This window comes from Orbicella franksi, chromosome 10, assembly GCF_964199315.1.
Source record: "Orbicella franksi chromosome 10, jaOrbFran1.1, whole genome shotgun sequence".
NCBI classification, from domain to species: domain Eukaryota; kingdom Metazoa; phylum Cnidaria; class Anthozoa; order Scleractinia; family Merulinidae; genus Orbicella; species Orbicella franksi.
The window spans coordinates 1,488,935-1,554,280 of NC_138154.1; the positions used below are offsets into that span (position 1 = coordinate 1,488,935).

Consider the following 65,346-nt stretch of genomic DNA (forward strand, 5'->3'; position numbering starts at 1 on the left):
ATTATTGTACATTTAAGCTGAAAGAAACTAATGTATGTTGACCCCGGCAAAACAGTTCTCGGCTTGCACTGTCGTGCAATCCTGATGCAATAAAAAATTATTTGAAACCCATTTAGTGGATAAAGTAAAGAAATTGTGATGTTATAGGAGATAAATAAAGATGACACTTATGTAAGTTTTAAGTCTGTGCGTTTTCCCAAACCTCAGATATTCGTCGAATTATTTTGCACAAATTTACTGAGGCCAGTATGGAGCCGCTATGTTGGTGTCCGTCCATGGTAAACCAACTACAGTTGAAATTAAATGTACAGTTTTTTTTGTGATTAATGCAATAACTTACATTACATTACATACAAAAATTACCTAGTACTTACAATGTTAACATAACTTACAATAACAAAACTTACAATACTAACATTATTTACCATAATTATTTACAATAATTTCAGTATTTCTTTATCGCGGCAATTCGTCCTGACACATTGGACAAGTGGCATGCTACAAAGAAAAGAAAGTATCTTTAATCTTAAATACAACTCTCCCCCTTATAGATATTGAATTTGCAGCAATCAGAAATTTTACCCTGTCTAGTACTTCAACTTTTTTTCCACTACATTGCGCAAAAAAAGGCCTCTATCAGGAATTTTAAGAAAACATGCTCCCGCTAGATCAGCGAGACAACATATACTGTATTGACAACAAAAGTCCAAAGAGTTTAATCAACTTTTGGTTGCCACAAAATTCAGCCTCCCCCCTTCAGTGTGCCTTATCAAAACTACTTTCTTCGCATGAATCCTCGCTCAGTGCCAAGGAAACTCAAACTACGTTCTAATAGTCTGTTGATTATCTGCCAAAGGGTTGTATTTCGCCTCATTTGTTTACACGAGAATGCACAAAATAGACTGTATTTTCCTATCAAGAAAAAAGTTTAAGGCTACAAATAAAACTAACTTAATGGCTCACGGTCAGTCAGTCAGGAAATGTTACAATTAAAAACTTTACTGTAACAACTCTTTGGATTAATAATTATCTTTATAATTTAATTCTTTGCTATTGAAGACATACCGTGTTGAAATAAATTGCCTGTCTGTTTGTCAATCTGCCTGTCTGTCTGTTAATTACGCAAATATTATTGCATTCACCATTTTCAACCATGTGCTGATGCACTCGTTGTGAAATGGATGACCACAAGGTAGTTCATTGACCTCTTCACCTTCCCCAAATTCAACGAGACAAATGGTACAGGATACCATAAGAGCTGTAGGTAATTTAACCAAAAAATATCAGTGAAATAGTCAAATAAAAACATCCTTCTACAACTTTACTTTTAAAGTATGCAAATTTACCATCAAACGACACAGAAAAAAATTGCTAATTTCACTAATCCATACAAGTGACCACAGAAATATTGTAAACGCAAACATACAGATCAATCAAGATTGATAGTACACTTATTTAATAAACACAAAATGACAGGACTGTATCCAGAACTCTTAAATTTTGAAGCAAATTATTAATTGAAAGAGGTGAAAAGAGAGAAAAGAATTGCTTCATCATCTCAGTAGACAAAGCCAAGACTCACCCACTTTTTCGCGAGTAATCTTAATTATTTTCAGCGAGGCAATAACCTCGGGTAAAGCAGGATGTAAACCGTCATTGGCATCCTGGGGATAAACGGTAAAAAAATTAAAATACAAGTACATTAGTACAAAAATTAGTCTTTAAGATCTTTCTTGTTTACTCGCCTCATGTTCGGCCAAACCCATCAAACTCATTGCAATTGGTGGAACCCGGGAATTCAGTTGCTAAAAACAAGATAAAGAGCTAAGGAAAGGATTGGATGAGTTGTTCTGTTCAAGAGTTCGTTAAGGCAGACTGAAACATATCTCACCGTTCCACCCCCCCACCCCAACTCTTACCCCTCCTCCCTGCCAAGTCTACTCCCTATCCAGCCCTGAGATTGTCACAATTTTAAAGTTATTTATAATTTTTGTAACGGAAATGGAGACCATACGTTTTATATTCCCCATTACATTTCTTTCCCTGGGATCTTAAAACCCACAATTTACACCCAAACAAATTGGTCAGTCTCCATAAACATTTACACTCCTGACAAGGTTATCAACTGTCCCTAACACAACGACTACAATTTCATACAGCGCCTTTTTAATCGCTAACACATCCCCATAGGCTGACCTAGGTGCAATCACGGACAAAGTGTAGATAAAATGTAAAGATTCAAAAATAACTACTACCAATACTCCCCCTCCCTCGCTTCCAAAATAAGTAAAGCCCGAAGTTGGAGGAAAATTTCACTATTTGTTTAAGACAATATGTTGCCTAAAGATCTTAAAGAAACCGCTCTTTCCAAGCTCCTTTTTCTAACAGCTCACAACATATCCTCGTAGCACATAATGGGGACAACTGCCTCTTGTAGGGAAATGTGGTGCAACTCAATTTTTACTAACTTCTTGCGTATCCGTTGTCTCCCATTCCATCCTGAAAAGAAATCTTTGTTTTAGTTCTTCAGTGCAGTTACTAAATTATTTAGCTACTCATCCCCTAATTGTAGATAACTAGCATGTACTGTTCTTGCCCTTTGCTGGTTGTAATATAGTGCTACACTTAGTACTTCTACAAAACATTAATCCCTTGCTTTTACTAGAGTGTTTTTCATTTCATTGAAACAGTATTAAGAAAACGTTTCTCAATAAATTGAAATGAATACAAGCACTTTTCATTTTCTGTTCTATGTTTCTGTTCTATTTCACCCTGGCACGTTCATCATTGTTAACAAGAATTACCACTTACTCCTCCACCTGGTCTTCTTGCAAACTCAAACTCTCCATTCTGAAAAGGAATGTTTGCTTTAGTTCCCCATTGCACTTAGTTATTAGTTATAATTTAGTTACTCATTGCCTAGTATGCCTTTCCCTTTATTCTGCTAACTGGAGTCCTTTTTGTAAACGCCTACTCAAAGGGTGTCTTGAAAACCCAAATAGCAAAGCGAATAGTAGCGAATAGCGAATAGTTCCGAATAGTACCAATAGTCTCAAATAGTGCGAATAGTGGTGAACAGTCGCCAAAAGTAGCAAATACTGGCGAATAGTCCTCAACAGTTACCGCTTTAGATCTAATATCCACCGTTAATTAATTATCCAAATAAGCAACAGAATCTCAGTGAGTTTATTACCTTTTCTTCTCCGGACTCAGGCTAGTAGGCTGTCCATTGCAGACATTAACAAAACAGAAAACACAAAGATAACCTAATAAAAACGTATTTACACTTTTGCAGTGGTGAAAACAGAAGAAATTAAGTTTAGAAACACCTGTCCTTATAAGCATCTGTGCTTTTTAGCTGAAAAAAACCCATCCTAAGTCGCTACAAGGTTAGCAGTGAGATACTGGGTACCCTATTTGTTACTATATGCCAATATTTGCCACTATTTGCCACAATACACTACTATTAGAGACTGCTCACAATCATTCGCACTATTCGCACTATTCGCTATTCGCTATTCGAGACTATTCGCTGTTTGGTATTTGAAACTATTCGCTATTAGCTATTTGCCTTTTCCAGACACCCGCTACTAGGAGTTAACTGTAACAGCACTCTATCGCGTTTAGTATTTCTGTGCAACACTTTTAGCATAGTTAGCAATATCCCACAGACCAAACATTTTTATCTGAAGATCATTTTTCTTTCTCTGCTGAAAAAACCAAAACTTCTCATAAACGAAATTCTTTCTTTGTACAATCAGCGCAGACAGCGCAAAGATTGGAAGTATCGAGGGGTTGTTCAGATAGCTATGTACGAAAACTAAACTCAATTGACAATTGTTTAAACATGAGCTTTTAAGTTAACAAAACATTGACAAATAGAGTTACCAGTCACCAACTTACTTCTAAGTTATCAATTACCATTAACGAGATTACCGGAAAAAAATTAGTGGCAGCTATAGTCCGCATTTCCTTGAACCTAGACCAGCTCAAACAAGTGCATAATCTTCTACTTAAAATTGTGAATTGTAAATACAGTTCCATACAGTTCCATACAGTTTTATTACCACAGCTTATTTCCACTTTTTCCTAATATCCTAATATCCACAACAACAGGAGAACGGTACAACAGCGGACCACTGTGGGAACAGCTACTCGCCGGAACAATGGAACAATAGGAGGATCGAAATGCACCAATCACAGCCGACCTTTGTGATATAAATGATACCGTGCAATCAGTCAACCTTATCGCCTGAAGAAGACTAGCAGTAAGCAGTTGAAACATCACGATCTACATCTCAAGTGACCACATCGTGAGACAAACGATAATACACTTTATTATTGCATCCACCACGATGAATAACAACAACCTTTTCCTCAACATTATCCTTCTGCTATACCATATCAGTGAAGTTTGCAAAAAATGAATTGATGCCTCAACCGTAACCTTAACAGGAAGCGCTCATTCAGCTTACAAGGAAAAATTTTTATCGACCTCCGCAAAGCACAGAAGTGTATATCAAAGGGAAGTGGCAATTCGTTAAAGTAACAAGACATGCAGATCAATGAATGAATCCGTGAACACTGTTGGAGACTTTTTGTTTGATCATAAATGAAGTAATAGGCAAACTTCTCATTATTCCATAATATCACTCACAACACTGCATGAATTCACTGTTTCTTCACATTCTGCCCACTCACTAAATAGAGCCCGTATTTTCGATAAGAAAAAATAAGGAGGGCCAGAACGCTGTCCAGTATGGAGTCCAGATTAAGGGGTCCACATTTTTTACCAACCCCATCTGCCGGAGTCTGAAAAAAACAATACTAGTTGGGCGGAGCATTGTTCTGTCACACTTTGTAATAATCATCGCACTTTGTAATACCTGTCGCACTTTGTAATAAAACTGTCGCACTTTGTAATAAAACTGTTGTACTTTGTAATACCTGTGGCACTTTCTAATAACACTTGTCACACTTTGTAATAAAATAGCTGTCACACTTTGTAATAACAAGTTGTCGCACTTTGTAATAAATTAAGCTGTCACACTTTGTAATAACAAGTTGTCACACTTTGTAATAAGCTTTCAAATTTCCTTTGAATAGGATATTTGGTAGAAATTATATGACTTAACTAATCCCCCAGGGCACAAATACGTCCTTCTTTGATATTTTACTTTGTATACTAAACTGAGGAGATGAAAAAGAAACGCGTTCTCCCCCACGCTTCTCGCAATTGTTATTTGTCTTGACTACGATGTATCGCGACAGAAACACTTTGTCATCACGAATAATGACTTAAAAATCGGTTTTGTTAAGCCGCTCCATTGGCTAGGTACTAGTCTAATTTATCGTGCAAATGAGACCCTATTGCATGTTTAATTTGTAAATGATAGCTTAATTCAGGTATTAAAAAGGTATTTATCACATCTTAAATAAAGATTCGAATTTTAAATATACTGGCATCTCCTGCGGATGAAAATAAAAAGGTTTGTTTCCGTGGGAGTTTTAGAGAGGACGAAACTGGAAAGCAACTTGCAGGGACATAGTGTATCAGTAAAAGAGTAGAGGACACATCTTGCTGGTATTTATAACAGCTGTACAAAATGGTACGATCCGGAAATAAAGGCTTTGACTGGGAGTCTTCTAAGAAGGGACCGTTAACTATAGTTGAATAGAATAATTGTGAAATAGTATCGTATTTTAATTAAAAAATCGCATTGGCTTGACATAAGCCAGAATATGGAACAGCAACCATCATAGCTGTAATCAGTATATGTGGTATTAAAGCATTGAATCAGAACCATTGAATAAAAGTCTATTTCAACCTTGAATAAACAACAACGAACTATAACATGAAACAGAATTAACTAGTTGTTTATAAATACTTAATACACAACTGAACGAACAGAATGTTTCTCTCTCCTCAGTTCAAGGAACTGTTTTTTGTTTTAAAGCAAAAAGTCATTAAAAGACCATGGGTGATTCTATTCTAGCCGAGTGGATAATAATGACAAAGTAGATTTCAACAAAATGCTACTTTTGACTTTTTCACCAGAATATGTTGAGGATGATAAACCATCCCAAACCACGAAATCGCAGATCCAGCCAAGCATTTGCCCAATTTGGACTGGCAACTATTTGCCGTACCTCCAGCACAACACCACTCGAAGATCCAAACTTTTTAATTAGGCTCCTGACGCTAACGATGCCAAGTTCACCACCCTCAGAGAAGTAAATACTCGGGAGCATCGAGACCAGTCTACGGGTGATATCACGAAAACGGACGTTGACTGAACATAGGTTATTATACATCCGGCATACATGGTTAGGCCAGGAAAAACCAGAAGATAATAATGCCTGGGAAAGTATTTTCTCTAAAATTTCATTCGGGAGCCTTTCTATGGGGGTGGTTGCGTCGTTTGTGGAAACCATTCCAACGGTCTCGTTTCCAACAAAGTGGATGGGGATTTGTATACGATGTTGATCTTGTTCAGGCACCTCTCTTTCCTTTCCCATATACTGGCCGTGTGCGTAATCCTCCTGAGTAGATAACAAATCCGCGCCATCATCTTCCACCTCTTCTTCTGCCCTTTCTTCCTGCTCATCATCTTCCACCTTTTCCACCTCTCCATTTGTCTTTTTCTCCTGCTCCTCCTCATCCAGCAACACTCTGCCGTCCACACATATGTAGTGTTCTCCGTGGTTCTCTGCATAATGCCCCAGCTGAACTCTTGCAGTGGGTATGCTAGAAGAGGGAGAAATTACCGCTGTGGCATCAGGTCCCAAGGTCGAAATTACAACAATTTCAATATTGTACAAATCTGCTGCCGCTTGTAAAGTTATTTGGTCACCATAGGTGCCATTCTTTGCCATTGAGTGTAAATATTCTGCCCAGGGTGTGGCCGCAAAAAGCTCCAAAGGCATACCTTCACTGTTGTTTGGATTGTTCGTCAGGTACTTTATAATTTCTTCGCGGACAGTTTCTGCTGATCGGTGTATACCGAGACGGTTTAACCAGAAGCACAGTGCCCCAAACTGACGGTTTCCGTCACCTGGTGGATTGTACATGAGAGACAAATCCATGTTGGGAAAGTCTAGATCCAGAAAACGATCGCGGGCTGTTAACGGTATGTACATTTTTTTCCGAAGTTGTTTTATTTTCTGCTGTTTTATTGTTTTAGTTTCTGCTGTGCTTCCTTGGTGGCGTTTTCTAATGCTTGCAATGTCTTCTAGCGAAAACCATTCTTCTATGTGTTTAGAAGAATTTGGAGGCCTAAATCTGACTTTATATGTATCAGGATTTGTTTTTCTCTTCTTTACTACTGTGCCTTTAACAACAAACCTTCTTTTCGGTGCAAGTTTACCTCCTTTTTGCGGTCTGTAGCGAACCAGAACGTGCTCTTTTACTTTAAAAGTTTCCGCTTTGTGGCTCTTCACCATTCGATCGTTAAGCTTCTTGCTGTAAAGCTTAGCTCTCCGTCGGTTCTTTTTTACTTTCTTCAGGTGGCAGGCCAATTCCCGTTTATTTGGCGCTGTGGTAACCATGTTATCATCAGAATCTACACAGTCCAGCGACGCCTTCACTAATTGATTTGACTTCCGCCCATAGTATATTTCAAAAGGAGACCTCCAGCCAAGTTCTTCTTTACATTCTTCATTCAAAATCCGGTTATACTCTTCAAGATTTGCTGCCCAGTTAACCCCTTTTTTACCCAGGGATACTAAGTCGTACATGATTTTTCTTCTTAATCGTCTGTGCGATCTCTCAATCTTTCCCTGCGACTGCGGGTGGTAAGGTCTCGATTTAATTAGTTTTATTTTTAACTGTTTGCAAAGAGGTCTAACCTTCCCTTCGAATTCTGTTCCTCTGTCACTTTGAAGGCGATCCGGTGGACCGTGCTCGCTATAGATCCTCTGAAGTGCCCGACTAACATGTTGGCTTGACTTTTTTTCCAGCGGCCGCAACCACAAATACCTACTGAAAATATCCATTATGCTTAGAACATACTTGTACACGTGCCTGTTGTGGTTGACAGCCTCTTTGCTTAAGTCCATCAGGTCAATCTGATGTTGACCTTGAATGGTCCTGGCAGTTACTGGCCTTGGCGTGGCTTTATTTGTGAATTTGACATTGTGTATGCGATACTTCGCTTCGTTGTTTGTCACTCGTAGGATATTTCTTTTGCTCAGACCTGCGAAGCCATCTGCAGCTCGATTTCGCAGTTTTTTACATCCACCAGCTTTTGCTTGATCAAACGTTTTTGCAACAAGACTTGCTATCGACGACTTCTTAACTACTTTCTTGCCATCAAAGTACAGTGTTGGGGTAGACTGAGGTCCAAGGTGTAAGCTATCACGTTGGCGCCAATAGTGCACTACTGCATTCCTCTGTTCGCGTGTGCGTTCTGCCACGGGCACGTTAAAATTTCCTTGTACCAGCAGCAACAGCGTCTCGTAAGCCTCGTCGCTTAATGAATGAAAATATCTCCCTTTCTTTTCTGCTCCGAAACTGCAAAAACACAGCATAAGGCGGCTCATAAAGGCTAAGATCCATTTATATGCCATACCAGCTTTATCGAAGGAAAAAACTATGAAGTTGCACAATAAAAGAATAGTCTTATCATAATAGAAAAGCCGGCTCCTAGGCGTCAAAATTGACACAAAGTTAAATGACGTTTTTCTCCAAGACCGCCCATAAGCAGAAGAGCCTATGGTGGAGTTGTTCATATGTTCACTATCCATGTACTAATTAACTTTATTATAATTTGTTTAGCTTTATTATTATTATTATTATTGTTCTTATAATATTAACCCTCCAAGTTACGACCAGTTTAGGCGCCATGGCGACTAAAATTTTGCCTCTGGTGACCAGGCTTGAAAATGAGTCGCCAACGTGGCGACCATGAGATGTCGTGGGATGCCGTTCGAGTAGAACCGAAAACGAATCTGTACATTATTATTTAGGCAAACGGATGAACACACTTTTTAGTACATGCAGTTGTCATTTAAAAAAAGAATAAAGTAACTTCATGAAATCGCGACAAGGTGAAATAAAAAGAGCAAAAAGAATTTTGGTATTTGTCTTGTAATGGTGTTCAAGGTATCCCGACTTTTAGCCATGATTGTAGCAACTATTTTAAATCCTGTGACTACTCCCCCAAAAATTACCTCATATAGAACATGTGGCAAGTCTCTTGAAGTCTCCATCTCCCTTACTAACCCTTGGACTCAACCCTCTCGCGTATCTTTTTATTTTTACCAGGAGTTATTTGCCCTCTGTTCACTTATTGCATTCCATCGTTGCTAAGCAAGCTGTGTTATCTCCAAAATAACAATTGCGAGAAGCGTGGGGGAGAACGAGTTTCATTTTCGTCCGGTCAGTTTAGTATGCAGAGCAAAATATCAAGGAGGAACGTATTTGTGCCTTGGGGGATTAGTTAAGTCATATAATTTCTACCAAATATCCTATTCAAAGGAAATTTGAAAGTTTATTACAAAGTGTGACAACTTGTTATTACAAAGTGCGACAGCTTAATTTATTACAAAGTGCGACAACTTGTTATTACAAAGTGCGACAACTTGTTATTACAAAGTGTGACAGCTATTTTATTACAAAGTGTGACAAGTGTTATTAGAAAGTGCGACAGGTATTACAAAGTGCGACAGTTTTATTACAAAGTGCGACAGGTATTACAAAGTGCGACAGAACAAGCATCCATCCAACCTTATAGGAAGTTTGATGGTTTAGTTCCATGGACTGCCTCCACATTTTGAATAACAGCATTAACAATACAGCTCTAATATACCTTAACTCTTACTGTCCATATACCTGAAAGTTCTTCTATTTTTCTAGGGGTCACGAGGGTCATGTGACCTGAATTTTTCCCGCCAATTCTTACACTTATAAAAGAAAACGATAAATGACATACAAAAACAGAACAGAGATTGAGAAATTTATACTTTTAAGTTTCGTTTGTTGCATTCCACCCCTTACCCCATACTTTCTTGAAAATAGCATGTTCCTAAAGATCCATAATTTGGTAATGTAGCACATTCGTGATGTCATATCACAATTTGCGTCTTCAATTCAAAGTTAAGTACATTATTACAAACATGCAATACTGATCATCCCTGAAAAAACCTACAACTTCTGTTACAAAATGCTCATCAGTACCACTTATAACTACAACACGTTTTCTGTGAAGAAATCCCTGTTCATTGCAGCCTTTATTTATCATCTCAACAACTTGAGTGCTCCTTCGTGTAATACTTTGTCATTGCACTGTTTAGATCATCGGCATTCTTACCCTTTTTGTAAGTCCGCTCTACTTATTTGATTTCATTGAAATCTAACTGAAACTGGCTAAAAGCGGTTTACTGGTGAGCATCGCGCAGTGTGATTATCAATCAACTTTCATCGCCATCTGAAATAATTGCTGACGCTTTCCACACTACTTGTACTAGCTCATAACAATCAATTCAGCTATTTTCCATCATGCAATATATGTCCTGTTCGCCCTAATGAAAACTGCACAATATTTTATAAACTGCACACTAACAACTCACCTTTCGATAACAACATCCATGGTTAACACCCTACACACAGCAAAGCTATTTTACAATTATATCTTTCCAAGCTGTTATTGACAGGGATCAATTTCATATCAGATTTTTCGGTTTACGCCTCATTAGAACTTGTCTTCAAAGTCAACTGCCTGAAGATATGTCTAACAGGAGAAATGTTGTTCATTCTTTTAAAATTAAATTGACAGTTAATAGAACATCTTAAAAATAAGTTGAAAACAGGCCCACTAATTCACTTCGAGAAAGTGTTAAAAAGCTTTTTGATTTGGACAACAATCCCTTGAAGTTTAGATCTACTATTTGTTGTGCAAATTATCCCAAAAATAAAATCACCTTAAGTCCCTATTTAACACCAGCCGATTAAAAGGATTAAGCTATAATTATCTGCACATAATGACCAAATGATACTGTGGCGAGCGGGTGTTCTGACTGGTGCTGATGGTTAGATTCTGTAAAGAAACACAGAAGTACATAGTTTAGAGGCCCACCCCCGGAGTTTCCCCGCCTTTCAAGTAGTGCATCTTAACCTACACGGAAGGGTGACAAACTTAAACAAAGTAGCATTAGAAAACCATATCTCAACTGTTTGGACAAAGTTTCATTACAATTTGTTTTGAAGCCCGGTGAAATCTTTTAAGCAATAATTCACCTAATCAGTGAATTCTATCACCCTAGATCTTCACGTGATAAACAAGTAATCTCGAAAGCGTGCTAGAACTCCTCTTTACGCATTTGCTATTTCAAGTGTCTTCCAGATTGAATCCATTTTCAGTAGCAGCTTCTATGGCATAATAAAACACTTCGAAATCCTCTGCAACTTAACGTGAGTTGCAGACCTTATCACTTCTTTGTGCTCCTGCCTGCAATTATCTTTAAATTTCAATCGGAATTTGTTCACTCTACACCGACGGCACACTTGTCTTATCACCATTGTGCTAATTAGAATACTCTCTAAGGGGTGTCTCAACTGCAATCTTCATCTCCAAAGCAGCTGTTTGCATTCCGTTGTAATCCATTAACCTGTATTGCTATGGTCACAATTGTTCAGTTGATGTTATTACGCAGCCAGTCCTACTCAGTGTTGTCTTTTCACTGTAGGGGGTGTGGTTCACTGTCTTTATTGTCTACACTTCACTGTCTTCACTCATAACACTGGCTTTGAAGGTTGCCTAAAGGCAAAACTACACATTTACAAGCTTACAATGTCATCTGTGATACATGGAAAATTCATTCTACAAGTGCTCGATTGGCTGGTCTAAACATTATGGGGCGTTCTATTTATATTTGCAGATAAATCGAACGGCATGGCATCTTTCGGTCTGCCTCAATTCAGAATTGTCTCAATTCCTTTCACCGCAGATTCCTCGAGCTTGTACGCATATTGTCCTCAAACGCTGCCATTCAAAAGTGGCAAACTGAACAAAGATTGACTGACAAAGGTAAGCTCCATGAAATACCGATTTCTGTATTATTAGGAGATTGAGAATACACATATTGTATCTTAAGCCGTCGTTCCTCATGCGTTTGTTTACTCTAAACAAAATCACACCTATCCTCGCTTGCCTTCTTTAGAAAACCATTTATATGCTACCTGACTTTTAAAATATTGCTTCTGCGAGAGTGTGAATTCTGAAAAGATAATTATTGCGCGCGAACAATTATGCATTGTCTTATTGCTTTCTGCTCTGCGAGCAAACCAAGAGTATCCAGTTCTAGTAGAATAATGCTTCCGCGCAGATTTTGCGAGAAACTACAAATATTTTTCGTGCTCATTTTGTTGTTGTTTGTTGCAATTGCGTTAAAGACTTTGAGTCAATTCCAAATCTAATTGACTGTTAAATACTGTGTACAATGACCGTATTTCTGAAACCTTGCTTAAATCCAAATTTCCCTCGACAAATTTTATGTCGTTTTGTTGTAATGCTAACGGTTATCTTAGACCAAACAACGAGTTTTTTGCTGCCAATAGTGTTTTTTTAGACAACTAAGCTTAGAAGGCATGAAGGACTTTTTTGGATACTTCATTGACTCCATAGATGTTCTCAAAGCTAATGCATGTTTCTGAATATTTCATTGCTATTTTATTGCAAACGGTTTAGGTCTAAAATTTTGTCACTGCTTCATTTTTTCTTTTCCTGTTACTTATATTTTTCTTTGGTGTATGAACGCATATTTTGAAATCCAAAATTGTCGAGAACTGAAACAGAAAAATGTAATAATACCCTTGAAGCTTTCTGATTGAAAGATTTTTACATGAAAAGGGAATTTACAATCTCACTTGTAGGTCATGCTTTCAGGACATGTAATCTGTCCCCTAAATGTATTTCATAGTTGCTTAATGTTAAGCCAGCCTCTTTAATTCATCCTCCAATACCTTTGTCTTTGTTCCCTGTTAGAGTAAACACTACTACGAATAAAGTAAATACCTTCATTGGCGTGTTTCTTGAAATTTTGCTCATCTTTCTTAAGCTGGTTGGTAATTTGTGTGCTCCCTCATATTGATGGGATCTGTGTACCACTTTCTCTGTGGATACAAAAAAAGAATATTAATTTATTACATTGATCACGAAAAACATGGACAAAAATACAGAAAGTGAGATTCTCTGCACTTAAGTTGTCTGTCAACCAATTTTTCTATCACCCAATGTCTACCTTTGTACCTGTACATTAATTTGCAACTTACTGTGTCTCTAATTTCCAATGCATTTTAATTTCAGCTGTTACATTTTCCGTTTGAAATGAACTCAACAAAATGCAAAATTTGTGAAAAGTAAAGATTTTCTTAGTTAATTACCCAGTTATATTTATTATTACCTTGACTATGTCAAGGGATGAAAGACTGTTTATAATTACTCTTCTAGGCAAGTATGTTAAAGTGGCCTGTGAACACCATCCCCTCACATTGACTATGTAAAGGGGTGAAAGACTCTTTATAATTACTGTTCTAGTCAAGTATGTTAAAGTGGCCTGTGAACAGCATCCCCTCCCCTCAGTTTTTTCAGTAACTCTACACAGGCTAATAAAAGGTCAAGGAAAAGGCATTTCAACTACCTAGGCACATTGCCTATTGTATTTTAGCAAGACTCTTTACCCTATTTTCGCTTTGCACCTCTCAACCCCTGTGTGTTAAGTGCTTCCTCACAAAGTTTATGCTGGCAATGACCCTTCCATGCTCTGATATGGTTCATGCTGCGATACTTATCCTTATAGTTCTATTGTATTAACTTTATGGTAATGACAAGGAAATAAGCTGCTTCCTACATTGCCAGTTGCTTATTATGCATACTTCACCTTACCTGTTCATACTTATTTCTACTCTAGATTGGAATGAAACAGTGCTATATTAAGTTGCCTTGGTCAAGAATTAATTTTTACTTGGTTAAGTATAACTTGTTGCCATTATTGATCAATTCCATCCATCTAAAAATTTCTCTATGAAGGCAGGGGTGCTTTGTTATAAAAATGCAACACTTAAAAACCAAACTGGTTTGTATAAAAAAAATCAACACCACAGGTGAATTTTAAGCACCACATAGTTGTTTGTATGTTCAATATAACATGTCACACTGAAAGGTGCATAGTGACCAGAAAAGACTCAATCCTTGGCCTTAATGTCCATGTCATTTTAAAAAATTGAATGGGGTTATTGTCTTTATCCAAGCTTCAGTTATTGTCATCCTTACAATGAGCTTTTATTTTGATACTAGGTTTAATGCATCACAGGTAGCCAAAAGTTGTTATTGTCATTACCAGATGGTGCTTGATGAATAATGAAGATGAAAATTTGGTAAAGAATGCTCAAATGTCTCTCCAAGACACCATGTTTTATAAAGCTGTAGCAGCATGATTTTCCAAACTTTAGTTACCTACCCTTACAGATATTAAGATATGTTCTGTAAAGCTGAGTACCTCGTTCAATAACCAGAATTGACTTTAATTGATTCTATCTTTGATGTGAGTTATTCACTACCAGCTAAATATGCCCTTACCCTCCATGAAGTTCTGCCCCAACTTCATCCTCCTAATTTCAATTTGATGTCCCTTCTCAAACCTCCAGCTTGAGCTGTAAATGAGTCTCTCATACTTGACCAGAACTAATGTTGCTAATAGGGCCAAATCAGTGTAACCTTGTATTTTACAAAAATATTGTGGAATCAGGAGGGCAAAGACATACAATTGGTAAAATACAATATTATGTTCTGCTAATTATTTTCCAATATTCTTAGTGTTCCTACCCACATAGATTGACAAAGCAATTTCATCAAAATAGATACAAAAGTCCCAACATACTTTAGAGAAGTGATCAATACATGTAGTATTTGCGAGCCACACACCAAAAACCAATGATATTGTAATCTTGACTTTTAGACCTAAGTGGCACATATTCTGAAATATTTGTTCGTGTGTTAGTCCTTGGCTTAATCCTCTTTAATATAATGGGGGCAAGGGGTGACTCCAGTTCTTAATATCTTCCTAACATCCAAATATATATATTTTATGATAACATATTAAGTACTGGAAAATCTACTAGCATACTATCACCATTGCTTTTCTCTAATTGACCATACAACCCAATATCTATTCTGTGATGGATATTGAGTAGCATAGCAGTGTGCCCTCGCTAACAAAATAAGGGAATTTTCTTTGCGTTCCCACAGTGTCTGTAATGAGGATTTTGATAAAGTTTTGAAGGACTAGCAGATTTATACTAAAACAATTAGATTGTTCACTCTCAATCTCTGTGCGGGATAGTTAACTTAAGCTGCAACCTGGTCAACTATTGCAAAGTTGAAATCCTGAGCTCATAATCTAATAGTTTTCTAGCAAAAACATAGTACAATAGAAAGCAGACTTTATTTCCACTGATGCCAACGACAAAAAAAAAAACTGCTTAGATCGCCCCGCTTCCGACAAAGTGTAAAAGCTTAGTTGCTCAGTTCAATATGGTGATTACAAAATAAATACCTTGTTCATGTCCAGTGTTCGTTTGCCTTAGAGGAAAAAGCTAAATTTCATTAATCTTAGAAATGCCTTACATAAATGCTGGGTCTGTCTTTTCGACTTATGGGGGTCTTAGGGTATTCGTTTTAGACAAACCCCTGAGTGAAAGATTTTAATACGTGAAATGAAATGTATCTGTTCATATAATCTACTGTTATAACAGGAACATGTAGTCCAAAAGCACTCCTTTTTAATGTTCTCTTCCCATCAAATGAGTGTAAATTTGTTATTTCCTTTTCCGTTAAATCGGGTAAGGACTTCACACGCTTGAAGCAACACAGCTATCCACAATTGTACGATATCCCCCAAACCCCCCCAACCCCCATTCCCTTTACCGGGCATCTTTCCTTATTATTTGAATAGTAAATAAATTTCTCCGATCGTAATCTAACTTTAAATATGTCCACTGTAAAGACTACATAAACGTATGCAATACTCTATGCAATGATGTATAGATACTCACGATGTGCTCAAAACTTCCGTAAATCTTACCTTGATTTGAAAGTACAACCAGCTTTGAATTGTATTGTCATCCTCAATCTATGCATTTGGGAAAAAAAATTGCCCTTCCAACACTTATTTGAAATCCTTAACACCTGGGGTGGCTGTTAGTTTCATGCAAAGTTTTCCAAGCACAACAAAAATTTGTGTTTCAAAAACTTCAAACCATATCTTAACCAGAAAACTCCTTCCCATTCCATCAAACCTAAGACGACGGTCAAATGTATAACCTGCCTGCGGGGTTCTCCTGTTACCTGTCTCTTAGTAACTATTTGATTGAGCAACACATGGGCCAAAAAAAAGCCAATTAACTTATCCAAGAGTTAAGCTATGGACATACGGTGTTTTTTTTTTTTGGAAATCTCAAAATTAATAGTCACAAACATGTCCCACTAAAAACCTTCTTCATGAAATGATACTTAAAACCAGAAGAGACATTTTATTTCTGGCCATCTCAATATGGTGTGTGAACTTATCATTCCCATATACAAAGCGTTAACCTTGAAGGTATCTCAACACACTTTCCTTCACTTAAATCAGGGTATCAAAACGATTCCAAATCATAGGTAAACACGTTCTAGGAATTCTCGTGACACAATAGGTTTCCGTAGTTGGCGATAGTCACAATATTACCTGCTAAAACATGCTTAATCACAGCTTTATGGACTTAAAAAGTTAAAATTCATGTAACTCAGTACCTCTGTGCAGTTTTTTTTATAATATAGCCAAAACTTGCATCGTTTAGTGCTTTCTACAGTTTCCTAAAAACATTTCACAATACTGTTTTTTTAGCAATAAGCGCTGAAATTAAGGGTGTTTTTCGCTGCTCATGTGGTTGATAGGGTAACTTATTGTATCTCGAAGATGTTCACAACATGTCGAGCAAAAATTAATTTTCTTTATGAATAGCCATTGAAATGAAGTTGTACTGATGACAACACTTTTGCTTTCCTTTTTATAGATGATTGGCTTTTGGACAAACTGATGCAACTGTATGCATGACCCAAACATGACTTTGGAGAGTCATTCATAGCATACCACATCGCAAAGACAAAGGAAAAAAAACAAATGAAACATACGTCTTAATGAAACCAGTTTATTAAAGTACAAAGAAGGAAAACCAACAACATATATAGATTATGTATAAAGACACTAGTTAAACTTACAAGGAAAAATGATTTCTTGCTTCTTCGTAAAACTAACAAACGTTCTACTCTCGAGCTGGAGTATTAATCAAGTAATGAACTGTGACAGAACCTTCGGCAACACAGGATCGCGTGACTCACGGTGACTTTCAGAAGTGTACCTGTTCCTTCTCACCACCATTCTATAGTAACAAATAAAATCCCTTTTTTGGGACATGGCGCATAGAATTTTTTAAATCTCGCAGACTAGATGAAGACCTGCTCAGCGACTGGCGTCTTCAAGTTTGGATACTTTTCCTTTAGCGGCTCCGAAAAATATATCTCATGACAAAGCTTGTTTTTATGATTATCTAGATGTAATCTATCGATCACCTTAGTAATTCTTAACCACGTTTTGTCAAAAGGAAGTTCTAGAGGCAGTATTTTTTGGACACAGACCATTTTGCATACATTACACATATTATCTTAAGATAGCATAAAATTCTCCCATTCTTCCGGAATGTTCTTTAGTATTCTGTACAGGTAATGGTTCCAAGAAGGAAGACCTGAACCGCCGACTCTGCCCTGAAAAAACGCAATGGAAGGAATTAATCATAAACGATAACAAAACAATCCATGCGGTACAATTTGCATCGTAAACAATAATTTGCATGGCTTGCAGCTGGTATTGCTGTTGTTTTCTATCTGTGAAACTAAACTAAAAACATGCAAAAGGGATTTTATGAAAAAATATGCTTGCGTTGATATGATGCTGTGCAGATTTTTCATTATTACGACATAAATATGAACAGGCCAGGGATAATGTTGCAAATTAGAATTTGCTCCCTTACAAAAGAGAGAAACCCTGCCTAACAATGTATTTTGCTGATGCTGAAACTCGTGAGTAAAGAGCAGACCAGCTTTTGATATGCCCACTGCCGCGCACGAAATACAACAAACCACGTGACCATTTCTGGAAGCATTTCTGATTGCCTCCAGTGTCCTTATTGCATACATCACCAGAAACTGCCTCGCTTGTAGAGTTAAATATGAAAAGTTCTTTGTTGTTATTGATAAATGCAGCAGTGCCTAGTTGTTATATATAAAAACAGATCGCAAAAACTTTTGTTACTGTTAGTTGATGAAGAACAAAGGTGTTGAAATCGAAAACAGCACAGAGACTACGTAAAGAAAACAATATACAAGGATTATTTCAACCAACGAATAAATCCTGTACCACTCTGTACAACCTTGCTGTTTTGCTACTAATGATTGACTAATCGCATCTCTTCTAATCTGGCGAGTTTTCATTCCGACAAATGCCACCTCATCCTCACTTAGTTCCTCAAATTCATGCCCTGCAGTGAGATCACAAAAAAGGGACAATGTTAAAAAAGTCTCTTCATCATAACTTTTTTTCAATCGTGGTATCAGCCTCACATGCAAGTCAAATCAATTACTGCTGTAGATTCCGAACTGCGCAGCTTGTTAAGCTTAATCAAAACAGTTCTGCGAAACTCATCTTCATTTCCGTGGAAAGCCCAAGAAAGATAACGATCACGTACTTCTGCCTCAATTTCATGTTGATAAAAAGCATCCGAAATTCTTTTGCGACTCATCCTTTCCATGAATTTCCTGCACTGATCTGTGAAAAAATTGGAAGTAAAAAGAAAGCTAATTAACTGCGCCTAGATACTTGAGACAGTAAAATTTTAAGTTTCCTTGAAAAAGGAACAAAACAAATTCAACAGAAATAGATTAAACATGAATGATTGTTTTTTTTCTTTTTTTGTGTTGTTTTTAGGCAACAGTTTTCCGCATTACCTCAATTTGAAAACAGAAAGCATTACATTGTGGTCTGATTCATCTGGACTGCCTCGTTGTAGGCTTCCGTGAAAGCTTCAAAAGAAACCCATCCGCCATTTCTAAAAGTTCTTTATAAAAGGAACAAAAGGTAAGAAAATTGAAAGAACACATTGAAAAATGAGATAAGTGATTTCATTATTCAAGACACACGTATGTCACATCAAAAACAAACAACATATATCTATATTTTGTTGGGAACCCAGTAATTAAGCAAAAAAGATCTGACTGAGGTACAGTTTGCGATCAATGTAAGTGACAATACTACCTTCTATGTATTGTAGTGATTTAGCATTAAATTTCTATCCGTTGTTGCTGTCACCATATTGTGCATGTCCTTAAGAAATATTACAGAAATTACACTTCAAAGTTATTTTTAAACATCATTTTATATCATCTAGCGTAAATAAAATGACTTTCGATGGACTGTCATAATAACAAAGGGCACCACCACATTCCAAGCATGAAGTGCACAGAGATTTCAAAACGCAAAAAAATGGACTCTCACACTGCATTGCGACTCTAGTGCTAAGAAAAGTTTAATTTTAAAAGCGCGGTTATAAGATCTAAAAGATCTTCTTGTTGCCACTGCAATATTCATTGTTGAAGGCAACTCGGATTTCTGAAAGTTGATATTGGGACAATCTTCAACAGATACATCATCTCCCACTAGGACATCTTTGGCATTTGATGTAGTGTCAATTTTAAACTTCTTTATTTTAACAGGACTCTTGTTGTGGTCATAGGCAGCAAATTGTTTCCTTTCTTTGGGGGAGAAACAGACTGCTCTGACAGTTTCAGTCTCCTGTTGGATCTGGAACTCGAAATACTTGTCATGGTACACTGGCAATACATTATGGATGTATTCTGTTAATGTGTCAGAATGTGACAGGTTTTCAGCCATTACTGTTGAGATAAAAAAGAATACGAAGATTGAATAAAATTAATAAAATAATAACTATACCTCAATTATCTGTGGCCCATCCCCCCAAATACTTTATATTATGGAACTTATACTTATTAGCCAAGTCATTGAAAGTCAGTGTACATTGTGGTGTTAAGGAAAGAGAAATTATGTCAGATAGTTTCAAGTACATTTTACTTGTTGCCAAACGATTATTTCTTTGAATGTTATGTTAATAAATTTATGGTATTGCTTATGCTATGCAAATAGTATTATGCTGAGAAATAACAATCATGGAGGTTAGTTGTAATTTATGATTTAGGGAAGTTGGCTACTAGGCAAATTCCTTTATGATCAGAGAAAAATGTCTAAAATTTCAACACTAACTTGTGATTGTGGTAGATTAGTAAAGATATGATCGATAGTAGTCCTGTTATCAGTAGTGAACAACGATACTAATTGACTGTATTTGTTCTCTTCAATAAACAAATTTTGTAGAGGAATTTTTTCTTTTTCATTTAACCAGTTGATATTGAAGTCTAATAAATATGTTGAAGTTAGAACTATGAAGACTTAGAACTTGCATTAGTGCCCTACGTAATATACCAACTGGAACTTATGGTGACCAATAGACACCTACTATGGTAACTAGTGGAAGTGTTGTAACTTTGATGACAGTTAACTCAACTCCATAAGTATTTTGGCAGAGTGGGTATCCAGCAACAAAAGGCATTCTGCTGTACACTGCTGTACCACCGTAAGGGCTTATGTTGAGAGTTCCAGAAAGACAAGAGCAAGATTCGCCAGACCCGATACAGCCAGGCAGCTCAAGTCGTGCAAAAAGTCGCCAGTTACAATGCCAATGCCTTGTACTTGTGGGCATTAAGTCAACTCATGCCCATTGGATTGTTCACCACCTGGAACCCTGGTAGAGACAGCTTGCAACCGAGCAAGTCCTGGCGAGCGGGGGATGAGTGGCTGGCCTGGGTGGGGTGCAGCCTCACCAACTTTCACACACGACTTGACGAGGGGCAGAAGCGAATCGAATACAAGCAATTATCTGTGGATGGCTACGATGCTGACACCAAGACCGTTTACGAGTTTCATGGCTGTTACTGACATGGTCATTGATGTTGGCTGACCGCTAAAAAGTTCACCAGCGCCGGAGCAGATCCAGACTCGCCCCAGTCCATGGAGTTCTTGAAGCTCATGTGGCAGAGTGAAGAGAACAGAGGAGAAGAGGAAATTCCTGGAGAGTCTCCCAGACCTGACGGTGGTGTTTGTCAGAGAATGTCAGTGGTATGATCAAAAAAGGGGCAACTGCGAAGAAGAAATGGAGACCTTTCTAAACGAGCATTTTCCCGGTCACAGCAAGAAGCAGAGGCAGACTTGGCTCTTGCATCACATGAAAGAGGGCACCTTCGGAGCCGTAGAAGTGGACATTGAAACTCCTCCAAACCTCAAAGAGAAGTTTAGTAAATTGACGCCCATTTTCAAGAATGTGGAGATAAGGTGATCACAGGTGGGCGAGCACATGCAGGCCTTCACCGAGCAGCACGACATCATGAACAGGCCCAGACGTGCTCTGATTGGCTCCTATCAGGCCCAAAAGATCTTGCTGGGCACACCCTCACTGAAATTCTGTCTGCAGGAAGGGTTGGTGGTGACTCGCGTGCATCGAGTGGTCCAGTGGCAATCCCATCTCTGGCTTGAACCCTTTGCCGCCTTTGTTTCCACTTCTCGTCGCGCCGCCGATGCAGTCCCAAACCAGAAGATCCTGGGAGAGATGGCCAAGCTGGTGGGCAATGCAGGTTTTGGGCGCTTCATCATGGACGTGGGCTGTCACCAGGAAGTCAAGTATGATAAAGATGAGAGTAAAGTTGCCCGTGCCATCAACAGTTTTTTTCACGATTTGGAAGAATTGAGTAACAAGGTGTTTTTGAGCTAAAGATGTACAAGAAGAGGATCAATTGTGACTTGCCCATCCAGATTGGTTTCTTCGTGTTCACCTACGCCAAACTCCGCATGCTGGAATTCTATTACCATGGCAACAACGCCTACCTGGATAGGTGAGACTTTCAGTATCTGGAAATGGATAACGATTCCGCTTACATGTCTCTGGCTGGCGACTCGTTTGAAGAGCTGATCAAGCCCGAAAAGAAGGAAGAGTTTACAGCTAGCAAGGACCAGTGGTTTCCCTGCCATGACACGCCAGAGAACGCCGCTTACAATAAGCGCAAACCTGGCCTCTTCAAAGTGGAATGGAAAGGAGATGGTTTTGTGGGCCTCAGTAGTAAGACCTGCTGCTGTTAGGGTAGGGAGAGCAACAAAGCCATGTGAACAACCCCCAGAAAGAGGTTTACCTGAATGTATTGCAGACACAGAAGTCAATCCGGCGAGAGCAGAGGCTTTTGGGTGGTGGGCAACAAAGTCTTGACCTATGCCCAGCATTGCACTGGCTTTAGTTATTTTTACCCCAAAAAGAAAAATACTCCCAGATGGTGTATCCACCGTTCCATTAGCCATTTGAACAGTAGATTACAGCCGGACAAAAGTTACAGCCCATGTTATGGTGTGCGTAACGGTTTCATCGATTACAAGAGAGTTTCCTTTACGTGTCTCTATTGAATTAATTTTTTCATTATCTCTCAGGACTTGTAAAACACTTTGACCTGTTGCTATTGAATTAATTTTGTTCAGTTATCTTTTGAGAATTTTGTACTTTTCCTTTTAAGTGTTCTTATTAAAATTTTGTACTCAATGATCTTTCGTGAATTATTGTCTTTAACAACCCACAGACCCCTTCCAACAGGAAGAAAACTACCAGCCATAATAGGGACTTTAAGATACCTGGACAGTTGGTTTAGAGGACAGCTGACTGGAAGTAATTTAACATGTGAAGACTGTATTGCGCATGTCTGCACAACACATGTTGCCGTCCTGCTGTTGTCGAGGACTTCAGAATTGGAGTGTTGCCGTCCACAAGTGAACGTAAGTACATTTGGTGCCATACATTTACATTTGGTGCCATACATTTGGTGCCATACATTTGGTGCCATACATGTTGGTGCCATACATGTTATCTGTGCCTGTATAGTGGCAGCATTCTTCACGACAGGTAGGAGGAAAGTGCTTTTCAATTTGCCCGTAACTTGCTTTAAAGCCCTTCTTGTGTTATCATCACCAACATTGCATACAGCCATTAAGACCTCATTTTCGACTTTGTGAAAACCAATGACCTCAAACCCATGCAAAAGATACACACGCAGAGCAGGTAAATTGGAGAATCCTCCTGCTAAAACAAGCCAGATGAAGGTACTAGCTCTGTGGGTATCAGGCTCTGCTCTATTTCTAACCTCTTCTATTGCACAGGAAAGAAGAATGTCCCCTAGACACAAGGAAGTCTTATCAACTCTTCTAACACAATAGCTGACCTCCCATATCATTTTCTGGCTTGTAGTCGTCATTCTGGCTTTGTAACTCTGTTTCTTTGAGCAAAATCAAGCCAGACAGATCACTGGACTCCTTCTCGAAGGCGACAATCATGATCTTGTGGTCACTTTTGCCTTACAAAACTACAAAATTACAAAACTGATGAATGGCATTCTTGTAGCTGTTGAGGATAAGCTGTTTGTTCTGGTTTCATCTGGGTTGAGGATAGTTTTTAGTCTTTCTACTGAACACTTTGTTAGTACAGAAGCACCATCATCGAAAGACTGCAAAAATATATAATTGGATAAGCACATGTTGTAACTGAAGTTGTAACTGTAAGAAAGTTTCTCTATGTGAACTGAATGACAGTGTAGATGCGTACAGCTCCAGCACTGAAATCAACCTTGGCACCCGTCTGATACCATTTTCTTTTAATATTCTTTTTCTCTTTATTTTTATAATTATCTTTATTCTACTTGCAAACTGACACTACTGGGATTTTGTGAGTTAAAAAATGTAAACGTAAATGACTGCTCTCCGTATTTTTGTGTAAAAAGTGTCCTCAGTCTTACAGACTCTGCTAAATATAGATTGCGACAAAGCCAAATGCGCTAATAAATTATTGGAATGGAGAAAGATGAATGAGGTCTTAGACGAACTCACTAGTTGCATAAATCGCGTGTGCTAATTATTGCATTAAAAGTAGATATGGACGCATTTTTAATTATTCACCATAAACAAGCTATATTAGAAATTCCTGCTGAAAGTTGTAGCCTAACAGACTTGCCGGAAAGTGGCGTGCTGAACCAGAAGCTCTTAAATTAAAATAATGTAAACACATAAAGGTGTCCTCTACCACTGAAAGAGAATATTATTACCTGGAGTTACCTTGACCAAAAATGGGCTGTGAGCGAAACTGTTCACAAAATCATTTGCCATTTTAGTCAGCTCAAAATCAATTCAAGTCAGCTCTTTAACAAGTCAGCTCAACAAGTTTCCGTTATCTTAACAATTTGAATATCACCAGCGTTGATAAGATGTGATTATCCAAATATGGGTGGCATCTTTCATATCACGCGATCAAAAACACATGAGCTCAATTCGTGCAATATGGCAGAATGTTGAAGACGATGGGTGAAAAGTTTTTCGCTCTTTGCCAGTGTGAAGTGTGGCACAGAAGCTGGTTAGTATTTCAGTCTCCTTAAGATGCAAAACAAATGTCCGCTTTTTTCTATCAGAGTGAAATGACTTGAGTCCCAGAGAAGTGGGTTGATAAGCCAGGGGTGGCTTTGTGGAATCTCGCAATGAGGAAGGCATTTAATAGCCTATTTATTACTATGTTAGTTGCATTTTTTAATTCACATCTGACTTTTTACATGGTCGTGCTATCGTTACATCAATACAAATTGAACGTAAAACAAGCAAAGTTGTTAGGTGTACGCTTGGAGTTTCTATACGTGTTTCTTACTAATGACAGATTTAAAGATTAGGTGTAACACTTCAGTGGAAATTATTGAGAAGCATTTTTTTAGAATGAATCAAAAGCGGGATTTGTGTCCTCATTAGTTATGCATAGGGCATATCCAAGAGGGTCTCCAAGGAGTCCTAAAGGATCTCGATTTCTATGTGTTGTGTTGTAATAAAATTGTCAAATTATAGACTAAATCTTTGTTTTAATTTTGTAAACAGCGATTTTTAATCAGTGATATTGAAATTTTGTGGTGAAAAATCATAAATTTTTGTGGCTACTGTTGCTAGGCAACACTAGCCACTCTGTTATCATGTGCGTAAGTAAGTAGCGTGTCCAATTTTCGGACTGTGGACAGAACTGTTCAGTTTTCGGTAACTGGAAATTGAACGGAAGTCAGTCGGATGTTCATAGTTCCAATATAGTGGAACGTACAACATCCATTTTCTCTCAGTTTTTCATGAATGCTATAATCGAACGTGTGCTGGTTTCATTTTGGACTTGTAGAATTCCGAATGACCAGTGAAGCTAAATTCTGCTTTCTTCAATGATCAAGTTTTTATTGATTACTCGTGCACAACGTATCAAAAATGTTCTGGTTGTGAGCACAAGTTTTCAGGTAAGAGTACTTTGTATTTAAGCTTATGTGTTTATCATATTTTGAGCCAGTAATCAGAAACAGCATTCAAGCAATGTGCACAGTGTTTCTTCGTAAAAAGATTTTAGGCCTCTGAAGGCATGGATAGACTTTTCTTCAGGAAAACTTTCCTGGAATCGCTGATATATGTAAGACGGCCATGATAGCCAATTGACTTGTCCAGCATGTGCAGTTACCCAATAAACTAACTTGCTCCTGTCTAGATTAGGTAACAAACTCTTTTAAATTGGATGTCATTTCTAAATCCTTGAAGAAGAGCTTCATCTGTATTTTGTGTAGTACATTTTGATCTCAACACACTAACTGACGTCCTGTGGTAACACACCACTTCTATAGTTACTATATTTACCTCTCTACTGTGTAAAAGAACTTCTGTATACAGCCAAATCACCTGTTGCATATTGAGTACAAATGTCTCTCCAAAAGAAACTTGAGATCTATTCTCAGAAACTTTTCTGTTTTCACCAGGTGATTGAGGTAAAAAACCAGGCATTCTTTAAATTGGCCCTGAGGGTTATCACACCAGATAGCTAGCGGATCAAATCTGCCATGTTTTGTTCCAATTTTGTCAAGTAGATTGTTCAACAGAGATATTACCTCATTCAGTCCTGCTTTAAAAACAGTTCTTTAAAAATATTGAGGTACATTGGGCAATTTAAACATGATCAAGGACTATAATTCCTGGCTTAGGAGGCAGGATATAGCCAGGAGTGAGGATCTACATAAGGAGAAATTTGAAGTCTAGTTTAGGGTGGCTAAATTTTGGTTATTGAGAAGTCATGGGAGTGAACTTCAAACTCATATCATCCTGAGAGAGTATATATACGGTTTAATATTGACCTTAATGAGAAGCCAAGAACGGTTATGTTTTACAAAAAAAGCAAATGCCATAATTGAATTTTGAAGTACTCCTACCTGCAAGAAATAAACAGAGACCTGTAGCTAATCAAGTTAAAAAATACTGTTTAAAGTTAGCATGAAAATATATATCTGAATATTCACAAGCATGTTATTCTTCATCAGCTTGTGAAGAAGACTCTGTTGATCAAGAGGGTTAATAACTTTAATTACACTTTTTCTGGTGGGGATGTTCATTTTATCTACAAACCCGAACAAATACACAATTCCTGTTTTACCAACAAGCCATGTATTTGTACCATGTAGTACCAGTAGAACTGAAGTTACTGGGGAAGGGTCTGGCTATGGGAATACAACCCCCACTCTATCATTGTAATCCCATAGTAACTTTGCTGACTCTGTTATGTCGTGGAGGGAGACAAGAAAAACCCTTGGATTTCTTGATTTTTTGGGGGAGTGATAAAGAGCCTTACATCTGCATTTTTCCTCAAATGATTTAATGTTCCACCCCAAGGTAATCTGCCTTTGATATTTTCTCTATATGGATCAATCCTAAATATGAATACAAAAGACTGTTACACGGTGTTTTGTACTACTCTTTTTGTCCATGAGGAACATAAAAATATTTCATAGTTTGAGGCAGGTGTCCACAACTTAGCACTGAAGCACGTGGACATACGTCTATCCGTACATAACAAGCCTCCAAACATATATGCATATAATTCAGAGAGCCCGTTTTAGTGTGTAGAATTGCTGTATAAATTTATTTTATGAGACTTGTAGCTCTATTGAGGAACCCTTAACACGAAGGGGAAGGAAAAAAGCAAATGACAGGTTAAAACGTACTATGATACTACGTACTTTGATACATTTCCTCTATATGGATCAATGTCTTGTAAAAGATTTATCTAATGTTTTCTTTCCTTAAATGAGGACTTTGACAGCCTTTTATGTGCACAGTCAAGGGCTACAAAAATCCATTTCATTGTTCTGTACAACTGCTTCTATTGAGTAGAGTTGGACAACACTAAGAACAGTTAAACAGGAGAGCCTGATTCAGTAAGTAAAAAAGGAACAACAACTCCTTATTAGCTTGCATCTCAAGTTTACATTTGTACTTCACTGTGTGTCATGTAATTGCTCTATGTAAATTTAGAAATTGCCGTTATATCTTAAGCTTTTTCGCCAAGAGGTGAAGGCACATTTTTCCCCCTTTCTTACTGGGTCACTCAGCACCTTGTGAAGCTTGACAAATAAACAAACTTCAGCATTCCCAACAGGTTACATTTCCAGAGATAACAGGAGATAGATATAATTTGCATAGCTGCTTACCTCAATTGGTGGCGCAGGTTTGGTGTTGAGGGACATGTAATGTTGAATTCTTTCGGCCATTATATGCCCCCCCAAATTCAACAGCTGGCTCTCTCCTTGGCCACTGCAGGGCTATCCCTGTATACCCTTGAATGTTCCCAACTTGGGTCGTTGATGCCATTGGCCATGGCCTCTGCTTGCCATAAACAAGAACTGCTTTGTTAAATTGTTGATAAACATGAGGTAAAAAAGATACAATGTTAAATTGCTGATAATGGGTTTGCTTAATTTACATACAATTTTTCTTGATCACTTTCATTCTAAACAACTTAAGAAATTGATTTTGAACCGAGCCTATGATTATTATACGGGGCGGACATATATGTTAAGTTGTTGAACTACTTGTACAAAGTATGAAGCAGGTAATCTGTAATGATCAGCTACAACGTTCGTAAATTTGGGAGGCGTCTTTGAAGTGCTCCCATAGGTGCTTGTGAGCCGCCTTTCAGAGTTTCATTTGTAGGTGCTGAGATTTACCTGTCGTAGGAGACAACTGGTGCTGGCTGATCAGTCAATCATAAATGCAAATCAGTCAAGAAACATTGCTAAATCAGCTACTAAACAATGAATTTTCATTAGTGTTACTAGTGAGGTCTAGTAATCATGCAAGGAATGCGCAAAGTTGCACAGATGCCATTGGTCTATTAAAGGGTGTTTTTTTAGCCCAGAAAACAATAATTACTACTTACAAAACTAAACAACAGATCAAATTGCTAGAAAGCCGCCCGACGAAAATGAATTAAGAAGGAATCACACTTGAAGGTTTACCTGTGATTGCACAATTTATTTGAACTTTGAAATTTATTTTCTCAAGTTCCCACAGGAAATTGCTTTTGGTGTCATTTCAGGGAACTATTTTTGTCTCAAGCTTTAAGAAAATGTTAAATTGACTATAAAATACCTAAAATTATTCTGGTACCAGATTTTTGTCCAGTAAAAACTAATATTCCTCTATCTCCTAGTGGATTTCATCTTAATGCTTTGAGGATAGTTGAAGGTTTTTATGTGGGTGACAGGGGTGGGTTGGGAGATGGGGGTGCAACCTGGGCCACAGTCGTCAAAGTGGACCAAGCAATCAAAATGTACTTATTGATTGTTTGAGGCATTTATTTAGGATAGTGGCAACTTTATGGATGTATGAAATGCTGGAAAAATTTACCTGCCAGCTTTCTTTTTTCCTGTTTGGTTGTGCTGTATGAAGTAACATTTGTGACCCTCCATGGAAAAACAGGGAAAAAGGTGAACGCACGGGCACGCTAAAATGACACGCTAAACAATGGACAGTGTGTCAAATGACACACCGTCTTCCGAGCAGTGTGTCAGAAGGCACGCCTCATTAAAATTTTTCCTTTGTTACTATCGCTCTGTAGAAACAAAAGTCGCATGTCTCAGCAAACAATGAAGTGTGTCTAGCTCCGTACCGTGTGAAATGGCACGCCAGTGAGTCAAATAGCATGCATTTTTCAACTGTGCAAAATGACATGCTAACCGCGTTGAAGAACTAACGTTCAACTCACCGTTCTTTCGTCTCAACAATCAGTAACAAGTTTAGCTTGGCTGACACCTGAGTTATGCTGCGGCGGCCGTAAAAGCAAACGATGGAAACAAGCAACTTCTCGCAGATTTTCAGCGATCCCAGTGCTTTTCAACAAGTATCATACTTAAAGTTGACGATAGAAAATCTTTATTCGTGATCATGGGTCCTACGTTTGCGAAATCAGCTCTCTCTTTCAGCAGTGCTCTCAATTTATTGAAAATAAACATTAGTGATTTCAGATGACATGTGAAGAATTCAAATAAGTGAGTAAACATGCAGTATTTACTCGGCAGAAACTGAAGCAAAATTTTGTGCCAGCAACGTTGTAGACTGTTGTCGATATGATTAACGTTTTGTTCGCCATGTTGACAACATAGCCTTCGGTCCCAGTATTTGCGCAGCCAAACAAGAGCTGGGTGGGGATCTGGGGGAAAAAGTTCAAGCTATTCGACGATAATGTGTCCGGCAGCCAGACAAGGTTTGAAATAGACTCAATGACCGGCAGTGAGAAATTTTTCTAAGTAAAACAACGTAAAAAGAACACTGTGACAGGCGACCCCAGGAAGAATTGAACACGGGACGCCCGCATGGCAAGCGATACTTATGACAACACTAGCCTGCGAAAACAGCCGTCCTCCTTCACTTCCAGCCCAAGTGGCGTTTCGCAAGAAGGACGCCACTCGGGCCGGGAGCAAAGAAGGACGGCTGTTTTCGCAGGCCATGACAACACTGGGTAACAGCTTTCGAAAATTTTATATACAGCGTTAACCTTAGCATTATTGAAAGCTAGGCGTAAACAGGCTAACCGGAGAGCTATTCAGGCTAACCGAAGTGCTGTTCAGGATAACCGGAGTACTTTTTAGGCCTAAACTACAAAAAAGCGGCTCATTTGTTCGTTAATACTGGTACGGTCCGGTTGCTGGGCTCACAAAAATTCACATTACGGTGGAAATTCTGAAGTTTTCAGCCATATAAACAAGAGTTTGATGTTATTGACTGAAATTGAACAAAAAACTAATTTTGACTGCCGGACACGGATAATCGTTACGGGATTAAGAATTCATAGGCGCACTGTCACACACACGATTCTCTATCCCGTTCCGATTTTATGACCCTCAACTTTTCGAAATCCTCATGCTTTTATTGTTCTCCCTTCCTCTCAATCGAGCAGCAACAACATGCTTACATTTTCAAAATCACTTTATTGCTTAGTTGTGGACTGGAACTTACAATATTCTTACTTCCTCTCGTTCTAAAAAAAAAATCCTTAATGCTTATTAATTAACTAACAAAGGTTTACAAAAATGAAAGAATGAAAATACAATTCTAGTTACTAATTGAAATCTATTTGCTTTTGTAGTCTTCGAAGAAATGTTGTCCGTTTTCCCCTGCACCAAGTGTTTATCTTAACCTTAATGTTTTCCCAGTCCTCTGTGAAGGTTTCCGACTCGTGCTTTTGCCGTAGAACTGATTGCAGGAAACGAAGTTTTAAGCTGTCCAGCTTTTTGTATCCGTTAGTCCCGGACGTGTTTCCATTCGCAAGCTCCTCTTCTGAAAACAGCACATTAACAGCAGCCATGGCAGAGGGAACCATCTGGGAACTCATTAAGACGATGGCCTCGACCTTGCGCTTCTGGTCGTCAGTTGGCCCACGGTCAATGCTGTTGAATACAACTTGCGCATTGGTGTCTATGGCGGATAACGGGAATCGCAGCTGAGGATGAGGGCTTGCTGATGACAGCGGCATTGACACGAAGCGATTTTGGCCTGAAGCAGGAACGGCGCTATCAGTCACTGGCGGGGCAGGAACAAGTAGATGCTGATTCACGGCAGGAGAGAGTTTGCATGAAGCAGGAACGGCATTATCAGTTACTGGCGGGGGAGGAACAAGTAGACGCTGATTCATGGTAGGTGGGAGTTTGTCTGAAGCAGGAACGGCAGGATTCACGGACACATTAGGAACAGGAAGAGACTGATCCACGGCCGCAACAGGCTCTTGGTCAACGATACCGCTGATCAGAGAGTCACAAAATATATCTGAGTCGCTAAAATATATTGGAGGGGTGCTGGGGGTGGGCCTCGATGCCCGTTTAGCCTTAAATTCCGTTAATTCTGCCACGATGTTGGTCAGGCTTGCCACTTGTTTTTTCAGGTCTTCCATGATGTCGGGGAAGTCCGTCTGTACTGCTGCATCAGCTGTTTGGCGTGTTTCTGACTGGATAGCGACCTTTCTTGTCTGGACGACAGCTTTTTCAACCCGCAGTTGTTTCAGCCGGGCTTGCTTTTCTGCCTGCTCAGCCACCAGGGCATTCAGCAACTGAACCTGAAATTTAACAGTTTCAAACAATTGCTTTTAAACGTTCGGTCTTTAAGGAATGTTTGTTTATCAGCACGCGTAACAGAGAATATTTGTGTTTCAATAGCCCGCATGAGGCTGTCTCTTTCCTTAAGCGGAAGAAAACCATTGAAGTTTGAGACCGGTCAACACTGCGTAAAAGGTAAGCCCTTTTTGATCAAGGCTAAGTACTCACCAGAGACTTAAGGATCAGAAGCAGAAATTCAGCTAGAAACTCCAAGTCACGGGAAGCAAATGTTTTTGCGATGATTGTATCATAGTAATGTTAATAAAAAGTGCCCTTTTTTTGTCACTGACTTGTATATTTTGGCAAGACGTTTCGGCTAACTCTCAAGCCTTTATCAGTTGAAAAAACTCTCGATGTTACGCGCGATCATTGTGTCACTAGTGAGTACTTACTAGGCTCATATATTGAGTAAATAATAACTGGATAAAGAAAAGTTCTGGATGCTCTTAAGTGTATCTTGACAAAAGTTCACTTGTAAGTCAATGCAGTTCTCGTTTGACCTTTAAACTGCCATTAATATAGTTTTCCTCTTCTCTTTCACAGACCATATATGATTTAATACCTGTTCGATAATTTATTAGTCTCTCCCTATTAAGGAGAATTTGTCATTAAAAGGACCAGTCAAAACCAGTGAAATCTCCGCATTGACAATAATTACCACTTGCTAAATTTATCTTTGGCCCTTTGTTTGTTTTAAGTAAACAAAGCCCCAATACATGTACCTTAAGTTAGGCCTGGCCTGAGCTTCCGAGTGAAGTATTCAAAGAAATATGTGACCGTACACGGGAAAACATATTTTAACACCAATCTGTTTAATGGGCGAAACCATTTGAAGATACCAAAACAAAACATTTCGCTTATTCATTCGTCAAGTTGTTTCTAACACACGCGCACATTGGCCCAATTAGCATATCTGGGACTCCAGGACATCCATACACCCAACTGATTTGCATTCTGTAGTTTGTTTCTATCTTGTCATAAACATTACATTGATTGCAAACCCAGTATCAAATTCAGAGCAAACTGATAATAGTTTCTGTTATATATCGGATCAATATAATTATAAACCGAAATATTCTGAACGCCAGAAGCATAAAAATAGTTCACCAAAACACGCCTTTATTGATCACGAATGAAATTTGAGTAACTTGCTTAAGTCGTTGCTTAGCATGTGACCAAAATCTGTCCACCACGAAAGTTTTTATTCGGCGGTGAAGTCTGAAATCTACCGAATGATTTGTTCTTTAAAGGCCGCTAACTGTCTGTCAATTATCTGTTAACGGATAAGCGTTAAGGTATTTTACTTGTAGATTAAACTCTGCAGTAGGTAGCGAAGTCGTCTCTCTTGAGACGCTAGAGACACGTGCGGACTGAGAAAGGAGAGAAGCGTAAGGAGATTGAGACGACGGGGAACGAGTCAGGGTAACTAATTACCCAGGAAACAAATTTTCGATATACCATAGAATTCCAAAAGTAACGGTCCCCCCGAAAATAACGGCTCCCCGAAGGTAACGTTAATTTTTTACTTTCCTATTGAACCCAGAAAGTAACGGCACACCCGAAAGTAGCGGCCCACCCAAAAGTAGCAAGTGCATTACCTTACAAACGTTTTTTAACTATCCGAACGTAACGGCTGCCCAAAAGTGGCGGCTCCCGCTTTTGCCTGCTAAATCCGAAAGTAACTGGGGCCGTTACTATTGGAATTCTACGGTATCATTAAACTGCAGCTGTAAGTCCATTATTTTTCCTCTTTAACTACGTCGGACATTGTCGAGAAAACTGAGAGAATTACCTCGTCATCAGATGTCTTAGTTCTTTTCGCTGGATTTGAATTCTTAGGGTCTTGTTGGCATCGCTTCTCGCCAGAGGGAGGATTGGAGAAAAGATTGGCATTCTTTGGATCGTCAACAAACTTCTTTTCCTCCAGGTTCAGCTTATCTTCGTTATCTGAGAAAAGAAAATTGAAGTTGTTAAGTTAACACAATCAAATGAGATGAAAACTATAAAACTGGTTGAAAACATAGTGATCTACAGCCTAGCATGTCCCCATAAAATTTCAAAAACTAAGTTAGTGCCCCGCAATTATTTTCGCTAGAGATCGAATGCAACTTTAATTACTCTATACAACATCGAACACCACACTAAACAAAATATAAATAAAAAATTTCAACTCACCATCTGATGCAATAACTATTGCGTCCAGCTCTGTAATGCTAAATTTTATCATAACCTCAGCGTTTTTCTGTGGCGCTGAATTGGTGAAAGGCTGTCCGGAGTCTTTCATTCTGAGTTTCTTTGTATCAACAATACATGTACTTTGGTCAATACTAAAATAAACAAGGCTTCGTTTGGGAACTTTGGTAAGGTTAAGGAGAGACATTTCTGCGACTGATTAACACAAAGACCACTGGGTTTAAAAGTGAAACGGAGAAGGTTAATGCGATTTATTTATACACCTGAACCAGGATGTTAGCCAATTAGAGGGAAGTTCTTTACTACAGTGAACCTTTTCTTCTCACACGTACTAGACAATAGTCCTACAAAGGTGTGATAAAATGTGATAATTTTTGTTATTGTGTTAGCGCAAGCAGTCTCTAACTGACAACGGTATTTTTGGTTTTGTTTCTTGTGGGTTTGTTTCAGAGATTGTCGGCATGAACAATACACGTTACATGTGTGGTTTAATTACGAGTGGTTTAAAAAGGTATTCATCAGGGCCGGGTTGTTCAAAGCCCGATTAAACAATCCCAAGGTTCGTGAAAATTTTGATTTCAATTCTATAACTTTTTGTGAGGTTTTCTGTTTATATTCATTTGTTTATTCTTCAGTTTTAAGTTTCAATAATCTCAAACTACACAAAACATAAGCAGTGAAAAACATTTTGAAATAAGGAAAATCAACTCTTCGCTTAATTCTTAATCCTGGGTTAGCGTTAACCGGCTTCTGAACAACTCGGCCCAGAGCTTTCATTTTAGTCAGCAAAACCATAACTTCTCATTGCCTTAACGCGAAAACACAATCAAACAAACAAAACATGCTTGAGTTTTATTTTTGAATAAATGTTAAACTGTTCAGTGTCGTGCAAACGAAAAATAACTGACAATAAAAATCATGCTTGTTCGACGCTTGTTCGGTTTGATCGAAAAAACTACAACAGCAACAAGACAAAGATAACTGCGGGCTTTGTCATATGAAAGACAGGTGCAGCACTGACAAAATATTTTGTTCTTACACACTTAACAAAAGACTTCCCAAAGTTGCGACAAGTAGGAGGGGACTGTCGGCATGCGTGTGGTTTTATTTTACCAAGACATTAGTGCAAGCAAAACAATAAACTTCTCATTAACGCTAAAAGCAAACACACACACACACAAAAAAAATAATTTGTTTTTACGTTCTAGTTTACTGTTACCATGAGAGCTAAGTTTCATCAGGAATGTCCTATCAAAAACTAGAAAAGGCTCGGAAAATGTTGAAGGACTAGGAGGACAATTTTTAATACCGTTCAACACGCTCAAAAACCGCATCCCACAGGTTCGGAGAATACAACAACACCGCAAACCCCAATGTTCCCCACCTTATAATATCGCTCTGATCACTTCGCAGTGGAATAATTATTGGTACAGAATGTTACCCGTTAGTTCAGTTCAAAAAAAAAAAGTAAGCAGTTTACTTCTTTTATAAAACGGCGATCTCTTACGTCAATCGCAGGGAATTTTTGTTGTAGTTTGTTGATCGCTCCGAATTTTATCGCAAACAAATTTCTCCATATTCTGCCAGCTGGCACACTAGGCGAATATGCAACTCTCTAAATCTGATCGCACTTTTAGCTAATATCGCGAATGAATGTCGCGATTTTAAGATTTATACAAAAAAAGTTTAATTTCGATGTTTGTGATGAACTGAGGGGAAGAGAGTCCAAACTTAAGACAAATGTAACATTTAAACTTTTTTAATGAAAATATTTACTCCTCACTTAAAGCTATTTCTGTTTATAATGCAAAGCACACTTATAATGACGTATACAACAAATGTTCTTAATTCAAATGTAAAAAGAGAGTTCACAGATGAATAAAACTTATTTGCAAGTGACAAGTCGTCTAAACAACTTTGGGCACAACAAGATCTTCTGTACCCGGACAGCAGAATTCCTGAATTTCTTAAAAAGGTATTCAGCCCTTTCTCGACTCAGTCCAATGGGATTAATCACAGGTGGTAATCGTCCCACTTCCGGCACGTTCCTTTCACTTTTAAGAATGTTCAGGGCTCGTTCCTCAGTTGACCAGTACTGTTTGCAGAACACTGTCCCGGGGAAATCTTTAGAGACCTTACACAACAGGACGGCTCAAGGAGAGGACGGCAAAATTTCATTGTGTGACATGCGTGACTGCTTGCTTCGTAAGCTATTTGACGCCATTTCCGGTTTATCACTGCCGTCCTCTTAGCGTTCACAACGTGAAAACAAGGAGTTTGAAGTTCTGAGGAAAACGTAAGTATTTTTATCCATTTATTTTCATCTTAACCTTTAATTTTTTGGATTGAACGATAGAAACAGTCTACCTTTTTAGTTACCAGCCTTTGTATATATGGAAATAACTTTTTTTTAAAACGAAAATGAAGCCTACTTGTAAACGCATGACGAAGCGCTCAGACTGGCTTATTTGTGAAAATTTAATTCTCCTTCTTTCTAAGTTATTTCTCTGTAATTTTACAGTTTTATGGCAGTTTCTGTTTCATCTTTATCGTCCGAATTACAATTCTGGTGTAAACTAATCTTTTTCTGCCTTTGAGAGTTGTTTTCAGCAGTGTAAGTGCGGGATATATTTTTATTTGTTGTAAACCAACTTTGAAATATAAATTACATTTGTACAGTATGTTGCCCTATTTACGGACACTTCCACCCTTACGATATTGTATTTCGCAGTAAAGATAAAAAGAAATCTGAACAATACGTTTGGAAGACTTGTTGATTAGTCTGCTTTCATTATTTCGTTTTGTGGCTGAGTTGGGCTCCGTTTAGACAGAAAGATTCAAGTTTTTGTCGAGGTATGTAAAAGTTTTCTAATGTGATTCGTATCGCACGTCGAATTACACTGATGACTTCTTCGCTAAAATCGAAAGAAAATGCTTTAAGCTTCGGAAAATAGGTAACTTTTTAAGTGAATCTTTTTTCATTTGACTTTATTAGACGTATTTTGCAATGATCGAAAAGAATAATTCCAAGAAAAAGGGAGTATTTATCTCGAAGCGAATCGATCGTCAGAAATATTAGGGCACCGAATTTGGCCAACTTTTTCCGTAATTACTAAGAAACCAAGCAGGTTTAGGCGATAAAACTTCATGACTTACTTACCAGCAGTGAAAGCTACTTTGTGAGTAAATTTCCGCTTGTTAATCAGGGGCGTAATGCTAGGATTTGGGGTCACACTATGTCACGCCCAGGGTACTTACATAGTCCACTGCAGATGTTCACTCCTGAAAATGGAGTATATAACTACCTAGCACTAGAAAAAATTTATGGCATGTTGATTCTTCGGATTCGCACTTTTCGCCACCTGGATAAAAAGGTTTGTTTGTTGTTTACTGAAAAAAATATCTCACAAAAGGGGGTCATGGGCACCCCAGGACCCCCCTTGCTATAACTCTGTGAGTGCTCTGTTGAGGTAAGAGTAGTAAAGCACGCTTATAGGGGCGGTAACCAATCAGGAGGCGATGCATATCATTAAAAAAGGCTCTCGACCAATCAGAGGGCAGTATTTTCGATTTGCATAAACAAGATGGCGTCCAGGGGGGTCAAACATGGCGCCCATGCCCAAATAAGGGCAACATGTCCAAATAAGGAGAAATATGAAATCGAGGTTGTGACGTGCATGTCCAAATAAGGCGATAGCCAATCCATGAGATCGAGGCTGTCACGTGCATGAAATCGAGGTTCGGATGGGAATAAAAGGGTTTGCGTGAGTGTCAAGTGAGTATTGTTGTTTTGAGCTAGGCGACTAGAAGATGTCTTCAGAGGAGAGCGAGACGAAGGTGAATAGTGTTTCTGAAGAGGAGAAGATAGAAGAACTTGCCGCGAGGGTGATGGATGCTGTTCATGACGGTATTCTTGGAAAGATAATGAAATGCGCCGTTTCTCACGCTATGGATGTCGTTCTGAGGAAAGAGGTGGTGAAGCTGGCGGATGAGGTGATGAGGTTCAGAAGAATGCTGTCTGAGAAGATGTTTGATGACCAGTCCATCTCGTTTAAAGACCCTGTGTGTTTGGAGAAGTTGTCGGATGGATTTGAGGACGGATGGGAAGCGTGGAAGAGCAGTTGGGAGGACCGAGCATTTATCAAACAAATTGTAAAAACACCAGAATCAGAGGAGTGAAAAAACATTTTTATTCATGCCTGTAACACTAATAAAGATCCTTTAATGAGAGAATGTACATGGTTTGTTGCGTGATTTTTTCATCGTCTCTATAGGGAATAAAAAAGAAAAAATTTAATGCCCCGACCAGGAATCGAACCTGGGTCTTTGAGGCCACAACTCAACGTCTTAACCATTAGACCATCGAAGCGCTTACCTCTTTAGGACTTGGTTTTGGGGTTGTCATCGGGAGGCAGTCCGAAATTCACGGCTTTGCAATGAGGGCAGAGTCTTTCGGAGGGTTTCAACCGCTCAGTGTGGAGGGCTTTACAGGTTCCGTGAAAGAATTGGTCGCAACAGGGTGTCAGGAAGTAGTCTCTGATACTGTGTTTGAAAGTGTATCCTTCCTTGCACCATAGACATTGAGGGTTAGGAAATCGAGACATGGAGTCTGAAAATAGAACAAAAAACAACTTTTATTGGTCATTCCACTTATTACAGGGTGGGACGTGTGCACGGTCCTATTGACCGGCGCCCTCTTTTTCTTCGGGATATCAATCAATCAATAAACGATTATTATAGTACTTTCAACCATTGTGACCAAGTAACGATGCGAGCCATGATCGACGCGAACGATAGATTACCAAACGTGTAAAAAAGAAATGTGAATTAAAAATGGGCGGGGCGAGGTTTCGATCCTCGGACCTCGGTTATGAGCCCAACGCGCTTCCACTGCGCCACCCTGCCTTTATTAGAAATAAAAAAATCGGAGTGTTTTTTACAAAAAACTGTGTCTGTCTTTTTCTTAGTTTGGGGCCTGTCCATTAATCAGTATGGCTTCGGCGACTCCTCGTGGGTATTCGTCGATCCATTGAAAGAACTTGCAGGTACGCTTGGGACACTTGAGATAGAGCCTGTCTGGGTTGGACTGGGAGTGGGAGGTGGCTAAGACCAGGGACTTGCTGCATAGACATCGGAAACGAGCCGGGTCGATGTTCCTGTAGCAGGGGTGGGTCTGTTCTTCGACGCGTCTCAGGTAAGTGCCCACCTCTTTGACGCCACAGGTCACATAACACTTGGTGTAGAATCTGGAAGAGGGGCATCGGTAATATTCCCAGGTACCACCGTCTGGGGTTCGCACGCTTCCGTATGTCAGGGGTACCATGCAACGTGGGCAGATGGAATCTTGTGGTTTCAGTTGGTTCAGGAACTGATCGGGGTCGAATTCCTCCAACACTTGGACTTCGGTGAATTCTCCTCGGTCGTCCACTTCAGGGGGTACTTCTACGAGGTCGTCTTTCTTGAATTTGTCAAGTCCCATGGCTTCCAGGACTTGCATGGTTCGAGGAGGTGAGTCTCTGATCACGGTCATGCATCCGCCTTGAATGGCAGGTAGCTTTGAGTCTGTGAAGATAGAGATTGAGTTAGTATCCCAACAAGGTGTTTTCACGTCGCATGGTTTCTAGGATGTGGGTGGTTTTTCGCACGTTCTTGGGGGTCAGTCTTTGCCTTCGCTTGTCATGGTTACTTTTCATTTGGCTTTTGACTTCTTGGCGTTGGATCGAAAAGGCGCTCCAGGGTCGCGAGAAGCCTTTGAGAGGGACGGTGGTCCAACTGACCGAGTCCGGGGTGATTTCTTTGAAGAGGACGCGTTCGTTGAAACGGAGTCTGGCACGAGGTTTTTTGAATAACCATCTATCTAAAGTGGATTGTAGTTGTTTACCTCCTACTTCTCTTTCCACTCTCTTGGGTAAGAGCAGTTCCAGTTTCTTTTTGGACAATTTTTTCTTTTTCCTGACGGGTTCGACGTGTGAATCCATGACGACTTCTGCTGAAAAGTGACTCGTGATGGAATGCGTTGTTCGACTTTATGGACGTTTTTGACGACCAATCAGTGACGTGTGGTGTGATGGGATCATGTGACGGTCTTCGTTCCGATTGGCGGGATCTGAAGTGGGCACGTGATCCGGGAAAGTACGGAGTGAAAGTGGATCCACGGCGCGGGTATAAAAGGAGCCCATTGGACGCAGCAAATCATTCTCGACTTGCTGTTGACGCGGTGATGACCTGTAGGATTTTGGATGAGAGAGACGTGCAAGAGATCCTTGAAGATCTTAGACAACAGTTGAATCGAGCTTCTGATGTTTTGGATACAATCGAAAAAGAAGGCGAAAGACCGTTACACGCGAGGATAATTGAATTGGAGTTACGTCTTGTCTCTCCTTTGTACTATAGGCTCCAGAGGCACTTGATTGACTGGGGTGTGCGTAGTTGCTATCCTCATTTGTCGGGCTTTTTTTTTTTTCATTTGTCGGGCTTGGAGATCACGAAGCGAGCGGATCGAGAAGGAAAGAAGTTTAACAAGTTTGCTTGAGGGTGTCAAGATGACTTACTATAGCAACTCAAACCAGATTCGGGACCTCGTGGAACAGATCGTGGATCTGAAGGTACACACTTTAAGAGATCTTGACGCCATTCCAGATGCCAAGGTGGACCTGTACATTTTTGACAATCTCTTCGAACCGTCAGGTCGAGTACCCGATAGTCTGTGGTCTTTTCAGCTCTTGATGAGACGTCGTCCTGACTGGGGTGGTACGATTTTGGAGATGATGAAGAATAACAAACACGTGTTTTTGTTTTTCGGTGAGTGGTGTCGCGTGATGCACCAAAGTGGTAGCGGTCAATTCAAATTCATTCATTGTAGTGATCCCACCCTGGACGCCGAGCGGGCCTGTTTCATCGCCACAGATAACCTCACGTACATGATGACCAATGCCATCCGTGATCTGTTTGAACCCTTGCGTTTCTCTCGTGACCTATCACGACGGGTGTTGGAGGCAGATGAGAGTCCCATGGTGAAGTCGTTACTGACTTTCAGCAAGGGAGATTACAAGGAAACGTCTCTGAAGTTGGAAGAGTTGATCTACGATATCATGCATCAACGTGATGTGTGGAAGGATCGGTTTTTCTTTCGTGCCATGGACACTGATCGGGAGGACCTGTGTGGTGAGTGTAAAGAGAGTATGCGACAAGCATTCTATGCGAAGGGAGACGAGCAGGAAGCCCTGAAGTGGAGACCCGGTAAAGGGGAATGTTGTTGGAGAAATTGTAAATATTATGCCATGGATACCTACGAGGAAGACTGTGATGATGAGTATGGACGAGATCTTAAGAACATGGAACATGTTGATTACTTTACAGATTCAGACTAAGTCTTTTCTTCGCCTTCTTTTTCGTGTTATCCAATCAGAGTCGATTTTTCGTAAGAACCAATCAGGCACGACGTTTTTGTACATATAAGAAAGTGTGAATAAAGAATTGGGTTCAAATCATTATGTCTCATGCTTTGAGTTGGTTGATCTCGAGAATGTGTACGACCATAGCCGATCGATGGTGTTGGACGACCTTGTGTTCCAAGTGCACTAGTGTCTACGAGCGATACGGTAAGGGTGAACCCATCCCCGACCATTTCAGCGATTCGCCCTTGGAGGTGTTTGACTATACCGACGTCGAACCCAACGTGATGCGTTTTGTCGTTTATATCTTGTGGTTGAAACGGCAACCCGATTCATTTAAGAAGTATCTCGAGGTACGGGAGCAACGTTTCGAGTTGTGGAGACAGTGCATGTACAAACTTTATCGACTATGAAGAAAGGTCAAAAGAAGAAGCAAAAGCCGCTTTCGACAGGAACGTTACTGGGACGGTATCGGGATCCTTCCAGACCCGGTAGTCTGGGCGGTCTGACGCGATTCGCCCAGGCCAATAAGATCTCGGTACGACGTGCTCGCGAGGTCCTGCAACGGGATTTGGGGTACACGTTGCACAAACCCAGACGTCGTCGTTTTCCCACGGTCCCGGTGGTGGTGTTCGGCATCGACGAGCAGTGGACGGCCGACCTGATCGAGGTGATCAATATTTCGAGGTACAATCGAGGGTATCGTTACCTCTTGACAGTAGTGGACGTGTTTTCCAAGCACGCCTGGGTCCAGCCCTTGAAGAGCAAGACGGGTAAAGCGGTGACGGAGGCCATGGCAAAGATCCTGAAAGGAGGTAGAAAACCCATCAATCTCCAGACGGACGACGGGAAGGAATTCTACAACAAGACGTTTCAGGATTTGATGAAGCAGAAAGGCATTCATCATTTTTCGACGTGCGGGGATATGAAATCCAGTGTAGTGGAACGGTTCAATCGGACCCTGAAAGAACGTTTGTACCGGTACTTCACCGTGAAGAATACGATGACGTATGTGCCCGTGTTACAAGATCTGGTCCGAGGGTACAATCGATCGTATCATCGCAGTATCAAGATGGCTCCCGATCAAGTGACTTTAGCCAATAGTGAGGATGTGTGGGAGACTCTTTACGGAAAAAAGAAAAAAGGGAAATTGAAGAAACCGCAACTCAAAGTCGGGGATCGTGTGAGACTGAACAAGAAGTTCCGTCAATTCAAGAAAGGGTATTTACCCGGTTGGACCGAAGAGGTGTTTGTGATACGCCGAGTGCGTCCTGGGAAGGTCACCACGTACAAGGTGGAAGAATGGGACGGCACGGCGGTCGAGGGCACGTTTTACGCGCAAGATTTGCAAAAGGTGGACGTGAAAGACGACGATCTGTTTCGCATCGACAAGATCGTCAAACGAAAAGGGGATAAAGTCTTGGTGCGATGGAAAGGTTGGCCAGTCAAGTACGACAGTTGGGTGGATAAAAAGGGACTGTACGTGACCCAAAAGCCCAAGACGAAAAAATGAAAGACTTTTACGTGCAGTTGCTGAGCAATGCCAGCACGAGCGAGTTCACGGACAACAAGGCCAACAGTTTCAAGAACCGTCTGCCGTATCCGCTCCTGTTTGAATCCGACAAGGAATGGAAAGTGGGATTGGCGAGCGTGTCTTACCCGATTCCTCCGTCACGACCGCATCAAGTACCCGTCACTCAAGCGCACGACTTTGAAGACGACGACTACGTGTTCGGTATGGATTGGACCATTGAAACGTTCAGGTTGCTAGACGACGGGATTACGTGGCGTCCTTATCGATACCCCGTCACATTTTACATCAGCGGAAAGGAACTGAACCGTGACCGACACAAAGTGACGAGTGGCAGATCTCTCATGCAATACCTCATCAATCGTTTTCACGAACGGCTGTATCATTACATGGATCATGCGGGTGAAAGTCTGCGAGCACCGAACGGGAAAAAATACTACCCCGTGTTCCGATGGGAGGGGAACGATTTGATTATCGACAACACCGACACGTTCCTCGACGAGTCCGGAGACAGAAAACGTCCCAGAGTGTATTTTGGTACTAAACTGGTCAAGAAGTTGGGTTTGATTCGCGAGGAATCGTATTACTCCGTTCACTTGAACGTGAATGTGATCAAGGTCTTTCCCAACGACAAAGTCCCGTCTGATTTCAAGAAAGACTGGACCAACCATGACAGCAATCGATCTCGTGAATTTTGGAATTTGGACAGGCACGGGACGTTACAGCTCAGTCCCTATTGCAACTGGCACTTCAGTTACTTGGACGAGGAATACGCCAAGACCTACAATCGTGGAGTCGTCGTTCATCCGGACCTCCCTCCGCCTCGGAGTCCCATGTACCTGTATTCGAATGTGGGTCGTAGCACCATCACGGGGAATCGCGTGACAGATCTCTTGAGAGAAGTCCCCCACGACCCGACCAAGACGACGTACGAGCCGAATCAGATTCAATATAAACCCGTGCGCAGCAACGTTTTGGATATAGTGGAGGTGCAATTGGCCGAGAACGACGGACGATTGGTGGACTTTACATCGGGCGTGACGTCGGTGACATTACACTTCAAGTATGAATGAGTCTACCGACGACTTTTACGTGCAACTGATGAGCAATGCCAGCACGAGCGAGTTCCCGGACAACAAGGCCCACAGTTTCAAGAATCGTCTGCCGAACCCGTTGCAGTTGAGAGAGTCGGGCTGGAAAGTGGGTATCAGCGACCTCTCGTTTCCGTCCGCGACACGTAAGATGGACTTGAAAGATTCTCTTCTGTTTGAAATCTGGTGGATCGACATGGTGAACACCTCCATAAACCTATACACGCAGGTCTCTGGAGTGACGCGAGAAAGCGATTTGGAATTCACGCCTAGGGCTGGTACCGAGTTACTGAACGCGATACGAGATCGATACCTGCATAGGTTGAGATCTAGAACGGATGCCGACGTGACGATGTACAAGAAAAAGAGTAAACCCGACGATCCCACCGAATTGCTGTACACGGTCATGCATCGGGCCGAGCATGGAGAATGCGTCCTGGACAATTCGAGAACGTGCCTCAGCCTCCTGATCAATGGTAAACACGTCTACCCGCAAATGAACATCGGCATCGAATTGGCCAAGAAGATGAAATGGGTGAAGATGGGAACATTGCCGAACGGACGACCGGGTTACGTCTTGGGACCCAACCTGAGGAAAGAATTTCCCACGGAAGTCGTACCCACGGCCACGGACTTGATCATAGCGCAGAATGACGGGGACGAGACATTTTACAAGATCGACCCGGACACCTTACATTTGAGTTGTTTCATCAATTGGGTGTTCACGGACCTGGATCGCAGTTACGAGGAAGCGTTCGGTCACGAGCGTCGTTCCTTGTTCGTGTATTCGAATGTGGGACAGAGTATGGTGACGGGGAATCAAGTCACGGACCTGTTGAAACAGGTGCGTTACGATCCGGACGTGGTCGACCTTCAACCGAGACACATTCTATATCTACCGGTGCGCACGACCTTTTTGGACATTGTCGACACGCAGGTATCTGAGAACGACGGGCGACTGGTGGACTTTGCATCGGGCGTGACCACGATCACGTTGCATTTCAAGAAAGGATGAGTGATTTTTACGTCAGCTTACCCAGTCACAGCAGTAAGAGCGAGTTCCCGGACAACAAACCGAACCATTTCAAGATCAGGTTACCGCACCCCTTACGCCTGAATGGAGACGGAGGATGGAAAGTGGGATTGAGTAGCATCGCCATGCCGGATGCCCACATGAGGCTGCCTTCCTTGACGCCGAACGATCCTGATAAAAAAGTCACCTTGGCCTTTTCTGCATGGAGACGCATAGAATCGACTAGCCACTACATGTATGGAGAAGCTTACTTCGATACGGAGGACCTCAAGAAGGTGATTCACAACGTGGACGGTGTTGGACTCATGAAATCCATGATCGCCTATTTCGATCGACAACGCGTCTTCAAGTACAACGGACCCAAATTAGGATCCAAATATGTCACGAGTGATGGGAAAAGAACCTACGTCAAGTTCAAGTGGGAAGGCGAAGACCTGGTCACGGACAACGAAAACATCTTACGTCCGATCAAAGACATGCCTGCATTACACATCAATGTCGACCTGGCTTGTAAAATGGGATGGCTCGAAAAGAACGGCAGCGGTTATAATCTGGGGCCTAACTTGCAGAGCGAATTCTTCAAAGATGAAATTCCCAACATTGGTGTCGTCGGGGACTTACACGACTCGGATGGATTACCTGTTTTTTGGACGGTCTTAACCTATTCAACGGGAAACAGTTATTTGAAACTCAGCATCTATTGCAATTGGCGTTTTCTGAACCTGAACAAGGCGTTCGAGGTGGTGGTGGGAAAGAGGTCGCGCTCTTTGTTCGTCTACTCGGACGTGGCTAGAAGTGGCGTGGTGGGAAATCAGGTCACGGATTTACTGAGAGAGGTCAACTTGATCCGAAGAGGTGGGGGTGTCCAGTATTTCGAGCCTTACCACATTCAATATATTCCCGTGCGCAAAGACCTCATTGACATAATAGAAGTGCAAGTGGCTGAGACAACTGGAGAACTGACGACCTTTGGAGCTGGCAATACGATCGTGACGTTACACTTTAAGAAAGAATGATCGGTGGAACGCTGGTACGATTTCAGCCCGATAAAATAAAGCAATCCGGAGACAGATTCGGCATGGCTTGGAGAGGTGTCAAGAAACGCGGTCCCGGCATTCTACGAGACTTTATCACCGAGGCTGCCACGGAGGGTCTGAAAGGTTTAAATTCGGGCGGTAAGGGAGGAAAGCCCAATTGGAGAGGTGGACTCGCCGGGGTCAAGAGAGGAGCGACACGACCCGTGAAACGTAAAGCGACGCAAGAGATCAAACGGGCGTTGGCGAAAAAAGTGAGAAAAGACCTCTTTGGAGTATGATTCCCATTTACTCGAGGCGCGTGAGACTTATCCCGGTACGACGAACGTATAAAGGCGGATCGATCTTCCCGTCCCGATCAAAACGCCCGAACTATCGTTGGGTGCAGTCGGCCCTGAGACGGAGATGACGACGACGTAGACGATGATGGACCTCGTGGCTCATGCCCGGTCGGCGGGGGTTCGTAACCCTCGCCTGAACATGTTCAGTACCCCTCCCACGGATGTCAGCATGTCGTCTCGACGTTTGGTGAGAATCAACCCGTTCAATACAGGGATCAACCCCGTGACCTTCCAAGTCGATCCTCAAGAAGACTTTATCGACTTGAACGAGAGTTTCTTCGAAGTGGAATTGACCGTCAAGAAAAGTAACAGCACGAATCTGTTGACAGCGGATGTCATGGGACTCGCCAACAATCTGGCCCACACCCTCTTCAAACAGATCAATGTGAGATTGAATGGGACTCTCATCAGCCCCCAGACCGATACTTACCACCTCAAAGCCTACATCGAGACCCTGTTGAACCACGACCGAGACGACGGTGAAACGATCCTGACACCTAGTGGTTGGTACAACTGTCTTGGCGTACCCGACGACGGAGATGCCGATGAATTGACTGCCAATATGTTGGATTTTGGCACTCCTCATGCTCATTATACTGCTTTACCTCAAGATCTCAAGAACGTGGTCCTGGGACGAGCCCAGTTTCTGGATGGAGAAGCCGTGACTTTGAGGTTCAAACCTTTCCTGGAAGTGTTTCATCTCAGCAAGTTACTGTTACCTGGCGTGCAGATCCAGATCGACATGTACTTCAACACCCCAGCCCTGTGGACCATCCGATGGGACGGTGCTAGTACTCTCAGACTGACTGAAGCCGACGTGAAAGTGAGATTGTTCCTATCTCAAGTGAGAGTGACTCCCTCGGTGTACCGAGAGATCATGACCAGCTTGAAAGGTGGAAGAGTGGCCACTTACCCCACGGTGAGAGGGGAAATTCGCACTTACTCGCATCCCAACGACAATCGTCACTTTGAGTGCAGCAATCCTTTCCACAGTAAACTACCTAATAGACTAGTGGTGTTGTTGATGAAACAAGCGGCCTTCAACGGAACCATCACCGAGAGTCCGTTCAATTTTGGAAAATTCAATCTGGCTTCCATCAAACAATTGGTGAGAGGTGAAGAGTACCCCTACGAGACCTTGGAGCTCGATCACGATGGGGACAGTAAAGATCAGAGAGGTTACTACAGATTCCTCCAAGCCTCAGGAGCGTTGTGCAGGGGAAAAGGAAACATGGTGAGAAAAGTGGATTGGGGGGACGGCAAGAGATGCAACATGTTTGTATTTGACAACACGGCCAATGGATGTTTGGACAGTCCAGTGTTGAACCCCAAGCAAGAAGGTGAACTGCGTCTGGTGATCGATTTCGGAGCCAATCCTGGAGAAAACCTGACTATCTTGTTGTACGGCGAATTCGAGAATTTGCTGGAGATCAACGAGAACCGAGTCGTCATCTACGACGTGTACCAATGAGAAGAAAAAAAAAATGGAGAAAGTAGCCTTAAATAATATACAATTGGATCATTTGGCCCGGACGAATCCGTCCCTACGCTGTGTCTTTTACAGCACGGTCCCTTGCGATTGGCTTCCCAGGACAGTCCCTCAAGAAGGACCGACCGCTTACATCGTGAACACGGACCCTCACGATAAACCGGGCGTGCATTGGATCGCTTTGTGGGCCGACAAGAACAAGTGCGAGATCCTGGACTGTTACGGTCTACCGTTGGACGCGTACGGAGCTGCCGAACCGATCCAAGAATGGTTGGATCGTCATTTCAAGTACCAGATTCACAACGGCAAGAGTCTGCAGTCCCTGTTCAGCCAGAGTTGCGGCGGTTACGCCCTGATGTTCCTGATCGACCGAGCCGAAGGTCGGGACATGAACGAGTTCTTGAATCGTTTTAAGAAAAACAAGTTTGTGGAGAACAATCGTAAAGTAGGACACATGGTAGAACGTCTGATCGTGGACGAGTTGGCCTGGCGCAAGATTTGTAAAACCCCGTGTCACCAGGACACGCGCAGTTCCTCCCGAGGAGTGCGTCATTTGTTATAAAGTAAGCTGTTCGAAATAAAAGAGGTTCATTTTTGAAAAAGAGGTTGTGTGGTAGTCATGGCTCTTCAGTTTCAAGGGCATAGACATTTGGACGACGTGATAGCCAGGTTAGAAAAACGCTATGGAAAAGCGGGTGGAAAGACGCCTCAACCCAGTGAGGCTCATTTCAAGAAAAACCAACTGCCAAAACGACAACTCAATCTGAAAATACTTCAACCCGCCAGAAGACAAGTGTCTTTTCAACCGCCGTCCGTCCTGGACACCGGTGCATTACCGGCGACGGTGACCACGCGTAGGAAACGCAAGAGAGCCGCCCCTGCCATGCCGAAGCTTTCCGAGAAGGAAGATAGGAAAAGAAGAATGAAAAAGAGGCATTGGTACGAGGACAAGTTCGGAGATTCGAGAAAATTCGCCAAGAAAAAACCTCGAAAAAAGAGATCGGCGCCTGCCAAGAAAAAAGGACGTCCCAAGAGAGCCGCTGCCAAGAGGGCCATGGCCAAGATCAGGAGTCGGGCCAAGAAAAAACCCATCTGTTTCAATCGTAAGGTCACCCTATTGGGTCTGTTGAAACGCATCCCGGCCGTCAAGACCCCATTGGCCAAGTTGTTCAGATAAAAACGGAACGTCTCGAGACCCTGGACCATTTCATGATCATGGAACGACGCAAAGCGTTTCAATTTCACACGCCGTCGAGTTTGTTGATAGCGGGTCCGTCGGGGTGCGGCAAGACGGTGTTCACGACCAAACTGCTCTTGGAGAACGGCGACTTGTTCCAACAGACACCGAAGAGTATTCATTACTGCTACGGATCGTGGCAAGACGGTTTCCAAAAGCTCAAGAAGGGTGGAGTCAAGTTTTACGAAGGCATCCCCGACAGCGAACAGTTACCCCGATGGTTTCCCGGAGGGGGTGTGTTGGTCTTGGACGATCTGATGGACGAGGGTGGTAACGACAAGCGCGTGTTGGATCTCTTCACCAAACATTCGCATCATCGGAACATCACGGTGATCTACCTGTGTCAGGATCTATTCCCCAACGGAAAATTCGCCAAGACCATTTCCAGAAACGCGCATTACATCGCGGCCTTCAAGAACCCTCGGGATCAGTTGGGGATACGAAATTTACTTCTGCAATCGTTTCCCACGCAATGGCAGGAGGTGTTGGACACGTTTCGCAAGGTCACCGATCGACCTTACGGTTACATGCTATTGGATCTTCATCCAGCCAGTCAGGACGATCAACGTGTCCTCAGCCATGTGTTAAAAGACGAAGGATTCATCCGATGCCATCAGTTTGCAACCCCGTCATGTTGAGGAGCGAGGTCGAGTGGTTTCCGCTATTCATTCACCTGTGTAAAAACAGGCTCAAATACATCGTGAACCCCCACGAGCTGGACTACGAACCGATGAGACAGGTCACGGAATGCGAGAGTTACCGTCAAGTACGGTCCATCATCAACACATATAACGGTGAAGGTTTCGATTATTTGGTTCATAAACAACGAGAACTCGCCGAGAAGAAGATAGAAAGAGAAAGGTACATGGATAAAAATGAGCTCTTATGGTAGTGACGATTTCAACTTCTCGGCTCTGGAGGATTATTCGCCTTGGGGGACACCGGCTCGGACGAGTACTCCGATTCTGCCTGCCGCGGGTGTGGGTACGAGTCTGAACACTCCTCCTTCACCGCGATCGTCACTGCAACACCGCCCCTGCCCAATGTCTCGCCCGTCGGAGTGGGCACCGCTGGCTCGGGTGCACCGCAGACCAACGTCACGGTGGGTGTCGGCAGTGCTGGATCAGTGTTGCGCGCCAATGTCACGACAGGTGTCGGGGCACCCAGGATATCAATGTCCACACCTTTGGCACAAGCCGTTCGAGGAGGGAAACGACCGAGACGCGTCCCACGTCAAAATACACCCACGTCCTCCAGTGATTCCGGCAGCCGCAGACGAAGTAGCGTTAGTGGTAGCGGTGGTGGAAGAGGCAGAGGCAGAGGCGGAGGCGGAGGTGGAGGTGGAGGAGGCGGAAGTGACTCCACTCCGCCTTCGTCGATTCGATCGGGTCGAGGAGGAGGAAGAAGAAGGAGGCGAGGAGACCGTGTTCTCGACCAAGCCCAGATGCAACAACAATTGGAAGAGATTTTATGCCAACAACAACAGACGGCCGCGGGTCGTCGCATTCCGGGCATCATGACCACCAACACGATTACGACCACCTATAAAAATGGACAACGTCCTACCGTCACACGCAATTCGACCAGTGTGCGTAACTGAGAACAACAACCATGAGAAGACGCCGTCGTCGACCGAAAAGGAGAAAGCAATGGGGCGGTGCTCTTGCGAATGCCCTGTCTGCAATGTTACCCATCGGCAAAGGGGCTGCCTTGGGATTGGCCAAAGCGTTGGGTGGCCGCGCCGTAAAAACAGGAATCTGAGCCGGAACCGCCGCTACCATTGGTGGTGTGGGAGTGGGCGTGGGTCACGGGATCCGAAGACTCGTGAGACTTAAGAAAAGACGACCCCCTCGTCGATGAAAAACCATTCGAATCAAGATGTTGAGGAGTGAAGTCGAGTGGTTCCCCTACTTTTTGCATCTATGTCGATGCTCTCGCTCTTACTGGGATGCGACCAGCATGGATCACGAAGACATGAAACGTATCGCGGACGAGTGCGATAGTTACAGACAAGTCCAGGACATCGTGAACCAATCCGTAGAAACCGCCTTCAAGGACGAGATCTGGGAATACAAGCAACAAGCTAAAAGGATCGAACGTCCCGACAGAAAGTCAGACTACGTTTGGCACTGGTTAGAGAAGAGTCATGAGTACTTCGGTCTGTTTATTGGATGAACCTTTCAACACCGTGGTGGATTTGGATTCCCTGAAACGTTTGGACGTCTTGTACGCTTTCTACCACAAGTATTGGTGGTGTCGAAGGCAGATGTTCGGTTACTACAAGTTGTGTAACGCCATTCTCAACGGACTGGCCTTACTGACGGTGGCCGTGAGTATCGTCTTGGGATCCGTGTGGAAAGACGGGTACACGGTGGTAGGATTGACGGCTTTCGCCACCTTACTGAAAGGATGGAACGATTTCAAGAAGTATTCGTTCAAGATGGACATGGCCCAATTCGCTTACACGACGTACGAAAAGACGCTGACAGAACTCAGGAACTACGCTTTGGGTGGCGTGGAGGAATTGGATGGGTTTTTGACCAAGATGCAAACGTTGGACGACGTGGTGACAGATTTTACATCTCCCACGTACGACCGATACGTTCGAGACTACGCCCTACGATTTACGCACGTGCCGCTATAAAAAATGACATCTCGGGCATCCTCTTCATTCAGAACCAACATGCCCAAGAGGTCGAGGAGAAAGAAAGCGTCTTCGAGAAGGCGTAAAACCGCTAAAACCACTAAAAGAAGACGGTACCAAAGGGGAGAAGGGATCGGCACTGTGGTGGCGGGTTTACCCAAGGCGGCTTGGGGTATCACCAAAGGTATCGAAAGCCTGAGAGCCAAACAAGAAGCCAAACATACCAAAAGGATGTTGGAACGGATGAGACGAGGTGAGAAGTGGGATAGCAGTGGCGAATCGTTCCGTTGCTCCATCATGTGAAAAATAAAAGGACGAGACTAGCCGTCGTACACCTCACTCGACACCATGCGAGCACGGAGGAAGAGGAGACTAAGAAGGAGACAGAAAGGGGGTGATTTGGCGAGTATGATGAGAGCAGCGGGTTTGGGTTCTTTGGCTGGACCCTTCGGTTTAATGGACAAACATATCCATAAGAACAGGGGAAAGATCGAAGGAGTCTTACGCAGGATACCATTTCAAACGGCCTTCAGGCGTCGAGGAAAGCGATAAAAAGAGTACACCAATCCGCTCGTACGCATAAGTCCACGATGAAGCGGTTACGACGACAACGTCCTTTCCTGACGCGCGTCCTGAAAGAAGCCAATCAGAACAAACGTCAACAGATGTTACAAATCGGCGACAAAGATCAGATCAACGCCATCAGCGAGATGGTTCTCAATTTGCTGAAAAAGAGGATCCCCATCAACGCAACGACTTATGGGAAACTGAAAAGACATAAAAGGGTTCTGCGCGAAGTGGGTAGACGCAAAAACTCTCTCAAGCGTCGAAGAGAACATCTCCTCACCCAAAACGGAGCGGGGTTCTGGAGCGGTTTGCACGGTTGTTTCAAAGCATGTTGTGTACGGTGAAAGGACGCAGTGAGGACGGTTACCCGCTGGAGGGGATTGACGTCATACCCAATTTCCCACCGAGAGAAGACGAGTCCCACAATACCATTCCTAAACTCGTGCAGTTGTTGCAAGACGCCAATCGTCGCGAAGCCCGATGGAAAGACTCGTACGAGTACTTGAACAAGAGGTACCACGACCTGTATCAAGAATACATGGCTTTAAAGTTCAGTGACTTCTGCCAAACCTGTCAAACGAAACGAGATACCACGCCGCCCGGTGGGTGCATCGAGTTGTGCAGGGAGTGCGGTAAAGGCAAGCGAACCGTTCGAAGTCTCGAACTCGAGTTGGAAAAGAAAGACGAATCCATACGGTAGTGGCAAGACTGTTACGAGACGGTCTTGAGAGAATTGTCCGAGTTTCCTGACACGACCTTGAGTCAGAAGGTATGAACGAAGTCATGATGGTGCCCGTTCAAGAATTCAATCGTCTGCAAGATTATTACAAGGGTAAGATCAGCCAGAATGCCTTGTTGAACAAAGCCGGACGTCTGGCCGCCGAAGAACATCTCATCCTGAACGACAAACGCATCCCCGACAGCATGGCCGTCAAGATGACCAAACCCATCGCCTCCGAGGAAGGGAAACTGGTGAAACGTATACGGACGGGTAAAAGCGGTCCCATCTCGTACCAGGGAACGACAGAACACGAAGGCATGGTCGACGCACCCGTCGAAACTCTGTTGAAACAGATCCTCAAGGGAGTCAACCAACCAGCCGCAGCCCCCGTGATGATCCCGCCACAACCCCTTTCTACGACAGGACTGAAAAAGGAGCTGAAAACCCCCATACCCTCCACGTCAGGTTTTAAAAAGGAGAAGAAAACCCCCAAACCCTTCAGTCCATTCGAACAGGTCACGCTAGGTAAAACTCCCCTATCGTCCAAGAAAAAAGTACCCATCTCCGATAGAGCCAGACGTGTACTGAAATCACTCGGTATCGACTACGACGACGGTGGTTACAGTCCCAAAGGCAAGGCAAAGAAGTACAAGAAGGTCAAACCGTCAGCCGCAGAAAAGTTACAAGCAGGGTGGGAAGATTTCGAAGACCCCTGGAGAAGGGGACTGGACTATGACTCGGATTAAGAAGAGGAAAAAGGCACCTCCACCCCCGAGGAGAAGTACCCGACGTCGCCGTCGCCAACGAGGGTATGGGATCGACATCCAAAAATGGTTGGCCAAGACTGGGATCGAGTTTCATTGGCCCGGTTATCAGTACATGGGACCTGGTACCAAACTGAAGAAACGTCTGGCGCGTGGAGACCCCGGGATCAACCGTCTGGACCGACTGGCCAAACAACACGACATTGACTATTCCAGGGCCAAGAACTTACAGGACAAATGGGATGGCGACACCAAGATGATCCAGGCCATCGACAAATTACCCGGACGTAAAACCATGACAGAACGCATTGTTAAGAAAATCATGCAAACCAAGAAACGTTGGAAATTTTAAAACCTTTTATTGTTGTTGTAATTAAAAGTTACACACGCTTTGTTGTTTTTCAAAAAAGAGTCTTTTTTTCTTTAAGACGAAAATAAATAACGTTCCAATTGATCCATAAAGTCGTTGGAGACTGGGAGATGACACAAGTTCTGCTCTACTGTGTCTTCGCGCTCGAACTGCGCGAACCATCTACCCATGTCGTGAAGCATGGATGTCATCTGATCCAGCTCCCTAGCCACTTCTACGATCCTCTCTTCCATTTCCTGTTCTTTTCGTATTCGTTTCCGTCTTTCCTGCATTTGAGTCACTCTATTTTCTTCTGCCTTTTTTCTATTTTTTCTGATTTCAGAAAGTCTCCGTTTTACAGGGTCTTCTGACTCTGACTCTGACTCTGAGCCTGATGAAGGGTTGGAGGCAGAGGAGGAGGAGGAATAAGACAATCGTCTCCCACGACGTTTCGGTGGAGGGTCTTCTGGTTCCGCTAACGCGCGTTCCAACTCTGCCACCAACCCTTCATCAGGCTCAGAGTCAGAGTCAGAGGAGGAGGAGGAATAAGACAATCGTCTCCCACGGCGTTGCGGTGGGGGTGATGCTGGTAGTGTTGCAGTAGTGGTGTTTGTGCTCTTATCGGCGGCGGTCGTGCTGGAGGCGTAGGTGATGGCGCTTTCATTAGAAGTGGCCGTGGTGATGGATGATGATGATGATGATGTTATCGAGCAACCCGGAAACAAACCTCTAAGAATTTCATCCGGATCATACATATCCTCATTCCTCACCTCACGCCTCTTGTCCTTGCGTCGGTCCCAACGTCTTCTTTCTTGTTCTCGAGCTTTTTCTGGGTTTTTCCTCCTCCACTCTCGTTTGTACTCTCGAACTTTGTCGGGGTTTTTCCTCCTCCACTCTCTTTTGTACTCTCTAGCTCTTTCTGGGTTCCTCTTACTCCGCCCTGGGGTTTTTGCGGTGGGCCTGAAATCGATCAACACAATACGGGCTCTAAACAGCTTCCGAAGAATTTTCTCTTGATTGTACTTAGCCCCATTCTTCCTTTCTAATGATTTTAAAGCATCGCACGCAATGTCATTGAACCGTACCTCGTCCTTGCGTCGAGCACGATATCGTCTCTTCTGTTCTCGAACTTTCTCAGGATTCTTCTTTTTCCACTCTCTTACAATCTCTCTTGTTTTCACTCTCTTTCGTTTTAACGCTTCGGTGGAGCTGGCAGGCATGGTCTTTCGTAATGGACGGTCAATACAAGTTCTAAAATGGGTGTGAAAAAGGTCATAAGATTATTCATTAATATCTCAGCAAATATTTACAGGAGAATAATCTACTATATCTCATTTAAAAGAGCATAAAAAATACTCTCTAGAAAAAAGTTTTCCTTCATGGAAGCTAGTAGTAATTTTTAAACAATTTAAATAAATTAAACTTCACAAAAAAAAAAAAACACACTCCGATTTTATTTCTAATAAAGGCAGGGTGGCGCAGTGGAAGCACGTTGGGCTCATAACCCAGAGGTCCGAGGATCGAAACCTCGCCCCGCCCATTTTTAATTCACATTTCTTTTTACACGTTTGATAATCTAAAAAAAAAAATCACAAAAAAAAAAAAAAAAAATCACAAAAAAGAATCACAAAAAAAAAAAATCACAAAAAAAAAAAATCTCGCATTTCCGTCACCATGGCAACAGCCAGTTGAATATTAACTCGAATCGAGTTACGCGTCTTTTCGAAAAGTGTGTTTACTCAACTAAACGAAGCTTTTTTCCAAAGTTCCTGAGCTCTACGATCCCAAAAACGATTCAAGACACAATTCAAGAATTATTTGAGATTGCAAATGGAAAAATGGCGGTCCAAAGGGAATTTGAATTTGAATTTGAATTTGAATTTGAGTAGCACATGGCGAAGGTCATGCAAGCTCACTTACCTAAAATTTTCGCTTCTAATTTCTTGCTAACCGTAAAATTACATTCGTATTTACTTCAAATACCTTTAGGAATGTTGTGTCCGCTTCCGAAAATCAATGAATGATACACATCGCTCGCTCAACAAAACGCCGCCAGTTTGACTTGAGTGATTTCGCAATGTCGTCGTCATGTAAGCCACATTGAAGCATTCCACGTGAAACTAGTCATGTGAAGATCGGGGACGGCGCGGATTCGCCTTATAAAGATCTGCCCAACCAAGTCACGTGTTAACCAGACCCAGGGGATAGGGGGGTATACCCCCCACTCGGTCGGAGACTGGGGGTGGGTTGAGTGGGGATTACCCCCTATACCTCTCTCAGTCAGAGACTGGGGCGGGTTGAGTGGGGGTTACCCCTATACCTCTCTCAGTCGGAGACTGGGGTGGGTTGAGTGGGAGTTACCCCTATACCTCTCTCAGTCAGAGACTGGGGGCGGGTCGAGTGGGGGTTACCCCCTATACCTCTCTCAGTCGGAGACTGGGGGTGGGTCGAGTGGGGGTTACCCCCTATACCTCTCTCAGTCGGAGACTGGAGGCGGGTCGAGTGGGGGTTACCCCCTATACCCCCACTCAGTCGGAGACTGGACCCCGTTTCACCGTAGGTATAAAAAAGATCGGTTCGAACCGTTCAAGTCACTCTGAGTTTTTGACTTGTATCGAGCGCTGGAAAAAAATCATGGCACAAGAGCTGACAGACGAGGAGATGAACCAACAGATGGATCAACATGAATCAGTGACCGATGAAGAGATGAACCAACTTATGGATCAATATGAAGCAGTGAGTATGACGTGTACCCTATGTAAGAAAGTCATCTTTAGAACTCTAACCCTAATCTTTTTCATAGAATTACTGGGATTGGTTACCTCCCGAGGTGCAGACTTACATTCTCCATTTACGAGAGGCCCAGGCTCTCGTCGAGACACGCGAATGTTTAATCAGGCGAGAGCTTTGTAACGAGATACGCACCTTCGCCAAGATCAAAGCATCATGGGACCATGGCCCAAGCAAAGTGGTTCAACGGATATGCTCACGAAATGGAAATAGGGAAATGCGCATGTACGGAACCTACGTGGACCAATACAACAACTGTATAAGAACCGTATTGTTAGGGTTGTTTAGGCCAGGAACGGTACCCATAGAAAGTAATCTTTAGAACTCTAACCCTAATCTTTTTTTCATAGAGTTACTGGGATTGGTTACCGGAAGAACTAAAGCGTTACGTACTTGACTTAGCAACTCGGCAACACATACGCGATAGAAGGAAAAATTATCGACTGAGAAACCTTCACAGAGAAATCTCGAAATATGGCGAACTGAAAAGACAATGGTTTTACGGGCACAGAACTACGACCGTCTAAAAGCTGCACAAACTTCTGTAATTGTCGCGTGGATCCTCAAATATATGGATATTGGGACGCGTATTATGAAATACATGGACATTGTATGGCGGATTATGAAATATATGGACATTGTACCAACAAGCGTGGCGAGAAAAGGAGTTTCTATCTAGGAAGTAGTTTCAGGAACGCATTAGACAACTTAGAAAAACCAACCCGCGAAGTTGCCCGCTTCTTTTCGGAGACCCGACAATAAAAACTGCCTAATTAAAAAACGTTGTGTTTGTTGTCTTTTACAGAACAGACGGACCTACGACGAAGCCTTCCCCTTCGACGACCGAGTGATGCTCCAAACCGGAGGTGGTGGTAACAATACAAGACCCCTCCTAGACTTCGACTTAAGACCCGTAGGCGCTCGACGTCACTGGAGAAACGTCCTCCACAAACAACGATTCGAAGCCACGCTCAGACAACACAGAGACGTGACTCGCGAGGACAATCTAGGCCAAGAATTGACTCGGGCCCTTCAACGATCCATCAAGCAACAAATCGCTCAGGATCCTACCCTGACACCCGACTCCACGGTCCATTTCACCATGCAGTCCAGTGCCTTCACGCACGCCTTTCAGTCCACCACCTTCACCGTGCGCGAATTCGAAGAAGGAAGTGAAAGACTAAACACTTAACTCCAGTCTCTCGCGGCCAAACTCAACTCCAACGAAGAATTCACCCCCGACGACACGTTTACCATGGAAACCACTTTCATACGTACCCCAGGTCGTGGCAGCGGGAACGGAAAACGATACAAGCCGAGTTGCGCCGCCGTGCGGGGAATCGTCAAACGGTCGCACGTGACCATCCGAAACAAAGACACTCTCTGCTGCGCCCGAGCCATCGTCACCATGAAAGCCTGGGTAGACGCGAACGAGAATTCGCGTGACCAAGATTACCACAATCTCAAACAGGGTTATCCTGTCCAAGAGCGATTGGCCCAAGACCTCCACCGTCGAGGCAACGTTCCCGAAGGACCCTGTGGCATTCCCGAACTGCAAAAGTTTCAGGCCGCCTTACCTGGCTACCAGCTCAAAGTCATGTCCATCGACCCACCCCACATGATCATCTACGCGGGACCCGAACCCTCGACCAAGATCATTCGTCTTGTCAAAGAAGGCGATCACTACGACGGATGCAATTCGTTTAAGGGATTCCTTGGCAAATCCTACTTCTGCGACGAATGCAATCGAGGCTACGATCACGACGACTTTAAAAATCATCCCTGCCTCGGTCAATGGTGCACCGCCTGCAAACGAAAGGACTGTCCCGATTTCATCGAGAAAAAACGACCCCTAGCGCCAGGCAAGTTTCCCGAACCCACCGAGATCTGCCGATTGTGTCACAGACAATTCTTCGGTGACCGATGCTACAACAACCACTTGCAACGGCGGAGTCTCAGCATCCCCTCCATCTGCGACACTCACAAAAAGTGTGAGAAGTGTTGCCACGTCTACGAATGTAAACGCAGGACAGGACGAGGAGGTAGTCGTCGTTCCCCCGATCACAAGTGCGAATGGGGCGAATGCAGCATCTGCAAAAAACAAGTCCATCTGCCGACGCACCGTTGTTACATCCAACGCCTCCCCGAAGACGAAGATGAGCCCAAAAAGCAACTCGTCCCCCGCGACAAAGTCAACGGTCGACCCTTCGAAGAATCCGGTCCCGACGATCCAGACACGAGCGTCTTGGTAGACAGAGATCCGCCCCTTCAAGTGTACTGCGACTTCGAAGCCATCACCGACGCCGAAGGGAATCAGACACCCATTCTACTCTGCCTGGAGGACGACGAAAATGAGATATGCTACTCCTTCTACGGCCCCGACTGCACCGCCGACATGTTCAACCAACTCGAATCCCTCGCCGTCGACCAGGACAATGACGAACGGAACGTCATCGTCCTCTTTCACAATCTCAAAGGCTACGACGGGATGTTCATCCTGCAACACTGTTACGCCACCCATCGAGAAGTCACCGGCCAAATCACCGTCGGCACCAAGATACTGTCCCTAAAATCCGACAGACTGACTTTCAAAGATTCCCTCTGCTTTCTCCCGTTCCCGCTGGCCAACTTTCCCGCCACCTTCGGAATCCAGGAACTGCGCAAAGGATTCTTCCCGCACAAATTCAACACCCTAGAAAACCAAGCGTACGAAGGTCCCATGCCACCGCGAGACATGTACGACCCTGATGGCATGTCCGCCAAAAAGAAAGCCGAGTTCGAACAGTGGTACCAAGAGAAAGTCGACAACGACTACCATTTCGTCTTACGGGAAGAAATGGAAGCCTACTGCGAGTCGGACGTCAAACTCCTCAAAGCGGGCTGTCAAAAGTTCCGGCAAGAATTCAAACAAAAAGCCGACTTTGATCCCATGGAGAAATGCGTCACCATCGCCTCCGCTTGCAACCGATTCTGGCGCAAGAAACTCGTCCCGATCAACACCATCGCCTCCAGACCCCCGCGAGGATGGCACGGGGCCCGATCCAATCAGTCCGTCGAAGCCCTGAAATGGCTAGCCTGGCAAGAACACTCGTTGCAACGCACGGGTCAAGGCGATCGTATCCTTACGGTGCGAAACGGGGGTGAAGTCCGACTAGCCGGTCATCTCGTGGACGGATACGATCCGACCACTCGAACCGTCTACGAATTCCACGGATGTCTATGGCACGGATGTCCTCGCTGTTTCCCGACCCATCGAGACCGATATCCCATCTGTCACGCCGATCGCACCATGCAGGAAGTCTACGAGTCCACACTCCGCAAACACGACCTTCTCAGTCGCCAAGGTTACCAGCTCTGCGTCAAGTGGGAATGCGACTGGAACCTAGAAGTCAAAACCGACCCTGATCTCAGCCAGTTTCTAGACACGTTTGAAATCGTCAAACCGCTCGAACCCCGAGAAGCTTTCTTCGGAGGGCGCACGAACGCCGTCAAACTGCATCACGTGGCCGACGGGGCTTGAGGAGAACAAATCAAGTACGTCGCTCTACCCCTGGGTCAACAAGGGAAGCGACTACCCCGTAGGACACCCACAAATCATCGTCAACCCCGACGATCAAGACATCCATTACTACTTCGGCATGGCCAAAGTGGACATACTACCACCTCACGAACTTTACCATCCCGTTCTACCTTTTCGGCACAGGGGTAAACTCATCTTCCCACTCTGCTGATCGTGCGTGGAAGACGAAATGACCAAACCCCTCCTTGAGAAATCGCCTCGTTGCCCTCACACGTCCGAGCAACGCACGCTACGAGGGACCTGGTGCACCCCCGAAATCGAGAAAGCCGTTGCCATGGGATACACGCTCATCAAGATCCACGAAGTCTACCATTTCCCGCCAGAACAACGCCGTACAGGACTCTTTGCCGATTACGTGAACATCTGGCTAAAAATCAAACAGGAATCCTCCGGCTACCCGAGCTGGTGTCACACCCCCCAAGACAAGACACGGTACGTGCAACAATACCGCCAGAAAGAAGGCATCGCTCTCGATCCGGCCACGATCCAGAAAAATCCCGGATGCAAAGCCACCGCCAAACTCATGCTCAACTCCTTCTGGGGCAAGTTCGGCGAAAACCTACACAAACCCACTACCGAAGTCGTCTACACCGCAGCGCAACTCTTCGCCCTCGTTTCCAATCACTTCAACGACATAAAACAAGTCAAAATCACTAACGACGAAGCCCTAGAGGTTGTCTACGCTGAGCTCGAGGACAACCAACCCGATAACGGACGAATCAACATCTTCGTCGCCGCTTTCACCACCTGCTGGGCTCGGCTCAAATTATACAGCTACCTGGAACTGTTAAAGCAACAAGTTCTCTACTTTGACACCGATTCCGTCATCTACTCGCACAAACCAGGTCAAGCCGACGTTCCGCTAGGCGATTACCTCGGAGAGATGACTAACGAATTGGACGACGGTGATTACATCATCGATTTCACCTCAGCAGGACCCAAGAATTACGGGTACAAGACAAAAAATGGAAAAGTGTGCTGTAAGGTGCGTGGCTTCTCCCTCAATGTACGAGGATCCAGGCAACTCAACTATGACGTCATGAAACAAAATCTCCTCGACGAACTCGAACAACCTCTCGAGGACGGTGGACGACGCAACATCCCCGTCGTCAACCCCAACTTCTTCTACAGAAACCCAGCCACCAAACATCTCAAGGTCATCACACGCACCAAACTCTACGGACTCGTCTTCGACAAACGCGTCATAGACATGAACACTTTCAAATCGTTTCCATACGGATACACACCCATGTAACTTCCTGTAAAAATCAATAAAAATCAACTGTTAAAACTCACTTCCTGTCTATCGCCTTATTTGGACATGTTGCCCTTATTTGGGCATGGGCGCCATGTTTGACCCCCCTGGACGCCATCTTGTTTATGCAAATCGAAAATACTGCCCTCTGATTGGTCGAGAGCCTTTTTTAATGATATGCATCGCCTCCTGATTGGTTACCGCCCCTATAAGCGTGCTTTACTACTGGTAAGATATTGTGGTTATTGCAAAAAGTGTCCGGAATTATAAGGCCAACATACTGTACTTCAATCCTCTTCAAAAATAATGCAGTGTGCCTTTCGCAAAAGAAATTCTGATCACAAAGACCGTTGCATGTGAAGTAATCAACCTCTTATCTTCATTTTATATAATTAAAAACCAAGAATTTCAACATGTTTGTTTCTTCATAACCTAGAACAGAAAGATGGAGTGGAAAACAGAATGCGATCTACTTCTATTGCAAGAAATAGTTGTGTCCGAACCTTACCGGTACAAGGCTTCAACAAGGGAGAGAGGAAAGATATGGGAAGATATCACAGAAAGGTTGAATGCCACTGAAGCATTTGGAAATCGACTTGGACACAAAAGAGCTGTGAGAGACAGGTATGCCCTGTTGGCCAAGAAATTTAAGAAGAGAATGGCAGAAGAGGAAAGTGCGAGTGGAATTTCACCCGAGATGTCAGAAACGGACAAGCTGCTTGACCAGATTATTGAGAGATTTGAGGAGAGCGACAGGGAGGCTTGTGAGAATTCAGAACAGGGCGAGAAAAATAAAGAAAATGACAAAAAAAGCAGAAGAGATGAGGAAGCATTCCATGGAGAAGCTTGGAGAGACCAAGAAAAGTAAGGCTGAGGACGGTGAAGTAACACCCAGAAAGAGAGCATCAGAGTCGGAAACCCTTGTGTACTTGAGAGAAAAGGCTGAAAAGGAATTTGACATGAGGAAAGGAGAACTGGAAGTTAAGAAAGATGAACAATCTGCACAACTACAGATGTTTCAGTTCATGCAACAACAACTACAGCAACAGCAACAACAGCAGCAGCAGCAGCTTCAAAATCAACTTCTCATGACACTTATTGAAAAAATTAATAAATAAGTGTATAATTTAAGACATGGTTAAGGTTTGTTTTGGGTACACATTTTTATTGGTTCATATCATGCAATTGTTTTATGATTTGATTGAACCACAAACATGAATGTGTGTTGAAATGTGAATCAGTTATTTAATTAATATTAATAATTTGAAGGTTTAAAAAGTAATATTGTAAAATGCTTTGAATGTGTCTTCATCCTCTATTGTAACAATTTTTTACGGATTTAGACATTAGACTGGTGTTTTCTTTAAACTTCAAATATTTTTTAAGAACAAGTTCACCTTCATAATTTTTAGCCATTCATACACATAAAAGGCTTCTGAACATTGTGATCATTATTTAACACATATTTATACAATAAAATATATATTTCCTTATAAAAACCTTCATCATGTTGTCAATTAAACTTTTCCAATAGGGGAAAAGTTAAAAAAAACTAAGGGAATTAAATACCCTTTAAGTAAGAATTTAGGTTCAGAAAAACCTTCTCTATGTACAGGGGAAGGGGCTAAGTGTCTGGGGTACTCTCGATCTGGAAAACCATAGTCTTGCCACACTGAAATTTAAGACAAGTTGAATATCAAACTTTTTTGATGCTCATTTCACTGTTACATCACAGCATTTAATGAAACAGCAAAGCCATTTCATAATCAACTATGGTTCTAAGAATACTCTGCAATTAATTATGCCATTACTTCATATGAACATTATCAGAAGTGGGAAGGGGGGGGGGTGCAAAAACTTAACTCCCACAGCAGCAACCTTGTACAACTTTTCCTCAAACAATGAAATAAGAAAAGAAATGCCTGGTAAACGATTTGAAATTCCAGTTTGTTACGTTTGTTATTTCTTGAAAAGACTAAACCCACAAATCTGACAGCAAAGAAAATGAAACACCAATGTTTTGCAATTAAATTACAGGAAAACCTGAGAACATTTAAGTTTTTGACATAACTCAGTTGTGCCCCCAGTCCATAAACTTCCTCAAAACAAATAGAATGGATGCTTCATTTTGTAAAGCCTACAATCAGCATGGCTTAAAAATTCTTCAAACTGACATGTATTAAGCTTAACTAATGGCCAGGGTGGGAGGCGCAGTGGCCTAATGGTTAGTGTGCTGGACTCCAGATTGGGCAGTCCGGGTTGAAGCCCTGGCTGGGGCACTGTGTTGTGTTCTTGGGCAAGATACTTTACTCTCGTAGAGCCTCTCTCCACCCAGGTGTATAAATGGGTATCGGCGAATTTACTGCTTGGGGGTAACCCTGCGATGGACTAGCATCCCATCCAGGGGGGAGTAGAAATACTCCTAGTCCCTTCATGCTACAGAAACCGAGATCAGCTCCGGCCTGATGGGCCACTAGGCTCGTATACAGACTTTCTTTTTTACTGATGACCAGGGGGTAACTCTCCTGGGTAACTCCCATATGAAAGGAATAAGGCTGCTTGTCTGTAATAAACCATGCCCTGAAAGAAGACAAATCCGGATGTTGCTTGAACTTAATTTGATCTTTGTTTGCAATCCTAACAAATAGCTGAAAATATTTGTGGTTTATCACCGATTGAGACAACATCCAAGACTTGCACCCTACTGTACATGCAAGTGAGATGACAAGCATGCCAATCAATTTCATATGGGAGTCCCCAGGTACTGATTGATTAAAAATAATATCTTAAATAAAGTAACCCTGTAATGAAGGCGGTTCGACACCAAAGAACGAGGAAGTATTTGACCCATAAAGACATGAGTGGGCATTTCTTAATAAGGCACAAATAATATACATTTTGCCTACGGCACTGAGTCCAACTTTGAGATCCCTTTTAAAATCTAAAAAAGTGAAGTATTGCAAAATGTCTCCAAATACCCACTCCACAGCTGTTCTTACTTTACTCATGGACAAATTATATTGTTGCTGCTGCGGTGTTAAGGGATTGCCTTTAAATGGTCCCTGAAGGTGGACTCTCAGTGGGTATGCAGGGTCCCCATACACACAGAGTGGTTGGCCAGTTGGGGAAACACAGTGGTTTTCTAACATCGGTAGAAGGCCAGACATCGCCAACATCCCACTGTCGTGTCTTCTTCCCTCGACGGGACCAAAAAGGTTTGCAATAAGTCCATTGGGCGCAACAACACTCTGGAACTTTATTGCGTGGACTCTTTTGTGCCCATTGTAAAGTACTCTTTGATTTTCGCCAGGCCTACAGACTGGTCGAACCGTCCCATCTATAAATCCCCAACAGTTGTCAAGGGCCGCTCCTTTCCGGTAGATTGCTTCAGAGAATTGAGCCAGTTGTGCTTGAGACAGCCACGGTTGGTTCAGACGTGAGAGTAAATGTCCAAACTGCACATGAAGCAAATCCATCGCTTCTCCCACCACCATGCTCAACTGGGGAACAGGTCTTCCGAAACGCGGTACAAGGTCTTCATATCTACACGGATACGCAAATCGACGTAAAAGCATACACAGTGCTTCATCGCTGTACACGGAAAAACAATTTGGGCAAGTGATTTTGTGCGGAAGATTAAACACATCGACTAAAGCGTATATGTCA

The 65,346-nt window shown here is 42.5% G+C and overlaps 2 protein-coding genes, 1 non-coding gene and 1 pseudogene across 3 annotated transcripts; 2 read left to right on the top strand and 2 right to left on the bottom strand.

Annotated features, from left to right (window-relative positions):
• Positions 1-26,471: 26,471 nt before the first annotated feature.
• On the bottom strand, positions 26,472-34,272 carry LOC145499698 (uncharacterized). The gene is made up of 2 exons (XM_081479223.1): positions 33,460-34,272; positions 26,472-31,627 (listed from the first exon to the last, which is right to left on the bottom strand). The coding sequence occupies exon 2, from the start codon at positions 31,463-31,465 to the stop codon at positions 30,638-30,640; it is 828 nt and encodes a 275-aa protein (XP_081335349.1). The 5' UTR covers positions 31,466-31,627; positions 33,460-34,272; the 3' UTR covers positions 26,472-30,637.
• Positions 34,273-38,157: 3,885 nt separating this feature from the next.
• Positions 38,158-38,229, bottom strand: Trnah-gug (transfer RNA histidin (anticodon GUG)). Its single transcript has one exon. It is a non-coding gene; the product is annotated as a tRNA-His (tRNA).
• A 17,708-nt stretch (positions 38,230-55,937) lies between these two features.
• LOC145500283 (uncharacterized) lies at positions 55,938-61,680 on the top strand. The gene is made up of 3 exons (XM_081479781.1): positions 55,938-56,297; positions 56,549-59,694; positions 61,271-61,680. Exons 2-3 carry the CDS (start codon positions 58,101-58,103, stop codon positions 61,678-61,680), a joined length of 2,004 nt encoding a protein of 667 aa, XP_081335907.1. The 5' UTR covers positions 55,938-56,297; positions 56,549-58,100.
• Positions 61,681-61,927: 247 nt separating this feature from the next.
• LOC145500647 (uncharacterized) lies at positions 61,928-62,798 on the top strand (annotated as a pseudogene).
• The last annotated feature ends 2,548 nt before the right edge of the window (positions 62,799-65,346 follow it).

Coding starts and splice junctions, on each gene's coding strand:
- LOC145499698 (XM_081479223.1), bottom strand. CDS start 31,465: ATGGAAGACCTGAAAAAACAAGTGGCAAGCCTGACCAACATCGTGGCA.
- LOC145500283 (XM_081479781.1), top strand. CDS start 58,101: ATGGAAACCACTTTCATACGTACCCCAGGTCGTGGCAGCGGGAACGGA. Junction 59,695..61,270: donor GGAAGAAATGGAAGCCTACT/GCGAGTCGGACG, acceptor CGCACAAACCAG/GTCAAGCCGACGTTCCGCTA.